The sequence below is a fragment of the Triturus cristatus genome, chromosome 1_1, assembly GCF_964204655.1.
Source record: "Triturus cristatus chromosome 1_1, aTriCri1.1, whole genome shotgun sequence".
Lineage (NCBI taxonomy): Eukaryota > Metazoa > Chordata > Amphibia > Caudata > Salamandridae > Triturus > Triturus cristatus.
In genome coordinates this window covers 373,053,852-373,124,962 of record NC_140579.1, presented here as the reverse complement: position 1 = coordinate 373,124,962, position 71,111 = coordinate 373,053,852, and positions in this window count along the sequence as shown.

The window sequence follows — 71,111 nt, the reverse complement described above, 5'->3', positions numbered from 1 at the left end:
ACATTGCCTGGTACCCACCTGGTGCCACGCTGGTCACTGGCTAGTGACTGTGAACACTGTACCCTCTGCTTACAGGTCTTCTACAACTCCGATCCACTCTTGGATCCACCGCATCTCTCCCGGACCGACCGCCTGCAGCATCTTTGTCCTCAGGCTCCATTGACCCGATAGAAGAAACCCGACGCACTTCGACACCTATGCACCCGCTTCCTGTGGGTGAGGTAAAGCTGGCACTCCGGTGCCCAAGTGTAGAGTAACATCTCCAGTGTCTGTGTTTCCAATCTTAAGGTCATAGTCCATCCGGAAGTTCCTTTTTGCAGTAACTTTGTACTTTTTACGCACCCATTGAAACCTATGGGAGCACGCGTGTGACTATTTGCTCTGCACATGCCACCCTTGGACCTCCTGGTCACTAACTGAAGTTAGCTCCTTGTAGGCCCAGCGATTCTAGAGGCCCTAGGCCTTTTCCCTTTTCTGTTCATGGTACTTATACCACTATTTTAGTATATGGTTTGAGCGGCCACCAGGGCCTATCCATATAAAGTGCAACTTCTGTGTATTCTACTGTAATCTTGTTTGACGATTTGTGCTCCTGTGCTCATAAAGAGACTAGGGGTTACTTTGAGAAATAAATACATTTATATTTTGAATATATATCTGTGTGGTGTCCTTTCATTGGTATAAAAGGGGGTTGCATTTGGTAAAACAGCTGGCTTAACACGCTTCACGAGTTTAGCCTCAAAGACTGCTTAGCCTACGCTACCACTAGGGCAGCTAGTCCGAAAAGGTTGACTTACAACCACACCATAAGGGTTGCTTGGCATGGTACAAGGTGGTCACTTTAACTAGTGAACATCATATACCAGGCCAACTTCTCACATTTCCCAAGGTGCCCGCAGAGCTAGGGTTCAAAAGCTACAGCTAGTAATTTTTCCAAAAAAGGGTAATTTTTCACGGCGAAATTGAGGTGTGACCAGGTTGCGTTTTGCGCCGTTTCCTGTGGCGGGCACTAGGCCGACCCACACAAGTGAGGTACCATTTTTCTCGTAAGACTTTGGGGAACGCGGGGTGGGTGGAAATTCGTGGACTCACGCAGATTCCGGAACTTTCCACGACAGAAATGTGGGGAAAATGTGTTTTTTTGGACAATTTTTTAGGTTTGCAAGGGATTCTGGGTAACAGACCCTGGTGGGAGGCAGTCAAGTCACCCCATCCTGAATTCCCCTGGGTATCTAGTTTTCAAAAATGTATAGGTTTGCTAGGTTTCCCAAGGTGCCCACAGAGCTAGGGTTCAAAAACTACAGCTAGTCATTTTTCCAAAAAAGGGTCATTTTTCACTGCGAAATTGAGGTGTGACCAGGTTGCGTTTTGCGCCGTTTCCTGTGGCGGGCACTAAGCCGACCCATACAAGTGAGGTACCAGTTTTCTCGTAAGACTTTGGGGAACGCGGGGTGGGTGGAAATTTGTGGATCCACGCAGATTCAGGAACTTTCCACGACAGAAATGTGGGGAAAATGTGTTTTTTTGGACAATTCTTTAGGTTTGCAAGGGATTCTGGGTAACAGACCCTGGTGAGAGGCAGTCAAGTCACCCCATCCTGGATTCCCCTGGGTGTCTAGTTTTCAAAAATGTATAGGTTTTCTAGGTTTCCCAAGGTGCCTGCAGAGCTAGGGTTCAAAAACTACAGCTAGTCATTTTTCCAAAAAAGGGTCATTTTTCACTGCGAAATTGAGGTGTGACCAGGTTGCATTTTGCGCCGTTTCCTGTCGCGGGCACTAGGCCGACCCACACAAGTGAGGTACCGTTTTTCTCGTACGACTTTGGGGAACGCGGGGTGTGTGGAAATTTGTGGATCCACGCAGATTCCGGAACTTTCCACGACAGAAATGTGTGGAAAATGTGTTTTTTTTGACAATTTTTTAGGTTTGCAAGGGATTCTGGGTAACAGACCCTGGTGGGAGGCAGTCAAGTCACCCCATCCTGGATTCCCCTGGGTGTCTAGTTTTAAAAAATGTATAGGTTTGCTAGGTTTCCCAAGGTGCCCGCAGAGCTAGGGTTCAAAAACTACAGCTAGTCATTTTTCCAAAAAAGGGTCATTTTTCACTGCGAAATTGAGGTGTGACCACGTTGCGTTGTGCGCCGCTTCCATCGCGGGCACTAGGCTGACCCACACAAGTGAGGTACCATTTTTCTCGTAAGACTTTGGGGAACGCGGGGTGGGTGGAAATCTGTGGATCCACGCAGATTCCGGAACTTTCCACGACAGAAATGTGGGGAAAATATTTTTTTTTTTTTACAATTTTTTAGGTTTGCAAGGGATTCTGGGTAACAGACCCTGGTGGGAGGCAGTCAAGTCACCCCATCCTGGATTCCCCTGCGTGTCTAGTTTTCAAAAATGTATAGGTTTGTTAGGTTTCCCAGGGTGCCTTCAGAGCTAGGGTTCAAAAACTACAGCTAGTCATTTTTCCAAAAAAAGGGTCATTTTTCACTGCGAAATTGAGGTGTGACCAGGTTGCGTTTTGCGCCGTTTCCTGTCGCGGGCACTAGGCCGACCCACACAAGTGAGGTACCGTTTTTCTCGTAAGACTTTGGGGAACGCGGGGTGGGTGTAAATTTGTGGACCCAGGCAGATTCCGGAACTTTCCACGACAGAAATGTGGGGAAAATGTGGTTTTTTTGACAATTCTTTAGGTTTGCAAGGGATTCTGGGTAACAGACCCTGGTGGGAGGCAGTCAAGTCCCCCCATCCTGGATTCCCCTGGGTGTCTAGTTTTAAAAAATGTATAGGTTTGCTAGGTTTCCCAAGGTGCCCGCAGAGCTAGGGTTCAAAAACTACAGCTAGTCATTTTTCCAAAAAAGGGTCATTTTTCACTGCGAAATTGAGGTGTGACCAGGTTGCGTTTTGCGCCGTTTCCTGTGGCGGGCACTAGGCCGACCCACACAAGTGAGGTACCGTTTTTCTCGTAAGACTTTGGGGAACGCGGGGTGGATGGAAATTTGTGGATCCACGCAGATTCCGGAACTTTCCACGACAGAAATGTGGGGAAAATGTGTTTTGTTTTGACAATTTTTTAGGTTTGCAAGGGATTCTGGGTAACAGACCCTGGTGAGAGGCAGTCAAGTCACCCCATCCTGGATTCCCCTGGGGGTCTAGTTTTCAAAAATGTATAGGTTTGCTAGGTTTCCCAAGGTGCCCGCAGAGCTAGGGTTCAAAGACTACAGCTAGTCATTTTTCCAAAAAAGGGTCATTTTTCACTGCGAAATTGAGGTGTTTCCAGGTTGCATTTTGCGCCGTTTCCTGTCGCGGGTACTAGGCCGACCCACACAAGTGAGGTACCGTTTTTCTTGTAAGACTTAGGGGAACGCGGGGTGGGTGGTAATTTGTGGATCCACGCAGATTCCGGAACTTTCCACGACAGAAATGTGGGGAAAATGTGGTTTTTTTTGACAATTTTTTAGGTTTGCAAGGTATTCTGGGTAACAGACCCTGGTGGGAGGCAGTCACGTCACCCCATCCTGGATTCCCCTGGGTGTCTAGTTTTCAAAAATGTATACGTTTGCTAGGCTTCCCAAGGTGCCCGCAGAGCTAGGGTTCAAAAACTACAGCTAGTCATTTTTCCAAAAAAGGGTAATTTTTCACGGCGAAATTGAGGTGTGACCAGGTTGCGTTTTGCGCCGTTTCCTGTGGCGGGCACTAGGCCGACCCACACAAGTGAGGTACCATTTTTCTCGTAAGACTTTGGGGAACGCGGGGTGGGTGGAAATTTGTGGATCCACGCAGATTCCGGAACTTTCCACGACAGAAATGTGGGGAAAATGTGTTTTTTTTGACAATTTTTTAGGTTTGCAAGGGATTCTGGGTAACAGACCCTGGTGGGAGGCAGTCAAGTCACCCCATCCTGGATTCCCCTGGGTGTCTAGTTTTAAAAAATGTATAGGTTTGCTAGGTTTCCCAAGGTGCCCGCAGAGCTAGGGTTCAAAAACTACAGCTAGTCATTTTTCCAAAAAAGGGTCATTTTTCACTGCGAAATTGAGGTGTGACCAGGTTGCGTTTTGCGCCGTTTCCTGTCGCGGGCACTAGGCCGGCCCACACAAGTGAGGTACCGTTTTTCTCATAAGACTTTGGGGAACGCGGGGTGGGTGCAAATTTGTGGACCCAGGCAGATTCCGGAACTTTCCACGACAGAAATGTGGGGAAAATGTGTTTTTTTTGACAATTTTTTAGGTTTGCAAGGGATTCTGGGTAACAGACCCTGGTGGGAGGCAGTCAAGTCACCCCATCCTGGATTCCCCTGGGTGTCTAGTTTTAAAAAATGTATAGGTTTGCTAGGTTTCCCAAGGTGCCCGCAGAGCTAGGGTTAAAAAACTACAGCTAGTCATTTTTCCAAAAAAGGGTCATTTTTCACTGCGAAATTGAGGTGTGACCAGGTTGCGTTTTGCGCCGTTTCCTGTGGCGGGCACTAGGCCGACTCACACAAGTGAGGTACCATTTTTCTCGTAAGACTTTGGGGAACGCGGGGTGGGTGGAAATTTGTGGATCCACGCAGATTCCGGAACTTTCCACGACAGAAATGTGGGGAAAATGTGTTTTTTTTGACAATTTTTTAGGTTTGCAAGGGATTCTGGGTAACAGACCCTGGTGAGAGGCAGTCAAGTAACCCCATCCTGGATTCCCCTGGGGGTCTAGTTTTCAAAAATGTATAGGTTTGCTAGGTTTCCCAAGGTGCCCGCAGAGCTAGGGTTCAAAGACTACAGCTAGTCATTTTTCCAAAAAAGGGTCATTTTTCACTGCGAAATTGAGGTGTGACCAGGTTGCGTTTTGCGCCGTTTCCTGTCGCGGGCACTAGGCCGACCCACACAAGTGAGGTACCGTTTTTCTCGTAAGACTTTGGGGAACACGGGGTGGGTGGAAATTTGTGGATCCACGCAGATTACGGAACTTTCCACGACAGAAATGTGGGGAAAATGTGTTTTTTTTGACAATTTTTTAGGTTTGCAAGGGATTCTGGGTAACAGACCCTGGTGGGAGGCAGTCAAGTCACCCCATCCTGGATTCCCCTGGGTGTCTAGTTTTCAAAAATGTATACGTTTGCTAGGCTTCCCAAGGTGCCCGCAGAGCTAGGGTTCAAAAACTACAGCTAGTCATTTTCCAAAAAAGGGTAATTTTTCACGGCGAAATTGAGGTGTGACCAGGTTGCGTTTTGCGCCGTTTCCTGTCGCGGGCACTAGGCCGACCCACACAAGTGAGGTACCGTTTTTCTCGTAAGACTTTGGGGAACGCGGGGTGGGTGGAAATTTGTGGATCCACGCAGATTCCGGAACTTTCCACGACAGAAATGTGTGGAAAATGTGTTTTTTTGATAATGTTTTAGGTTTGCAAGGGATTCTGGGTAACAGACCCTGGTGGGAGGCAGTCAAGTCACCCCATCCTGGATTCCCCTGGGTGTCTAGTTTTAAAAAATGTATACGTTTGCTAGGTTTCCCAAGGTGCCCGCAGACCTAGGGTTCAAAAACTACAGCTAGTCATTTTTCCAAAAAAGGGTAATTTTTCACTGCGAAATTGAGGTGTGACCAGGTTGCGTTTTGCGCCGTTTCCTGTCGCTGGCACTAGGCCGACCCACACAAGTGAGGTACCGTTTTTCTCGTAAGACTTTGGGGAACGCGGGGTGCGTGGAAATTTGTGGATCCACGCAGATTCCGGAACTTTCCACGACAGAAATATGGGGAAAATATTGGTTTTTTTGACAATTTTTTAGGTTTGCAAGGGATTCTGGGTAACAGACCCTGGTGGGAGGCAGTCAAGTCACCCCATCCTGGATTCCCCTGGGTGTCTAGTTTAAAAAAATGTATAGGTTTGCTAGGTTTCCCAAGGTGCCCGCAGAGCTAGGGTTCAAAAACTACAGCTAGTCATTTTTCCAAAAAAGGGTCATTTTTCACTACGAAATTGAGGTGTGACCAGGTTGCGTTTTGCGCCGTTTCCTGTGGCGGGCACTAGGCCGACCCACACAAGTGAGGTACAGTTTTTCTCATAAGACTTTGGGGAACGCGGGGTGGGTGGAAATTTGTGGATCCACGCAGATTCCGGAACTTTCCACGACAGAAATGTGGGGAAAATGTGTTTTTTTTGACAATTTTTTAGGTTTGCAAGGGATTCTGGGTAACAGACCCTGGTGGGAGGCAGTCAAGTCACCCCATCCTGGATTCCCCAGGGTGTCTAGTTTTAAAAAATGTATAGGTTTGCTAGGTTTCCCAAGGTGCCCGCAGAGCTAGGGTTCAAAAACGACAGCTAGTCATTTTTCCAAAAAAGGGTCATTTTTCACTGCGAAATTGAGGTGTGACCAGGTTGCGTTTTGCGCCGTTTCCTGTCGCGGGCACTAGGCCGACCCACACAAGTGAGCTACCATTTTTCTCGTTAGACTTTGGGGAACGTGGGGTGGGTAGAAATTTGTGGATCCACGCAGATTCCGGAACTTTCCACGACAGAAATGTGGGGAAAATGTGTTTTTTTGGACAATTTTTTAGGTTTGCAAGGGATTCTGGGTAACAGACCCTGGTGGGAGGCAGTCAAGTCACCCCATCCTGGATTCCCCTGGGTGTCTAGTTTTCAAAAATGTATAGGTTTGTTAGGTTTCCCAAGGTGCCCGCAGAGCTAGGGTTCAAAAACTACAGCTAGTCATTTTTTCAAAAAAGGGTCATTTTTCACTGCGAAATTGAGGTGTGACCAGGTTGCGTTTTGCGCCGTTTCCTGTGGCGGACACTAAGAAGACCCATACAAGTGAGGTACCGTTTTTCTCGTAAGACTTTGGGAAACGCGGGGTGGGTGGAAATTTGTGGATCCACGCAGATTCCGGAACTTTCCACGACAGAAATGTGGGGAAATGTGTTTTTTTTTTACAATTTTTGAGGTTTGCAAGGGATTCTGGGTAACAGACCCTGGTGAGAGGCAGTCAAGTCACCCCATCCTGGATTCCCCTGGGTGTCTAGTTTTCAAAAATGTATACGTTTGCTAGGCTTCCCAAGGTGCCCGCAGAGCTAGGGTTCAAAAACTACAGCTAGTCATTTTTCCAAAAAAGGGTAATTTTTCACGGCGAAATTAAGGTGTGACCAGGTTGCGTTTTGCGTCGTTTTCTGTCGCGGGCACTAGGCCGACCCACACAAGTGAGGTACCGTTTTTCTCGTAAGACTTTGGGGAACGCGGGGTGGGTGGAAATTTGTGGATCCACGCAGATTCCGGAACTTTCCACGACAGAAATGTGTGGAAAATGTGTTTTTTTGATAATGTTTTAGGTTTGCAAGGGATTCTGGGTAACAGACCCTGGTGGGAGGCAGTCAAGTCACCCCATCCTGGATTCCCCTGGGTGTCTAGTTTTCAAAAATGTATACGTTTGCTAGGTTTCCCAAGGTGCCCGCAGACCTAGGGTTCAAAAACTACAGCTAGTCATTTTTCCAAAAAAGGGTCATTTTTCACTGCGAAATTGAGGTGTGACCAGGTTGCGTTTTGCGCCGTTTCCTGTCGCGGGCACTAGGCCGACCCACACAAGTGAGGTACCGTTTTTCTCGTAAGACTTTGGGGAACGCGGGGTGGGTGGAAATTTGTGGATCCACGCAGATTCCGGAACTTTCCACGACAGAAATGTGGGGAAAATGTGTTTTTTTTGACAATTTTTTAGGTTTGCAAGGGATTCTGGGTAACAGACCCTGGTGGGAGGCTGTTAAGTCACCCCATCCTGGATTCCCCTGGGTGTCTAGTTTTCAAAAATGTATACGTTTGCTAGGCTTCCCAAGGTGCCCGCAGAGCTAGGGTTCAAAAACTACAGCTAGTCATTTTTCCAAAAAAGGGTAATTTTTCACGGCGAAATTGAGGTGTGACCAGGTTGCGTTTTGCGCCGTTTCCTGTCGCGGGCACTAGGCCGACCCACACAAGTGAGGTACCGTTTTTCTCGTAAGACTTTGGGGAACGCGGGGTGGGTGGAAATTTGTGGATCCACGCAGATTCCGGAACTTTCCACGACAGAAATGTGTGGAAAATGTGTTTTTTTGATAATGTTTTAGGTTTGCAAGGGATTCTGGGTAACAGACCCTGGTGGGAGGCAGTCAAGTCACCCCATCCTGGATTCCCCTGAGTGCCTAGTTTTCAAAAATGTATACGTTTGCTAGGTTTCCCAAGGTGCCCGCAGACCTAGGGTTCAAAAACTACAGCTAGTCATTTTTCCAAAAAAGGGTCATTTTTCACTGCGAAATTGAGGTGTGACCAGGTTGCGTTTTGCGCCGTTTCCTGTCGCGGGCACTAGGCCGACCCACACAAGTGAGGTACCGTTTTTCTCGTAAGACTTTGGGGAACGCGGGGTGGGTGGAAATTTGTGGATCCACGCAGATTCCGGAACTTTCCACGACAGAAATGTGGGGAAAATATTGTTTTTTTTGACAATTTTTTAGGTTTGCAAGGGATTCTGGGTAACAGACCCTGGTGGGAGGCAGTCAAGTCACCCCATCCTGGATTCCCCTGGGTGTCTAGTTTAAAAAAATGTATAGGTTTGCTAGGTTTCCCAAGGTGCCCGCAGAGCTAGGGTTCAAAAACTACAGCTAGTCATTTTTCCAAAAAAGGGTCATTTTTCACTGCGAAATTGAGGTGTGACCAGGTTGCGTTTTGCGCCGTTTCCTGTGGCGGGCACTAGGCCGACTGTAGGAGAGTAGGGTCTGCTATCCTATGGTCACCCCAAATTTTTTGCTTTTTGCTTCACTGGTTTTTGACATATTGAGGCTGTGGGCCTGCCAATCAGACCCCCAGCCTGCTGTTCTCTCTACTAAATTAAAACTATGCACCCTAGGTGCATAACCAATTGGAAGTGGATCACCCTCTCAGCCCCTGTACCAGTGTACACTAGGTACCCAGGGCATTGGTGTACCCAAGGCCTGCCAGGGGCTGAAGCATGTATTATGCCACCCCAGGGTTGGCCTAACAATCTGACACAACTGGCTGATCACTCAGCTGGGGTAAGTTGGTGTAATCACCTCTTACTTAGGTGTAGTATACCTATGCCTAACCTTAAATGGGACACCTGGTAACCTATAAGTCACTCCTATGGCAGGCCTTAACAATCCTGAAGGAAGAGTGCTTGGTTCCATGTGAGATGGTGCTCTGGCATGAGCTGAGCCTGTCTGCAGTGGTCGGAACAACTTCCTACTACTGTTTCCAGATATCGTCATACCATATACTCTTAAGTGCATTATGAACCTCGCGGTTAAATGCTATCTTTGGTTTGGCTTTATCAAAACATGTCGAGTAAGGTGTCATATGAATTGGAATACTAACCCCTCGCCAATTCTGGCGACGGGGTTAGCATTCCACCCTTCTAGAGGGACACGACATGTACAGTACCTGAAACCCGGGTAAAATCAGACATAGCCTCAGCTCCACAAAATGGATGCTGCCACCACAGACACAAGTCTGCCCTCCTGCTGCTGGGAGTCCTTCCAGCTTGGGAGGTGTGGACAAAGGGTTTCCTGCCAGGGGAGGTGCATGCACCACCCCAGACAGGATTTTGTGTATTGGTCAGGTAGGGCTTGAAAGAAACCAGACATGCCTGTGGCTCACAAGGAGCCTCGGTGCATATGCCAGTTCAAACCGGTCCTGGGGCACACCAGTCCCGGGCCTGGGGCGAGCTGGACAAAGGATTGGGGGTGTAACCACCCCCCTTCCTGGTCCCACCCATAGGGAGGGACCTAGCGGGTAGTCCGGCCCCTAGAATCCGCTTAAAGGTAGGAGCTGTGTCCTAAGACTTCAGACATCCTGGAATCAACTTGAAACTAAGAAGAAGACGGGAACTTCGACATTCTGCTGCACAGAAGACTGAAGGAAATCTCCCCTGTGGTCAGGGAGTGACCACCTTGCTAACGCAAGCACCATCCAGCGAATCAATGTCTGCTTTGCCGCCGCCTCCCACCGGAGCCCGAGCCCAGAGACTGACAAGACCTGGACCTCCAGACCTCTCACCGCCCGATCCACAGTCCCTAAAAATAGGAGACCCGTGGAGGCAACGAGACACGTGGAGCCAGCCATCTTGGAATGACAACGACAAGCTGCAAGTGCAACAACCGAGGCTCCCTCCAAGTTGTGCTTTGGGATCTGAGAAGCCCAACACCCGAGCAGCATCTGCACCAAAGGTGAGCCCTCCAGCATCTCCACGATCTGCGTGGGGCCCTTCTGCATTTTGCCACTCGACACGCCTAACCGGTTGCTGGCCCGCTGGCTAGTAGCCATCTTGGCGACGAACTTTACGAAATACACCGCTGGTCTAGTTGCTCCAGACTGGCCCTTGCTCCCCTCCAAAGGAGCAGTCCCTCTGACCTTGCTGGTCAGAACCATCAGCTTATTTCATCTCCTACAACAATTGCTTTTGCCAAGGCTTGTTTGCTTCGATCAAGTCGCCGACACCGCCGACAGCGAGAGCCTGCGTGGGTCAGCTCGTGAACCGACTCCTGGACGTCGTCGACCTCCAGGGACCACGTGGCTGCAGAGACAAGCTACACCTTTCTTCCTGTTTGCACCCGACATTGCCTGGTACCCACCTTGTGCCACGCTGGTCACTGGCTAGTGACTGTGAACACTGTCCCCTCTGCTTACAGGTCTTCAACATCTCCGATCCACTCTTGGATCCACTGCATCTCTCCCGGACCGACCACCTGCAGCACCTTTGTCTTCAGGCTCCACGGAAAAGATAGAAGAAACCTGACGCACTTCGAGGCCTATGCACCCGCTTCCTGTGGGTGAGGTAAAGCTGGCACACCTGTGCCCAAGTGTAGTATTACATCTCTAGTGCCTGTGTTCCAAATCTTGAGTTCTTAGTCCATCCGGAAGATCCTTTTTGCAGTAACTTTGTACTTTTTACGCACGCATTGAAACCTATGGGAGCACGCGTGTGACTATTTGCTCTGCACACCCCACCCGTAGACCTCCTGGTCACTAACTGAAGTTAGCTCCTTGTAGGCCCAGCGATTCTAGAGGCCCTAGGCCTTTTCCCTTTTCTGTTCGTGGTACTTATACCACTATTTTAGTATATGGTTCGAGCGGCCACCAGGGCCTATCCATATAAAGTGCAACTTCTGTGTATTCTACTGTAATCTTGTTTGACGATTTGTGCTCCTGTGCTCATAAAGAGACTAGGGGTTACTTTGAGAAATAAATACATATATATTTTGAATATATATCTGTGTGGTGTCCTTTCATTGGTATAAAAGGGGGTTGCATTTGGTAAAACAGCTGGCTTAACACGCTTCACGAGTTTAGCCTCAAAGACTGCTTAGCCTACGCTACCACTAGGGCAGCTAGTCCGAAAAGGTTGACTTACAACCACACCATAAGGGTTGCTTGGCATGGTACAAGGTGATCACTTTAACTAGTGAGCATCATATACCAGGCCAACTTCTCACATTGGTGAGCAGCGGTTGGATTTGAGCTTGCTGTGTTTTACCATTGTAATCTCTTGGTTACCAATTGAAAGATCACATAGGTACCTATAGGTACATATAAAACAAGATTAGATATACATAAGTTCTACTGAACTTAGTTGTTGTAGAGCAAAGGGAGTAGCACACCCTGACTACAACTACTAGATAGGTTTAGTAGGTAAACCCAAGTGTAGGTAGATTGCAACACATCCACCCACACTTAAGAGCAATGGCTGGGGCAGAGGGGTCCACTGTACCCATCTCTGTTGAGAGTGACCCCCAGAGGGCACCATCCATCTTTGCTACCCTTAATCAGAATGAGCTCAGGCATTTGGCAACTCTTAGAGGCCTTAAACAGCCCAAGAACCCTACCTCTGCTGAGCTCAGAGAACTCTTGCAAAATGATGAAAATCAGAGAGAGCTCAAGAAAGCTTCCCAGTTAGCCCCCTTAGGGTCAGGAACAGGAGGCCCCCCTTCTGAAGATGCTACAGAAGTACCCCTTTCCAATAGCCATCCCTTAGATGAGAACGATACTACAGGGGAGGATACAGAGAGTAGTGATGATGAAGGGAGAACTAGCCCAGTGCCAAGTGTTATACTTGGCCCAACTAAACTAAGGCTATTGGGGACTGACAATGGGATCATCCCATTGGATCTCCCCAGTGGACTTAACCAGGGGCTTGGGAGGCAAAGGAATCGCTCAGGTGACTCTAATGCTTCTCATGCCTCTAGAGGCTCTCAAGGTCACTCCAGGAAAAGGATGACCACCCCTCAGAGGAGGGAACATGAGGCCAGAATGCAGGAAGCCCAGCTGAGGATCAGGAAGCAGGAGCTAGAAGTAGCCCTGATGGAAGAAAAACTGAACAAGGCTAGGCAACCTAGAGAGAGTGGGTCTGTACCCACTGGTGGCAGCATTGTCCCTAAGGACAAAGATAGGGTCTTTGATTATAGGAACCTGTCTAAGGTTGTGCCCCCCTACAAAAGTGGGGATGACATCCACAAATGGATAACTTCTCTTGAGAGAGCCTGCAAAGTACAGCAGGTTCCTGAAGACCAGTGGGCAGCAATCCTCTGGCTCTCCTTTGAAGGAAGAGGCAGAGACAGACTCCTCACTGTTAGAGAAGAGGATGTCTGAAATTACAGAGTCCTGAAGAGTGTTCTGGTTGATGGGTTAGGCTTAACCACTGAACAGTACAGGTTAATGTTCAGAGACACCCAAAAGACACAGACTCAGGACTGGTCTGAATATGTTGAATGTGCCACTAAGGCTTTGGAGGGTTGGTTGCTGGGAAGTAAGGTATCTGATTTTACAGGATTGTATAATTTGATGATGAGAGAACAGATTTTAAATAACTGTCAAAACCAGCAACTGCATCAACACTTGGTTGACTCTGATCTGACCTCTCCCCAAGAATTGGGAAAGAAGGCAGACAAATGGGTCAGAACCAGGGTTAAGCAAAAGAACCAGAACCAGGGCCAAGGGGGTGATCAGAAGAAAACAGACCAAAAGGGTGGAGATCAGAAATCTAAAGACCAGAAGTCTTCAACAGGGCCCCAAACTACTGCTAAGGAGGGTGGGTCCCAACAACAATCCAAGGGAAAGAAGAAAGAAGGTCAAAAGAAACCCTGGTGCAATCATTGCAAGAATACAACTCACTGGACTAGTGATTGTAAGAAGGGTGGAGCCCCCAACACTGTTGCCCCTAAGGCACCTGCTCCCAGTACTACTGTTAGCAGTGTTGGTCCCCAGACAAAGGGTGTAGTGGGAATCACTATGGGAACTGAAGGAGATTCTGACTTAGACAGAACCCTGACACAGGCAGTCTTGATCTGTGATGGGGACATTGATTTGTCCCTGACTGTGAGCCCCAGTAACCTGGGCAAGTACAGACAGACTCCTTTAATTAATGACAAAGTGGCTCAAGCCTACAGGGACACATGTGCCAGTGTCACTATGGTGACACCAGGCTTTGTGGACCCTGGACAGTACATACCAGGTGAGAACTACCTGGTGACCAATGCCAGCAATGCCACTACTTCACATAGTGTGGCAGTTGTTAACTTCTCATGGGGAGGGGTAACTGGCCTCAAAAGGGTTGTGGTTAGTGCAGACCTCCCAGTAGAATGTTTGTTGGGCAATGACCTAGAGAGTTCTCTATGGTCAGAAGTGGAGTACAGGACTCATGCAGAGATGTTAGGTATATCATCACATGTCCTTGCTGTGACCAGGTCACAGGCCAAAAAGTGCCTCACTGAACCTCAGGTCTTGGATCCTGGAACAATGGACCAAGCACCTACCAAGAAGAAGAACAGGAGGGTCAAGGCTGTGGCTTCCCCCCTGCCTCAGAGTGATGACCAGCCTTCCCAGGAAGCTGATCTAGAGGACCCTGAAGGAACTGTCCCTGAAGAGCTTGAACCTGATCAGGTTGAGTTTCTGGGGACAGGGGGACCTTCAAGGGCTGACTTGAGGCAGGCTCAGATATCCTGTCCCTCTCTTGAACCCCTCAGACAGCTGGCTGCTGCTGAGGCTGCTGGGAATGCTCAAGGTACCCATAAAGTGTATTGGGATGAAGGGCTCCTTTATTCAGAGGCTAGAGACCCCAAGCCTGGTGCTACCAGGAGGTTGGTTCTACCTCTGCAATTTAGGGGCTTCCTTCTTACCTTGGCCCATGATATTCCTTTACCAGGACACTTAGGCCAGAATAAGACTTGGGACAGGCTTGTCCCTCACTTTCACTGGCCTCACATGAATGAAGATACAAAGGAGTTTTGTCGCTCCTGTGTGACCTGCCAAGCCAGTGGCAAATCAGGTGGCACAACAAAGGCCCCCCTAATACCACTACCTGTGGTGGGGGTCCCCTTTGAAAGAGTGGGAATAGACATAGTGGGTCCCATGGATCCTCCCACTGCATCTGGGCACAGATTTATACTGGTGGTAGTGGATCATGCCACCAGGTATCCAGAGGCAATTCCCCTTAGGACCACTACAGCTCCTGTTGTGGCCAGGGCCCTGCTGGGAGTATTCTCCAGAGTAGGGTTTCCTAAGGAGGTAGTATCTGACAGAGGTACCAACTTTATGTCAGGATACTTGACAGCTATGTGGAAGGAATGTGGTGTCAACTACAAGTTCACCACCCCTTATCACCCACAATGCAATGGGCTTGTTGAGAGATTCAACAAGACCCTAAAGGGTATGATCAAAGGATTACCTGAAAAGCTCAGGCGAAGATGGGACATCCTTCTACCCTGCCTTCTGTTTGCTTACAGAGAGGTCCCACAAAAAGGAGTTGTCTACAGCCCCTTTGAATTGTTGTTTGGGCACCCTGTAAGAGGCCCACTGTGTTTAGTGAAGGAAGGATGGGAGTTACCTCTCAAAAAGCCTAAACAAGACATAGTGGACTATGTACTTGGTCTCCGCTCCAGGATGGCTGAGTATATGGAGAAGGCATCCAAAAACCTTGAGGCAAGCCAGGCCTTACAGAAAGCTTGGCATGACCAAAAGGCTGTCTTGGTTGAGTTTCAGCCAGGACAGAAGGTATGGGTGTTGGAGCCAGTGGCCCCAGCAGCACTCCAAGACAAATGGTCTGGACCCCATACAATCCTGGAAAAGAAGGGAGAGGTCACCTACTTGGTGGACCTAGGAACTCCCAGGAGTCCCCACAGGGTACTCCATGTTAACAGGCTTAAAGCATATGTTGACAGGGCAGACATGGGCTTGCTCATGGCTACAGATGAGGGACAGGAGGAAGAGAGTGACCCTCTCCCAGACCTGTTGTCTCAGAACCCTGAAGATGGCTCAGTTGAAGGAGTGACCCTTGGAGGCAACCTCACTGCCCATCAGCAGACTGAATGTAGACAGGTTCTACAATCATTTTCACATATGTTTTCCTTGATACCTAGTCAAACTGACTGGTGTACCCATGTGGTGGACACTGGTGACAGTCTGCCTGTAAAGAACAAGCTTTACAGACAACCTGACCACGTCAGGGACTGTATAAAGGCTGAGGTACATAAAATGCTGGAATTAGGTGTCATTGAACCCTCAGAGAGCCCCTGGGCTAGCCCAGTGGTTCTGGTCCCCAAACCTCACACAAAAGATGGCAAGAGAGAGATGAGGTTCTGTGTGGATTACAGAGGACTCAATGCTGTCACCAGGACAGATGCACACCCTATTCCAAGGGCAGATGAGCTCATAGACAAACTAGCTTCTGCTAAGTTTTTGAGCACATTTGACTTAACAGCTGGCTATTGGCAAATCAGATTAGCTGAGGAGTCTAAGGCCAAAACAGCATTCTCAACCCCAGGTGGGCACTACCAGTTTGTGGTGATGCCCTTTGGTCTGAAGAATGCACCTGCCACCTTCCAAAGGCTGGTGAACCAAGTCCTTACTGGGTTGGATGACTTTTGCGCAGCATATCTTGATGACATTGCTGTCTTTAGCTCCACCTGGGAGGATCACCTGATCCACCTGAAGAAGGCTCTTGAGGCTCTGCAAAGGGCAGGCCTCACTATTAAGGCCACTAAGTGCCAGATAGGGCAGAGTAAGGTTGTATATTTGGGCCACCTTGTAGGTGGAGGCCAAGTTCAACCACTGGAGAGTAAGATACAATCCATCAAGGACTGGTCCCCTCCAACCACCCAGACTCAAGTTCGAGCTTTCTTGGGCTTGACTGGGTACTACAGGAAGTTTGTTAAGAACTATGGGTCCATTGTGACTCCTCTTAATGATCTGACATCCAAGAAGATGCCCAAAAAGGTTCAGTGGACAGTAAGCTGTCAAAAGGCATTTGATGACCTGAAGGAGGCCATGTGCTCTGCACCTATCCTGAAAAGTCCTGACTACTCCAAAGAGTTTATTGTCCAAACAGATGCTTCTGAGTTGGGTGTGGGAGCTGTGCTGTCACAACTTAATGTAGATGGTCAAGACCAACCCATTGCTTTTATTAGCAGAAGGTTGACCCCCAGAGAGAAGAATTGGTCAGCTATTGAGAGGGAGGCCTTTGCTGTGGTGTGGGCCCTGAAGAAGCTGAGGCCATACTTGTTTGGCACTCACTTCAAGATTCAGACCGACCATAAGCCCCTCTTGTGGCTAAATCAGATGAAGGGTGAAAACCCCAAACTGCTTAGGTGGTCCATTTCCCTACAGGGGATGGACTTTACAGTGGAGCACCGGCCAGGTACTGACCATGGGAATGCAGATGGTCTCTCCAGGTACTTCCACTTAGGACATGAAGACGAGACTGGTCAAGGCTAGTTTAATGTCCCAGCGTTTGGGGGGGGGTTGTGTAGGAGAGTAGGGTCTGCTATCCTATGGTCACCCCAAATGTTTGCTTTTTGCTTCACTGGTTTTTGACATATTGAGGCTGTGGGCCTGCCAATCAGACCCCCAGCCTGCTGTTCTCTCTACTAAATTAAAACTATGCACCCTAGGTGCATAACCAATTGGAAGTGGATCACCCTGTCAGCCCCTGTACCAGTGTACACTAGGTACCCAGGGCATTGGTGTACCCAAGGCCTGCCAGGGGCTGAAGCATGTATTATGCCACCCCAGGCTTGGCCTAACAATCTGATACAACTGGCTGATCACTCAGCTGGGGTAAGTTGGTGTAATCACCTCTTACTTAGGTGTAGTATACCTATACCTAACCTTAAATGGGACACCTGGTAACCTATAAGTCACTCCTATGGCAGGCCTTAACAATCCTGAAGGCAGAGTGCTTGGTTCCATGTGAGATGGTGCTCTGGCATGAGCTGAGCCTGTCTGTAGTGGTCGGAACAACTTCCTACTACTGTTTCCAGATATCGTCATACCATATACTCTTAAGTGCATTATGAACCTCGCGGTTAAATGCTATCTTTGGTTTGGCTTTATCAAAACATGTCGAGTAAGGTGTCATACGAATTGGAATACTAACCCCTCGCCAATTCTGATGACGGGGTTAGCATTCCACCCTTCTAGAGGAACACGACATGTACAGTACCTGAAACCCGGGTAAAATCAGACATAGCCTCAGCTCCACAAAATGGATGCTGCCACCACAGACACAAGTCTGCCCTCCTGCTGCTGGGAGTCCTTCCAGCTTGGGAGGTGTGGACAAAGGGTTTCCTGCCAGGGGAGGTGCATGCACCACCCCAGACAGGATTTTGTGTATTGGTCAGGTAGGGCTTGAAAGAAACCAGACATGCCTGTGGCTCACAAGGAGCCTCGGTGCATATGCCAGTTCAAACCGGTCCTGGGGCACACCAGTCCCGGGCCTGGGGCGAGCTGGACAAAGGATTGGGGGTGTAACCACCCCCCTTCCTGGTCCCACCCATAGGGAGGGACCTAGCAGGTAGTCCGGCCCCTAGAATCTGCTTAAAGGTAGGAGCTGTGTCCTAAGACTTCAGACATCCTGGAATCAACTTGAAACTAAGAAGAAGACGGGAACTTCGACATTCTGCTGCACAGAAGACTGAAGGAAATCTCCCCTGTGGTCAGGGAGTGACCACCTTGCTAACGCAAGCACCATCCAGCGAATCAACGTCTGCTTTGCTGCCGCCTCCCGCCGGAGCCCGAGCCCAGAGACTGACAAGACCTGGACCTCCAGACCTCTCACCGCCCGATCCACAGTCCCTAAAAAGAGGAGACCCGTGGAGGCAACGAGACACGTGGAGCCAGCCATCTTGGAACGACGACGACAAGCTGCAAGTGCAACAACCGAGGCTCCCTCCAAGTTGTGCTTTGGGATCTGAGAAGCCCAACACCCGAGCAGCATCTGCACCAAAGGTGAGCCCTCCAGCATCTCCACGATCTGCGTGGGGCCCTTCTGCATTTTGCCACTCGACGCGCCTAACCAGTTGCTGGCCCGCTGGCTAGTAGCCATCTTGGCGACGAACTTTACAAAATACACTGCTGGTCTGGTTGCTCCAGACTGGCCCTTGCTCCCCTCCAAAGGAGCAGTCCCTCTGACCTTGCTGGTCAGAACCATCAGCTTATTTCATCTCCTACAACAATTGCTTTTGCCAAGGCTTGTTTGCTTCCATCAAGTCGCCGACACCGCTGACAGCGAGAACCTGCGTGGGACAGCTTGTGAACGGACTCCTGGACGTCGTCGACCTCCAGGGACCACGTGGCTGCAGAGACAAGCTACACCTTTCTTCCTGTTTGCACCCGACATTGCCTGGTACACACCTGGTGCCACGCTGGTCACTGGCTAGTGACTGTGAACACTGTCCCCTCTGCTTACAGGTCTTCAACATCTCCGATCCACTCTTGGATCCACCGCATCTCTCCCGGACCGACCGCCTGCAGCACCTTTGTCTTCAGGCTCCACGGAACAGATAGAAGAAACCCGACGCACTTCGAGGCCTATGCACCCGCTTCCTGTGGGTGAGGTAAAGCTGGCACACCTGTGCCCAAGTGTAGTATTACATCTCTAGTGCCTGTGTTCCAAATCTTGAGTTCCTAGTCCATCCGGAAGATCCTTTTTGCAGTAACTTTGTACTTTTTACGCACCCATTGAAACCTATGGGAGCACGCGTGTGACTATTTGCTCTGCACACGCCACCCGTGGACCTCCTGGTCACTAACTGAAGTTAGCTCCTTGTAGGCCCAGCGATTCTAGAGGCCCTAGGCCTTTTCCCTTTTCTGTTCGTGGTACTTATACCACTATTTTAGTATATGGTTCGAGCGGCCACCAGGGCCTATCCATATAAAGTGCAACTTCTGTGTATTCTACTGTAATCTTGTTTGACGATTTGTGCTCCTGTGCTCATAAAGAGACTAGGGGTTACTTTGAGAAATAAATACATATATATTTTGAATATATATCTGTGTGGTGTCCTTTCATTGGTATAAAAGGGGGTTGCATTTGGTAAAACAGCTGGCTTAACACGCTTCACGAGTTTAGCCTCAAAGACTGCTTAGCCTACGCTACCACTAGGGCAGCTAGTCCGAAAAGGTTGACTTACAACCACACCATAAGGGTTGCTTGGCATGGTACAAGGTGATCACTTTAACTAGTGAGCATCATATACCAGGCCAACTTCTCACACCGACCCACACAAGTGAGGTACCGTTTTTCTCATAAGACTTTGGGGAACGCGGGGTGGGTGGAAATTTGTGGATCCACGCAGATTCCGGAACTTTCCACGACAGAAATGTGGGGAAAATGTGTTTTTTTTGACAATTTTTTAGGTTTGCAAGGGATTCTGGGAAACAGACCCTGGTGGGAGGCAGTCAAGTCACCCCATCCTGGATTCCCCAGGGTGTCTAGTTTTAAAAAATGTATAGGTTTGCTAGGTTTCCCAAGGTGCCCGCAGAGCTAGGGTTCAAAAACTACAGCTAGTCATTTTTCCAAAAAAGGGTCATTTTTCACTGCGAAATTGAGGTGTGACCAGGTTGCGTTTTGCGCCGTTTCCTGTCGTGGGCAGTAGGCCGACCCACACAAGTGAGGTACCGTTTTTCTCGTAAGACTTTGGGGAACGCGGGGTGGGTAGAAATTTGTGGATCCACGCAGATTCCGGAACTTTCCACGACAGAAATGTGGGGAAAATGTGTTTTTTTTGACAATTTTTTAGGTTTGCAAGGGATTCTGGGTAACAGACCCTGGTGGGAGGCAGTCAAGTCACCCCATCCTGGATTACCCTGGGTGTCTAGTTTTCAAAAATGTATAGGTTTGTTAGGTTTCCCAAGGTGCCCGCAGAGCTAGGGTTCAAAAACTACAGCTAGTAATTTTTCCAAAAAAGGGTCATTTTTCACTGCGAAATTGAGGTGTGACCAGGTTGCGTTTTGCGCCGTTTCCTGTCGCGGGCAGTAGGCCGACCCACACAAGTGAGGTACCGTTTTTCTCGTAAGACTTTGGGGAAAGCGGGGTGGGTGCAAATTTGTGGACCCACGCAGATTCCGGAACTTTCCACGACAGAAATGTGGGGAAAATGTGTTTTTTTTGTTTTGACAATTTTTTAGGTTTGCAAGGGATTCTGGGTAACAGACCCTGGTGGGAGGCAGTCAAGTCACCCCATCCTGGATTCCCCTGGGTGTCTAGTTTTCAAAAATATATAGGTTTGCTAGGTTTCCCAAGGTGTCCGCAGAGCTAGGGTTCAAAAACTACAGCTAGTCATTTTTCCAAAAAAGGGTCATTTTTCACTGCGAAATTGAGGTGTGACCAGGTTGTGTTTTGCGCCGTTTTCTGTCGCGGGCACTAGGCCGACCCACACAAGTGAGGTACCGTTTTTCTCATAAGACTTTGGGGAACGCGGGGTGGGTGGAAATTTGTGGATCCACGCAGATTCCAGAACTTTCCACAACAGAAATGTGGGGAAAATGTGTTTTTTTTGACAATTTTTTAGGTTTGCAAGGAATTCTGGGTAACAGACCCTGGTGGGAGGCAGTCAAGTCACCCCATCCTGGATTCCCCTGGGTGTCTAGTTTTCAAAAATATATACGTTTGCTAGGTTTCCCAAGGTGCCTGCAGACCTAGGGTTCAAAAACTACAGCTAGTCATTTTTCCAAAAAAGGGTCATTTTTCACTGCGAAATTGAGGTGTGACCAGGTTGCGTTTTGCGCCGTTTCCTGTCGCGGGCACTAGGCTGACCCACACAAGTGAGGTACCGTTTTTCTCGTAAGACTTTGGGGTACACGGGGTGGGTGGAAATTTGTGGATCCACGCAGATTCCGGAACTTTCCACGACAGAAATGTGGGGAAAATTTGTTTTTTTGACAATATTTTAGGTTTGCAAGGGATTCTGGGTAACAGACCCTGGTGGGAGGCAGTCAAGTCACCCCATCCTGAATTCCCCTGGGTGTCTAGTTTTCAAAAATGTATAGGTTTGCTAGGTTTCCTAAGGTGCCCGCAGAGCTAGGGTTCAAAAACTACAGCTAGTCATTTTTCCAAAAAAGGGTCATTTTTCACTGCGAAATTGAGGTGTGACCAGGTTGCGTTTTGCGCCGTTTCCTGTGGCGGGCACTAAGCCGACCCATACAAATGAGGTACCGTTTTTCTCGTAAGACTTTGGGGAACGCGGGGTGGGTGGAAATTTGTGGATCCACGCAGATTCCGGAACTTTCCACGACAGAAATGTGGGAAAAATGTGTTTTTTTTGACAATTCTTTAGGTTTGCAAGGGATTCTGGGTAACAGACCCTGGTGAGAGGCAGTCAAGTCACCCCATCCCGGATTCCCCTGGGTGTCTAGTTTTCAAAAATGTATAGTTTTTCTAGGTTTCCCAAGGTGCCCGCAGAGCTAGGGTTCAAAAACTACAGCTAGTCATTTTTCCAAAAAAGGGTCATTTTTCACTGCGAAATTGAGGTGTGACCAGGTTGCGTTTTGCGCCGTTTCCTGTCGCGGGCACTAGGCCGACCCACACAAGTGAAGTACCGTTTTTCTCGTAAGACTTTGGGGAACGCGGGTGGGTAGAAATTTGTGGATCCACGCAGATTCCAGAACTTTCCACGACAGAAATGTGGGGAAAATGTGTTTTTTTTGACAATTTTTTAGGTTTGCAAGGGATTCTGGGTAACAGACCCTGGTGGGAGGCAGTCAAGTCACCCCATCCTGGATTCCCCTGGGTGTCTAGTTTTCAAAAATGTATAGGTTTGTTAGGTTTCCCAAGGTGCCTGCAGAGCTAGGGTTCAAAAACTACAGCTAGTCATTTTTCCAAAAAAGGGTCATTTTTCACTGCGAAATTGAGGTGTGACCAGGTTGCGTTTTGCGCCGTTTCCTGTCGCGGGCACTAGGCCGACCCACACAAGTGAGGTACCGTTTTTCTCGTAAGACTTTGGGGAACGCGGGGTGGGTTCAAATTTGTGGACCCACGCAGATTCCGGAACTTTCCACGACAGAAATGTGGGGAAAATGTGTTTTTTTTGAAAATTTTTAGGTTTGCAAGGGATTCTGGGTAACAGACCCTGGTGGGAGGCAGTCAAGTCACCCCATCCTGGATTCCCCTGGGTGTCTAGTTTTCAAAAATATATAGGTTTGCTAGGTTTCCCAAGGTGCCCGCAGAGCTAGGGTTCAAAAACTACAGCTAGTCATTTTTCCAAAAAAGGGTCATTTTTCACTGCGAAATTGAGGTGTGACCAGGTTGCGTTTTGCGCCGTTTCCTGTGGCGGGCATTAGGCCGACCCACACAAGTGAGGTACCGTTTTTCTCTTAAGACTTTGGGGAACGCGGGGTGGGTGGAAATTTGTGGATCCACGCAGATTCCGGAACTTTCCACGACAGAAATGTGGGGAAAATATTGGGTTTTTTGAAAAATTTTTAGGTTTGCAAGGGATTCTGGGTAACAGACCCTGGTGAGAGGCAGTCAAGTCACCCCATCCTGGATTCCCCTGGGTGTCTAGTTTTCAAAAATGTATAGGTTTTCTAGGTTTCCCAAGGTGCCCGCAGAGCTAGGGTTCAAAAACTACAGCTAGTCATTTTTCCAAAAAAGGGTCATTTTTCACTGCGAAATTGAGGTGTGACCAGGTTGCATTTTGCGCTGTTTCCTGTCGCGGGCACTAGACCGACCCACACAAGTGAGGTACCGTTTTTCTTGTAAGACTTTGGGGAACGTGGGGTGGGTGGAAATTTGTGGATCCACGCAGATTCCGGAACTTTCCACGACAGAAATGTGGGGAAAATGTGTTTTTTTGGAAATTTTTTTAGGTTTGCAAGGGATTCTGGGTAACAGACCCTGGTGGGAGGCAGTCAAGTCACCCCATCCTGGATTCCCCTGGGTGTCAAGTTTTCAAAAATATATAGGTTTGCTAGGTTTCCCAAGGTGCCCGCAGAGCTAGGGTTCAAAAACTACAGCTAGTCATTTTTCCAAAAAAGGGTCATTTTTCACTGCGAAATTGAGGTGTGACCAGGTTGCGTTTTGCGCCGTTTCCTGTGGCGGGCACTAGGCCGACCCACACAAGTGAGGTACCGTTTTTCTCGTAAGACTTTGGGGGACGCGGGGTGGGTGGAAATTTGTGGATCCGCGCAGATTCCGGAACTTTCCATGACAGAAATGTGTGGAAAATGTGTTTTTTTTGACAATTTTTTAGGTTTGCAAGGGATTCTGGCTAACAGACCCTGGTGGGAGGCAGTCAAGTCACCCCATCCTGGATTCCCCAGGGTGTCTAGTTTTTAAAAATGTATAGGTTTGCTAGGTTTCCAAAGGTGCCCGCAGAGCTAGGGTTAAAAAACTACAGCTAGTCATTTTTCCAAAAAAGGGTAATTTTTCACTGCGAAATTGAGGTGTGACCAGGTTGTGTTTTGCGCCGTTTTCTGTCGCGGGCACTAGGCCGACCCACACAAGTGAGCTACCGTTTTTCTCATAAGACTTTGGGGAACACGGGGTGGGTGGAAATTTGTGGATCCACGCAGATTCCAGAACTTTCCAGGACAGAAATGTGGGGAAAATGTGGTTTTTTTTGACAATTCTTTAGGTTTGCAAGGGATTCTGGGTAACAGACCCTGGTGAGAGGCAGTCAAGTCACCCCATCCTGGATTCCCCTGGGTGTCTAGTTTTCAAAAATGTATAGGTTTTCTATGTTTCCCAAGGTGCCCGCAGAGCTAGGGTTCAAAAACTACAGCTAGTCATTTTTCCAAAAAAGGGTCATTTTTCACTGCGAAATTGAGGTGTGACCAGGTTGAATTTTGCGCCGTTTCCTGTCGCGGGCACTAGGCCGACCCACACAAGTGAGGTACCGTTTTTCTCGTAAGACTTTGGGGAACGCGGGGTGGGTGGAAATTTGTGGATCCACGCAGATTCCGGAACTTTCCACGACAGAAATGTGTGGAAAATGTGTTTTTTTTGACAATTTTTTAGGTTTGCAAGGGATTCTGGGTAACAGACCCTGGTGGGAGGCAGTCAAGTCACCCCATCCTGGATTCCCCTGGGTGTCTAGTTTTCAAAAATGTATAGGTTTACTAGGTTTCCCAAGGTGCCCGCAGAGCTAGGGTTCAAAAGCTACAGCTAGTCATTTTTCCAAAAAAGGGTAATTTTTCACGGCGAAATTGAGGTGTGACCAGGTTGCGTTTTGCGCCGTTTCCTGTGGCGGGCACTAGGCCGACCCACACAAGTGAGGTACCATTTTTCTCGTAAGACTTTGGGGAACGCGGGGTGGGTGGAAATTCGTGGACCCACGCAGATTCCGGAACTTTCCACGACAGAAATGTGGGGAAAATGTGTTTTTTTGGATAATTTTTTAGGTTTGCAAGGGATTCTGGGTGACAGAGCCTGGTGGGAGGCAGTCAAGTTACCCCATCCTGGATTCCCCTGGGTGTCTAGTTTTCAAAATGTATAGGTTTGCTAGGTTTCCCAAGGTGCCCGCACACCTAGGGTTCAAAAACTACAGCTAGTCATTTTTCCAAAAAAGGGTCATTTTTCACTGCGAAATTGAGGTGTGACCAGGTTGCGTTTTGCCCCGTTTCCTGTCGCGGGTACTAGGCCGACTCACACAAGTGAGGTACCGTTTTTCTCGTAAGACTTTGGGGAACGCGGGGTGGGTGGAAATTTGTGGATCCACGCAGATTCCGGAACTTTCCACGACAGAAATGTGGGGAAAATGTGTTTTTTTGGACAATTTTTGAGGTTTGCAATGGATTCTGGGTAACAGACCCTGGTGGGAGGCAGTCAAGTCACCCCATCCTGGATTCCCCTGGGTGTCTAGTTTTCAAAAATGTATAGGTTTGCTAGGTTTCGCAAGGTGCCCGCAGAGCTAGGGTTCAAAAACTACAGCTAGTCATTTTTCCAAAAAAGGGTAATTTTTCACTGCGAAATTGAGGTGTGACCAGGTTGTGTTTTGCGCCGTTTCCTGTCGCGGGCACTAGGCCGACCCACACAAGTGAGGTACCGTTTTTCTCGTAAGACTTTGGGGAACACGGGGTGGGTGGAAATTTGTGGATCCACGCAGATTCCGGAACTTTCCACGACAGAAATGTGTGGAAAATGTGTTTTTTTTGACAATTTTTTAGGTTTGCAAGGGATTCTGGGTAACAGACCCTGGTGGGAGGCAGTCAAGTCACCCCATCCTGGATTCCCCTGGGTGTCTAGTTTTCAAAAATGTATAGGTTTGCTAGGTTTCCCAAGGTGCCCGCAGAGCTAGGGTTCAAAAACTACAGCTAGTCATTTTTCCAAAAAAGGGTCATTTTTCACTGCGAAATTGAGGTGTGACCACGTTGCGTTGTGCGCTGCTTCCATCGCGGGCACTAGGCTGACCCACACAAGTGAGGTACTGTTTTTCTCGTAAGACTTTGGGGAACGCGGGGTGGGTGGAAATTTGTGGATCCATGCAGATTCCAGAACTTTCCACGACAGAAATGTGGGGAAAATATTGTTTTTTTTGACAATTCTTTAGGTTTGCAAGGGATTCTGGGTAACAGACCCTGGTGAGAGGCAGTCAAGTCACCCCATCCTGGATTCCCCTGGGTGTCTAGTTTTCAAAAATGTATAGGTTTTCTAGGTTTCCCAAGGTGCCCGCAGAGCTAGGGTTCAAAAACTACAGCTAGTCATTTTTCCAAAAAAGGGTCATTTTTCACTGCGAAATTGAGGTGTGACCAGGTTGCATTTTGCTCCGTTTCCTGTCGCGGGCACTAGGCCGACCCACATAAGTGAGGTACCGTTTTTCTCGTAAGGCTTTGGGGAACGCGGGGTGGGTGGAAATTTGTGGATCCATGCAGATTCCGGAACTTTCCACGACAGAAATGTGTGGAAAATGTGGTTTTTTTGACAATTTTTTAGGTTTGCAAGGGATTCTGGGTAACAGACCCTTGTGGGAGGCAGTCAAGTCACCCCATCCTGGATTCCCCTGGGTGTCTAGTTTCCAAAAATGTATAGGTTTGCTAGGTTTCCCAAGGTGCCCGCAGAGCTAGGGTTCAAAAGCTACAGCTAGTCATTTTTCCAAAAAAGGGTAATTTTTCACGGCGAAATTGAGGTGTGTCCAGGTTGCGTTTTGCGCCGTTTCCTGTGGCGGGCACTAGGCCGACCCACACAAGTGAGGTACCATTTTTCTCGTAAGACTTTGGGGAACGCGGGGTGGGTGGAAATTCGTGGACCCACGCAGATTCCGGAACTTTCCACGACAGAAATGTGGGGAAAATGTGTTTTTTTGGATAATTTTTTAGGTTTGCAAGGGATTCTGGGTGACAGAGCCTGGTGGGAGGCAGTCAAGTTACCCCATCCTGGATTCCCCTGGGTGTCTAGTTTTCAAAAATGTATAGGTTTGCTAGGTTTCCCAAGGTGCCCGCAGACCTAGGGTTCAAAAACTACAGCTAGTCATTTTTCCAAAAAAGGGTCATTTTTCACTGCGAAATTGAGGTGTGACCAGGTTGCGTTTTGCGCCGTTTCCTGTCGCGGGCACTAGGCCGACCCACACAAGTGAGGTACCGTTTTTCTCGTAAGACTTTGGGGAACACGGGGTGGGCGGAAATTTGTGGATCCACGCAGATTCCGGAACTTTCCACGACAGAAATGTGTGGAAAATGTGTTTTTTTTGACAATTTTTTAGGTTTGCAAGGGATTCTGGGTAACAGACCCTGGTGGGAGGCAGTCAAGTCACCCCATCCTGGATTCCCCTGGGTGTCTAGTTTTCAAAAATGTATAGGTTTGCTAGGTTTCCCAAGGTGCCCGCAGAGCTAGGGTTCAAAAACTACAGCTAGTCATTTTTCCAAAAAAGGGTCATTTTTCACTGCGAAATTGAGGTGTGACCACGTTGCGTTGTGCGCCGCATCCATCGCGGGCACTAGGCTGACCCACACAAGTGAGGTACCGTTTTTCTCGTAAGACTTTGTGGAACGCGGGGTGGGTGGAAATTTGTGGATCCATGCAGATTCCAGAACTTTCCACGACAGAAATGTGGGGAAAATATTGGTTTTTTTGACAATTTTTTAGGTTTGCAAGGGATTCTGGGTAACAGACCCTGGTGGGAGGCAGTCAAGTCACCCCATCCTGGATTCCCCAGGGTGTCTAGTTTTAAAAAATGTATAGGTTTGCTAGGTTTCCCAAGGTGCCCGCAGAGCTAGGGTTCAAAAACTACAGCTAGTCATTTTTCCAAAAAAGGGTCATTTTTCACGGCGAAATTGAGGTGTGACCAGGTTGCGTTTTGCGCCGTTTCCTGTGGCGGGCACTAGGCCGACCCACACAAGTGAGGTACCATTTTTCTCGTAAGACTTTGGGGAACGCGGGGTGGGTGGAAATTCGTGGACCCACGCAGATTCCGGAACTTTCCACAACAGAAATGTGGGGAAAATGTGTTTTTTTGGACAATTTTTGAGGTTTGCAAGGGATTCTGGGTGACAGAGCCTGGTGGGAGGCAGTCAAGTTACCCCATCCTGGATTCCCCTGGGTGTCTTGTTTTCAAAAATGTATAGGTTTGCTAGGTTTCCCAAGGTGCCCGCAGACCTAGGGTTCAAAAACTACAGCTAGTCATTTTTCCAAAAAAGGGTCATTTTTCACTGCGAAATTGAGGTGTGACCAGGTTGCGTTTTGCCCCGTTTCCTGTCGCGGGTACTAGGCCAACCCACACAAGTGAGGTACCGTTTTTCTCGTAAGACTTTGGGGAACGCGGGGTGGGTGGAAATTTGTGGATCCGTGCAGATTCCAGAACTTTCCACGACAGAAATGTGGGGAAAATATTGGTTTTTTTGACAATTTTTTAGGTTTGCAAGGGATTCTGGGTAACAGACCCTGGTGGGAGGCAGTCAAGTCACCCCATCCTGGATTCCCCAGGGTGTCTAGTTTTAAAAAATGTATAGGTTTGCTAGGTTTCCCAAGGTGCCTGCAGAGCTAGGGTTCAAAAACTACAGCTAGTCATTTTTCCAAAAAAGGGTCATTATTCACGGCGAAATTGAGGTGTGACCAGGTTGCGTTTTGCGCCGTTTCCTGTGGCGGGCACTAGGCCGACCCACACAAGTGAGGTACCGTTTTTCTCTTAAGACTTTGGGGAACGCGGGGTGGGTGGAAATTTGTGGATCCACGCAGATTCCGGAACTTTCCACGACAGAAATGTGGGGAAAATGTGTTTTTTTTGACAATTTTTTAGAATTGCAAGGGATTCTGGGTAACAGACCCTGGTGGGAGGCAGTCAAGTCACCCCATCCTGGATTCCCCAGGGTGTCTAGTTTTAAAAAATGTATAGGTTTGCTAGGTTTCCCAAGGTGCCCGCAGAGCTAGGGTTCAAAAACTACAGCTAGTCATTTTTCCAAAAAAGGGTCATTTTTCACGGCGAAATTGAGGTGTGACCAGGTTGCATTTTGCGCCGTTTCCTGTGGCGGGCACTAGGCCGACCCACACAAGTGAGGTACCATTTTTCTCGTAAGACTTTGGGGAACGCGGGGTGGGTGGAAATTCGTGGACCCACGCAGATTCCGGAACTTTCCACAACAGAAATGTGGGGAAAATGTGTTTTTTTGGACAATTTTTTAGGTTTGCAAGGGATTCTGGGTGACAGAGCCTGGTGGGAGGCAGTCAAGTTACCCCATCCTGGATTCCCCTGGGTGTCTTGTTTTCAAAAATGTATAGGTTTGCTAGGTTTCCCAAGGTGCCCGCAGACCTAGGGTTCAAAAACTACAGCTAGTCATTTTTCCAAAAAAGGGTCATTTTTCACTGCGAAATTGAGGTGTGACCAGGTTGCGTTTTGCCCCGTTTCCTGTCGCGGGTACTAGGCCAACCCACACAAGTGAGGTACCGTTTTTCTCGTAAGACTTTGGGGAACGCGGGGTGGGTGGAAATTTGTGGATCCACGCAGATTCCGGAACTTTCCACGACAGAAATGTGGGGAAAATGTGTTTTTTTGGACAATTTTTGAGGTTTGCAAGAGATTCTGGGTAACAGACCCTGGTGGGAGGCAGTCAAGTCACCCCATCCTGGATTCCCCTGGGTGTCTAGTTTTCAAAATGTATAGGTTTGCTAAGTTTCCCAAGGTGCCCGCAGAGCTAGGGTTCAAAAACTACAGCTAGTCATTTTTCCAAAAAAGGGTCATTTTTCACTGCGAAATTGAGGTGTGACCACGTTGCGTTGTGCGCCGCTTCCATCGCGGGCTCTACGCTGACCCACACAAGTGAGGTACCGTTTTTCTCGTAAGACTTTGGGGAACGCGGGGTGGGTGGAAATTTGTGGATCCATGCAGATTCCAGAACTTTCCACGACAGAAATGTGGGGAAAATATTGGGTTTTTTGACAATTTTTTAGGTTTGCAAGGGATTCTGGGTAACAGACCCTTGTGGGAGGCAGTCAAGTCACCCCATCCTGGATTCCCCTGGGTGTCTAGTTTCCAAAAATGTATAGGTTTGCTAGGTTTCCCAAGGTGCCCGCAGACCTAGGGTTCAAAAGCTACAGCTAGTCATTTTTCCAAAAAAGGGTAATTTTTCACGGCGAAATTGAGGTGTGTCCAGGTTGCGTTTTGCGCCGTTTCCTGTGGCGGGCACTAGGCCGACCCACACAAGTGAGGTACCATTTTTCTTGTAAGACTTTGGGGAACGCGGGGTGGGTGGAAATTCGTGGACCCACGCAGATTCCGGAACTTTCCACGACAGAAATGTGGGGAAAATGTGTTTTTTTGGATAATTTTTTAGGTTTGCAAGGGATTCTGGGTGACAGAGCCTGGTGGGAGGCAGTCAAGTTACCCCATCCTGGATTCCCCTGGGTGTCTAGTTTTCAAAAATGTATAGGTTTGCTAGGTTTCCCAAGGTGCCCGCAGACCTAGGGTTCAAAAACTACAGCTAGTCATTTTTCCAAAAAAGGGTCATTTTTCACTGCGAAATTGAGGTGTGACCAGGTTGCGTTTTGCACCGTTTCCTGTCGCGGGCACTAGGCCGACCCACACAAGTGAGGTACCGTTTTTCTCGTAAGACTTTGGGGAACGCGGGGTGGGTGGAAATTTGTGGATCCGTGCAGATTCCAGAACTTTCCACGACAGAAATGTGGGGAAAATATTGGTTTTTTTGACAATTTTTTAGGTTTGCAAGGGATTCTGGGTAACAGACCCTGGTGGGAGGCAGTCAAGTCACCCCATCCTGGATTCCCCAGGGTGTCTAGTTTTAAAAAATGTATAGGTTTGCTAGGTTTCCCAAGGTGCCTGCAGAGCTAGGGTTCAAAAACTACAGCTAGTCATTTTTCCAAAAAAGGGTCATTATTCACGGCGAAATTGAGGTGTGACCAGGTTGCGTTTTGCGCCGTTTCCTGTGGCGGGCACTAGGCCGACCCACACAAGTGAGGTACCGTTTTTCTCTTAAGACTTTGGGGAACGCGGGGTGGGTGGAAATTTGTGGATCCACGCAGATTCCGGAACTTTCCACGACAGAAATGTGGGGAAAATGTGTTTTTTTTGACAATTTTTTAGAATTGCAAGGGATTCTGGGTAACAGACCCTGGTGGGAGGCAGTCAAGTCACCCCATCCTGGATTCCCCAGGGTGTCTAGTTTTAAAAAATGTATAGGTTTGCTAGGTTTCCCAAGGTGCCCGCAGAGCTAGGGTTCAAAAACTACAGCTAGTCATTTTTCCAAAAAAGGGTCATTTTTCACGGCGAAATTGAGGTGTGACCAGGTTGCATTTTGCGCCGTTTCCTGTGGCGGGCACTAGGCCGACCCACACAAGTGAGGTACCATTTTTCTCGTAAGACTTTGGGGAACGCGGGGTGGGTGGAAATTCGTGGACCCACGCAGATTCCGGAACTTTCCACAACAGAAATGTGGGGAAAATGTGTTTTTTTGGACAATTTTTTAGGTTTGCAAGGGATTCTGGGTGACAGAGCCTGGTGGGAGGCAGTCAAGTTACCCCATCCTGGATTCCCCTGGGTGTCTTGTTTTCAAAAATGTATAGGTTTGCTAGGTTTCCCAAGGTGCCCGCAGACCTAGGGTTCAAAAACTACAGCTAGTCATTTTTCCAAAAAAGGGTCATTTTTCACTGCGAAATTGAGGTGTGACCAGGTTGCGTTTTGCCCCGTTTCCTGTCGCGGGTACTAGGCCAACCCACACAAGTGAGGTACCGTTTTTCTCGTAAGACTTTGGGGAACGCGGGGTGGGTGGAAATTTGTGGATCCACGCAGATTCCGGAACTTTCCACGACAGAAATGTGGGGAAAATGTGTTTTTTTGGACAATTTTTGAGGTTTGCAAGAGATTCTGGGTAACAGACCCTGGTGGGAGGCAGTCAAGTCACCCCATCCTGGATTCCCCTGGGTGTCTAGTTTTCAAAATGTATAGGTTTGCTAAGTTTCCCAAGGTGCCCGCAGAGCTAGGGTTCAAAAACTACAGCTAGTCATTTTTCCAAAAAAGGGTCATTTTTCACTGCGAAATTGAGGTGTGACCACGTTGCGTTGTGCGCCGCTTCCATCGCGGGCTCTACGCTGACCCACACAAGTGAGGTACCGTTTTTCTCGTAAGACTTTGGGGAACGCGGGGTGGGTGGAAATTTGTGGATCCATGCAGATTCCAGAACTTTCCACGACAGAAATGTGGGGAAAATATTGGGTTTTTTGACAATTTTTTAGGTTTGCAAGGGATTCTGGGTAACAGACCCTTGTGGGAGGCAGTCAAGTCACCCCATCCTGGATTCCCCTGGGTGTCTAGTTTCCAAAAATGTATAGGTTTGCTAGGTTTCCCAAGGTGCCCGCAGACCTAGGGTTCAAAAGCTACAGCTAGTCATTTTTCCAAAAAAGGGTAATTTTTCACGGCGAAATTGAGGTGTGTCCAGGTTGCGTTTTGCGCCGTTTCCTGTGGCGGGCACTAGGCCGACCCACACAAGTGAGGTACCATTTTTCTTGTAAGACTTTGGGGAACGCGGGGTGGGTGGAAATTCGTGGACCCACGCAGATTCCGGAACTTTCCACGACAGAAATGTGGGGAAAATGTGTTTTTTTGGATAATTTTTTAGGTTTGCAAGGGATTCTGGGTGACAGAGCCTGGTGGGAGGCAGTCAAGTTACCCCATCCTGGATTCCCCTGGGTGTCTAGTTTTCAAAAATGTATAGGTTTGCTAGGTTTCCCAAGGTGCCCGCAGACCTAGGGTTCAAAAACTACAGCTAGTCATTTTTCCAAAAAAGGGTCATTTTTCACTGCGAAATTGAGGTGTGACCAGGTTGCGTTTTGCACCGTTTCCTGTCGCGGGCACTAGGCCGACCCACACAAGTGAGGTACCGTTTTTCTCGTAAGACTTTGGGGAACACGGGGTGGGCGGAAATTTGTGGATCCACGCAGATTCCGGAACTTTCCACGACAGAAATGTGTGGAAAATGTGTTTTTTTTGACAATTTTTTAGGTTTGCAAGGGATTCTGGGTAACAGACCCTGGTGGGAGGCAGTCAAGTCACCCCATCCTGGATTCCCCTGGGTGTCTAGTTTTCAAAAATGTATAGGTTTGCTAGGTTTCCCAAGGTGCCCGCAGAGCTAGGGTTCAAAAACTACAGCTAGTCATTTTTCCAAAAAAGGGTCATTTTTCACTGCGAAATTGAGGTGTGACCACGTTGCGTTGTGCGCCGCATCCATCGCGGGCACTAGGCTGACCCACACAAGTGAGGTACCGTTTTTCTCGTAAGACTTTGTGGAACGCGGGGTGGGTGGAAATTTGTGGATCCATGCAGATTCCAGAACTTTCCACGACAGAAATGTGGGGAAAATATTGGTTTTTTTGACAATTTTTTAGGTTTGCAAGGGATTCTGGGTAACAGACCCTGGTGGGAGGCAGTCAAGTCACCCCATCCTGGATTCCCCAGGGTGTCTAGTTTTAAAAAATGTATAGGTTTGCTAGGTTTCCCAAGGTGCCCGCAGAGCTAGGGTTCAAAAACTACAGCTAGTCATTTTTCCAAAAAAGGGTCATTTTTCACGGCGAAATTGAGGTGTGACCAGGTTGCGTTTTGCGCCGTTTCCTGTGGCGGGCACTAGGCCGACCCACACAAGTGAGGTACCATTTTTCTCGTAAGACTTTGGGGAACGCGGGGTGGGTGGAAATTCGTGGACCCACGCAGATTCCGGAACTTTCCACAACAGAAATGTGGGGAAAATGTGTTTTTTTGGACAATTTTTGAGGTTTGCAAGGGATTCTGGGTGACAGAGCCTGGTGGGAGGCAGTCAAGTTACCCCATCCTGGATTCCCCTGGGTGTCTTGTTTTCAAAAATGTATAGGTTTGCTAGGTTTCCCAAGGTGCCCGCAGACCTAGGGTTCAAAAACTACAGCTAGTCATTTTTCCAAAAAAGGGTCATTTTTCACTGCGAAATTGAGGTGTGACCAGGTTGCGTTTTGCCCCGTTTCCTGTCGCGGGTACTAGGCCAACCCACACAAGTGAGGTACCGTTTTTCTCGTAAGACTTTGGGGAACGCGGGGTGGGTGGAAATTTGTGGATCCGTGCAGATTCCAGAACTTTCCACGACAGAAATGTGGGGAAAATATTGGTTTTTTTGACAATTTTTTAGGTTTGCAAGGGATTCTGGGTAACAGACCCTGGTGGGAGGCAGTCAAGTCACCCCATCCTGGATTCCCCAGGGTGTCTAGTTTTAAAAAATGTATAGGTTTGCTAGGTTTCCCAAGGTGCCCGCAGAGCTAGGGTTCAAAAACTACAGCTAGTCATTTTTCCAAAAAAGGGTCATTATTCACGGCGAAATTGAGGTGTGACCAGGTTGCGTTTTGCGCCGTTTCCTGTGGCGGGCACTAGGCTGACACACACAAGTGAGGTACTGTTTTTCTCTTAAGACTTTGGGGAACGCGGGGTGGGTGGAAATTTGTGGATCCACGCAGATTCCGGAACTTTCCACGACAGAAATGTGGGGAAAATGTGTTTTTTTTGACAATTTTTTAGAATTGCAAGGGATTCTGGGTAACAGACCCTGGTGGGAGGCAGTCAAGTCACCCCATCCTGGATTCCCCAGGGTGTCTAGTTTTAAAAAATGTATAGGTTTGCTAGGTTTCCCAAGGTGCCCGCAGAGCTAGGGTTCAAAAACTACAGCTAGTCATTTTTCCAAAAAAGGGTCATTTTTCACGGCGAAATTGAGGTGTGACCAGGTTGCATTTTGCGCCGTTTCCTGTGGCGGGCACTAGGCCGACCCACACAAGTGAGGTACCATTTTTCTCGTAAGACTTTGGGGAACGCGGGGTGGGTGGAAATTCGTGGACCCACGCAGATTCCGGAACTTTCCACAACAGAAATGTGGGGAAAATGTGTTTTTTTGGACAATTTTTTAGGTTTGCAAGGGATTCTGGGTGACAGAGCCTGGTGGGAGGCAGTCAAGTTACCCCATCCTGGATTCCCCTGGGTGTCTTGTTTTCAAAAATGTATAGGTTTGCTAGGTTTCCCAAGGTGCCCGCAGACCTAGGGTTCAAAAACTACAGCTAGTCATTTTTCCAAAAAAGGGTCATTTTTCACTGCGAAATTGAGGTGTGACCAGGTTGCGTTTTGCCCCGTTTCCTGTCGCGGGTACTAGGCCAACCCACACAAGTGAGGTACCGTTTTTCTCGTAAGACTTTGGGGAACGCGGGGTGGGTGGAAATTTGTGGATCCACGCAGATTCCGGAACTTTCCACGACAGAAATGTGGGGAAAATGTGTTTTTTTGGACAATTTTTGAGGTTTGCAAGAGATTCTGGGTAACAGACCCTGGTGGGAGGCAGTCAAGTCACCCCATCCTGGATTCCCCTGGGTGTCTAGTTTTCAAAATGTATAGGTTTGCTAAGTTTCCCAAGGTGCCCGCAGAGCTAGGGTTCAAAAACTACAGCTAGTCATTTTTCCAAAAAAGGGTCATTTTTCACTGCGAAATTGAGGTGTGACCACGTTGCGTTGTGCGCCGCTTCCATCGCGGGCTCTACGCTGACCCACACAAGTGAGGTACCGTTTTTCTCGTAAGACTTTGGGGAACGCGGGGTGGGTGGAAATTTGTGGATCCATGCAGATTCCAGAACTTTCCACGACAGAAATGTGGGGAAAATATTGGGTTTTTTGACAATTTTTTAGGTTTGCAAGGGATTCTGGGTAACAGACCCTGGTGGGAGGCAGTCAAGTCACCCCATCCTGGATTCCCCTGGGTGTCTAGTTTAAAAAAATGTATAGGTTTGCTAGGTTTCCCAAGGTGCCCGCAGAGCTAGGGTTCAAAAACTACAGCTAGTCATTTTTCCAAAAAAGGGTCATTTTTCACTGCGAAATTGAGGTGTGACCAGGTTGCGTTTTGCGCCGTTTCCTGTGGCGGGCACTAGGCCGACCCATACAAGTGAGGTACCGTTTTTCTCTTAAGACTTTGGGGAACGCGGGGTGGGTGGAAATTTGTGGATCCACGCAGATTCCGGAACTTTCCACGACAGCAATGTGGGGAAAATGTGTTTTTTTTGACAATTTTTTAGGTTTGCAAGGGATTCTGGGTAACAGACCCTGGTGGGAGGCAGTCAAGTCACCCCATCCTGGATTCCCCAGGGTGTCTAGTTTTAAAAAATGTATAGGTTTGCTAGGTTTCCCAAGGTGCCCGCAGAGCTAGGGTTCAAAAACTACAGCTAGTCATTTTTCCAAAAAAGGGTCATTTTTCACGGCGAAATTGAGGTGTGACCAGGTTGCATTTTGCGCCGTTTCCTGTGGCGGGCACTAGGCCGACCCACACAAGTGAGGTACCATTTTTCTCGTAAGACTTTGGGGAACGCGGGGTGGGTGGAAATTCGTGGACCCACGCAGATTCCGGAACTTTCCACGACAGAAATGTGGGGAAAATGTGTTTTTTTTGACAATTTTTTAGGTTTGCAAGGGATTCTGGGTAACAGACCCTGGTGGGAGGCAGTCAAGTCACCCCATCCTGGATTCCCCTGGGTGTCTAGTTTTAAAAAATGTATAGGTTTGCTAGGTTTCCCAAGGTGCCCGCAGAGCTAGGGTTCAAAAACTACAGCTAGTCATTTTTCCAAAAAAGGGTCATTTTTCACGGCGAAATTGAGGTGTGACCAGGTTGCGTTTTGCGCCGTTTCCTGTGGCGGGCACTAGGCCGACCCACACAAGTGAGGTACCGTTTTTCTCTTAAGACTTTGGGGAACGCGGGGTGGGTGGAAATTTGTGGATCCATGCAGATTCCGGAACTTTCCACGACAGAAATGTGGGGAAAATGTGTTTTTTTGGACAATTTTTTAGAATTGCAAGGGATTCTGGGTAACAGACCCTGGTGGGAGGCAGTCAAGTCACCCCATCCTGGATTCCCCAGGGTGTCTAGTTTTAAAAAATGTATAGGTTTGCTAGGTTTCCCAAGGTGCCCGCAGAGCTAGGGTTCAAAAACTACAGCTAGTCATTTTTCCAAAAAAGGGTCATTTTTCACGGTGAAATTGAGGTGTGACCAGGTTGCGTTTTGCGCCGTTTCCTGTGGCGGGCACTAGGCCGACCCACACAAGTGAGGTACCATTTTTCTCGTAAGACTTTGGGGAACGCGGGGTGGGTGGAAATTCGTGGACCCACGCAGATTCCGGAACTTTCCACAACAGAAATGTGGGGAAAATGTGTTTTTTTGGACAATTTTTTAGGTTTGCAAGGGATTCTGGGTGATAGAGCCTGGTGGGAGGCAGTCAAGTTACCCCATCCTGGATTCCCCTGGGTGTCTTGTTTTCAAAAATGTATAGGTTTGCTAGGTTTCCCAAGGTGCCCGCAGACCTAGGGTTCAAAAACTACAGCTAGTCATTTTTCCAAAAAAGGGTCATTTTTCACTGCGAAATTGAGGTGTGACCACGTTGCGTTGTGCGCCGCATCCATCGCGGGCACTAGGCTGACCCACACAAGTGAGGTACCGTTTTTCTCGTAAGACTTTGTGGAACGCGGGGTGGGTGGAAATTTGTGGATCCATGCAGATTCCAGAACTTTCCACGACAGAAATGTGGGGAAAATATTGGTTTTTTTGACAATTTTTTAGGTTTGCAAGGGATTCTGGGTAACAGACCCTGGTGGGAGGCAGTCAAGTCACCCCATCCTGGATTCCCCAGGGTGTCTAGTTTTAAAAAATGTATAGGTTTGCTAGGTTTCCCAAGGTGCCCGCAGAGCTAGGGTTCAAAAACTACAGCTAGTCATTTTTCCAAAAAAGGGTCATTTTTCACGGCGAAATTGAGGTGTGACCAGGTTGCGTTTTGCGCCGTTTCCTGTGGCGGGCACTAGGCCGACCCACACAAGTGAGGTACCATTTTTCTCGTAAGACTTTGGGGAACGCGGGGTGGGTGGAAATTCGTGGACCCACGCAGATTCCGGAACTTTCCACAACAGAAATGTGGGGAAAATGTGTTTTTTTGGACAATTTTTGAGGTTTGCAAGGGATTCTGGGTGACAGAGCCTGGTGGGAGGCAGTCAAGTTACCCCATCCTGGATTCCCCTGGGTGTCTTGTTTTCAAAAATGTATAGGTTTGCTAGGTTTCCCAAGGTGCCCGCAGACCTAGGGTTCAAAAACTACAGCTAGTCATTTTTCCAAAAAAGGGTCATTTTTCACTGCGAAATTGAGGTGTGACCAGGTTGCGTTTTGCCCCGTTTCCTGTCGCGGGTACTAGGCCAACCCACACAAGTGAGGTACCGTTTTTCTCGTAAGACTTTGGGGAACGCGGGGTGGGTGGAAATTTGTGGATCCGTGCAGATTCCAGAACTTTCCACGACAGAAATGTGGGGAAAATATTGGTTTTTTTGACAATTTTTTAGGTTTGCAAGGGATTCTGGGTAACAGACCCTGGTGGGAGGCAGTCAAGTCACCCCATCCTGGATTCCCCAGGGTGTCTAGTTTTAAAAAATGTATAGGTTTGCTAGGTTTCCCAAGGTGCCCGCAGAGCTAGGGTTCAAAAACTACAGCTAGTCATTTTTCCAAAAAAGGGTCATTATTCACGGCGAAATTGAGGTGTGACCAGGTTGCGTTTTGCGCCGTTTCCTGTGGCGGGCACTAGGCCGACCCACACAAGTGAGGTACTGTTTTTCTCTTAAGACTTTGGGGAACGCGGGGTGGGTGGAAATTTGTGGATCCACGCAGATTCCGGAACTTTCCACGACAGAAATGTGGGGAAAATGTGTTTTTTTTGACAATTTTTTAGAATTGCAAGGGATTCTGGGTAACAGACCCTGGTGGGAGGCAGTCAAGTCACCCCATCCTGGATTCCCCAGGGTGTCTAGTTTTAAAAAATGTATAGGTTTGCTAGGTTTCCCAAGGTGCCCGCAGAGCTAGGGTTCAAAAACTACAGCTAGTCATTTTTCCAAAAAAGGGTCATTTTTCACGGCGAAATTGAGGTGTGACCAGGTTGCATTTTGCGCCGTTTCCTGTGGCGGGCACTAGGCCGACCCACACAAGTGAGGTACCATTTTTCTCGTAAGACTTTGGGGAACGCGGGGTGGGTGGAAATTCGTGGACCCACGCAGATTCCGGAACTTTCCACAACAGAAATGTGGGGAAAATGTGTTTTTTTGGACAATTTTTTAGGTTTGCAAGGGATTCTGGGTGACAGAGCCTGGTGGGAGGCAGTCAAGTTACCCCATCCTGGATTCCCCTGGGTGTCTTGTTTTCAAAAATGTATAGGTTTGCTAGGTTTCCCAAGGTGCCCGCAGACCTAGGGTTCAAAAACTACAGCTAGTCATTTTTCCAAAAAAGGGTCATTTTTCACTGCGAAATTGAGGTGTGACCAGGTTGCGTTTTGCCCCGTTTCCTGTCGCGGGTACTAGGCCAACCCACACAAGTGAGGTACCGTTTTTCTCGTAAGACTTTGGGGAACGCGGGGTGGGTGGAAATTTGTGGATCCACGCAGATTCCGGAACTTTCCACGACAGAAATGTGGGGAAAATGTGTTTTTTTGGACAATTTTTGAGGTTTGCAAGAGATTCTGGGTAACAGACCCTGGTGGGAGGCAGTCAAGTCACCCCATCCTGGATTCCCCTGGGTGTCTAGTTTTCAAAATGTATAGGTTTGCTAAGTTTCCCAAGGTGCCCGCAGAGCTAGGGTTCAAAAACTACAGCTAGTCATTTTTCCAAAAAAGGGTCATTTTTCACTGCGAAATTGAGGTGTGACCACGTTGCGTTGTGCGCCGCTTCCATCGCGGGCTCTACGCTGACCCACACAAGTGAGGTACCGTTTTTCTCGTAAGACTTTGGGGAACGCGGGGTGAGTGGAAATTTGTGGATCCATGCAGATTCCAGACCTTTCCACGACAGAAATGTGGGGAAAATATTGGGTTTTTTGACAATTTTTTAGGTTTGCAAGGGATTCTGGGTAACAGACCCTGGTGGGAGGCAGTCAAGTCACCCCATCCTGGATTCCCCTGGGTGTCTAGTTTAAAAAAATGTATAGGTTTGCTAGGTTTCCCAAGGTGCCCGCAGAGCTAGGGTTCAAAAACTACAGCTAGTCATTTTTCCAAAAAAGGGTCATTTTTCACTGCGAAATTGAGGTGTGACCAGGTTGCGTTTTGCGCCGTTTCCTGTGGCGGGCACTAGGCCGACCCATACAAGTGAGGTACCGTTTTTCTCTTAAGACTTTGGGGAACGCGGGGTGGGTGGAAATTTGTGGATCCACGCAGATTCCGGAACTTTCCACGACAGCAATGTGGGGAAAATGTGTTTTTTTTGACAATTTTTTAGGTTTGCAAGGGATTCTGGGTAACAGACCCTGGTGGGAGGCAGTCAAGTCACCCCATCCTGGATTCCCCAGGGTGTCTAGTTTTAAAAAATGTATAGGTTTGCTAGGTTTCCCAAGGTGCCCGCAGAGCTAGGGTTCAAAAACTACAGCTAGTCATTTTTCCAAAAAAGGGTCATTTTTCACGGCGAAATTGAGGTGTGACCAGGTTGCATTTTGCGCCGTTTCCTGTGGCGGGCACTAGGCCGACCCACACAAGTGAGGTACCATTTTTCTCGTAAGACTTTGGGGAACGCGGGGTGGGTGGAAATTCGTGGACCCACGCAGATTCCGGAACTTTCCACGACAGAAATGTGGGGAAAATGTGTTTTTTTGGACAATTTTTTAGGTTTGCAAGGGATTCTGGGTGACAGAGCCTGGTGGGAGGCAGTCAAGTTACCCCATCCTGGATTCCCCTGGGTGTCTAGTTTTAAAAAATGTATAGGTTTGCTAGGTTTCCCAAGGTGCCCGCAGAGCTAGGGTTCAAAAACTACAGCTAGTCATTTTTCCAAAAAAGGGTCATTTTTCACGGCGAAATTGAGGTGTGACCAGGTTGCGTTTTGCGCCGTTTCCTGTGGCGGGCACTAGGCCGACCCACACAAGTGAGGTACCGTTTTTCTCTTAAGACTTTGGGGAACGCGGGGTGGGTGGAAATTTGTGGATCCATGCAGATTCCGGAACTTTCCACGACAGAAATGTGGGGAAAATGTGTTTTTTTGGACAATTTTTTAGAATTGCAAGGGATTCTGGGTAACAGACCCTGGTGGGAGGCAGTCAAGTCACCCCATCCTGGATTCCCCAGGGTGTCTAGTTTTAAAAAATGTATAGGTTTGCTAGGTTTCCCAAGGTGCCCGCAGAGCTAGGGTTCAAAAACTACAGCTAGTCATTTTTCCAAAAAAGGGTCATTTTTCACGGTGAAATTGAGGTGTGACCAGGTTGCGTTTTGCGCCGTTTCCTGTGGCGGGCACTAGGCCGACCCACACAAGTGAGGTACTGTTTTTCTCTTAAGACTTTGGGGAACGCGGGGTGGGTGGAAATTTGTGGATCCACGCAGATTCCGGAACTTTCCACGACAGAAATGTGGGGAAAATGTGTTTTTTTTGACAATTTTTTAGAATTGCAAGGGATTCTGGGTAACAGACCCTGGTGGGAGGCAGTCAAGTCACCCCATCCTGGATTCCCCAGGGTGTCTAGTTTTAAAAAATGTATAGGTTTGCTAGGTTTCCCAAGGTGCCCGCAGAGCTAGGGTTCAAAAACTACAGCTAGTCATTTTTCCAAAAAAGGGTCATTTTTCACGGCGAAATTGAGGTGTGACCAGGTTGCATTTTGCGCCGTTTCCTGTGGCGGGCACTAGGCCGACCCACACAAGTGAGGTACCATTTTTCTCGTAAGACTTTGGGGAACGCGGGGTGGGTGGAAATTCGTGGACCCACGCAGATTCCGGAACTTTCCACAACAGAAATGTGGGGAAAATGTGTTTTTTTGGACAATTTTTTAGGTTTGCAAGGGATTCTGGGTGACAGAGCCTGGTGGGAGGAAGTCAAGTTACTCCATCCTGGATTCCCCTGGGTGTCTTGTTTTCAAAAATGTATAGGTTTGCTAGGTTTCCCAAGGTGCCCGCAGACCTAGGGTTCAAAAACTACAGCTAGTCATTTTTCCAAAAAAGGGTCATTTTTCACTGCGAAATTGAGGTGTGACCAGGTTGCGTTTTGCCCCGTTTCCTGTCGCGGGTACTAGGCCAACCCACACAAGTGAGGTACCGTTTTTCTCGTAAGACTTTGGGGAACGCGGGGTGGGTGGAAATTTGTGGATCCACGCAGATTCCGGAACTTTCCACGACAGAAATGTGGGGAAAATGTGTTTTTTTGGACAATTTTTGAGGTTTGCAAGAGATTCTGGGTAACAGACCCTGGTGGGAGGCAGTCAAGTCACCCCATCCTGGATTCCCCTGGGTGTCTAGTTTTCAAAATGTATAGGTTTGCTAAGTTTCCCAAGGTGCCCGCAGAGCTAGGGTTCAAAAACTACAGCTAGTCATTTTTCCAAAAAAGGGTCATTTTTCACTGCGAAATTGAGGTGTGACCACGTTGCGTTGTGCGCCGCTTCCATCGCGGGCTCTACGCTGACCCACACAAGTGAGGTACCGTTTTTCTCGTAAGACTTTGGGGAACGCGGGGTGGGTGGAAATTTGTGGATCCATGCAGATTCCAGAACTTTCCACGACAGAAATGTGGGGAAAATATTGGGTTTTTTGACAATTTTTTAGGTTTGCAAGGGATTCTGGGTAACAGACCCTGGTGGGAGGCAGTCAAGTCACCCCATCCTGGATTCCCCTGGGTGTCTAGTTTAAAAAAATGTATAGGTTTGCTAGGTTTCCCAAGGTGCCCGCAGAGCTAGGGTTCAAAAACTACAGCTAGTCATTTTTCCAAAAAAGGGTCATTTTTCACTGCGAAATTGAGGTGTGACCAGGTTGCGTTTTGCGCCGTTTCCTGTGGCGGGCACTAGGCCGACCCATACAAGTGAGGTACCGTTTTTCTCTTAAGACTTTGGGGAACGCGGGGTGGGTGGAAATTTGTGGATCCACGCAGATTCCGGAACTTTCCACGACAGCAATGTGGGGAAAATGTGTTTTTTTTGACAATTTTTTAGGTTTGCAAGGGATTCTGGGTAACAGACTCTGGTGGGAGGCAGTCAAGTCACCCCATCCTGGATTCCCCAGGGTGTCTAGTTTTAAAAAATGTATAGGTTTGCTAGGTTTCCCAAGGTGCCCGCAGAGCTAGGGTTCAAAAACTACAGCTAGTCATTTTTCCAAAAAAGGGTCATTTTTCACGGCGAAATTGAGGTGTGACCAGGTTGCATTTTGCGCCGTTTCCTGTGGCGGGCACTAGGCCGACCCACACAAGTGAGGTACCATTTTTCTCGTAAGACTTTGGGGAACGCGGGGTGGGTGGAAATTCGTGGACCCACGCAGATTCCGGAACTTTCCACGACAGAAATGTGGGGAAAATGTGTTTTTTTGGACAATTTTTTAGGTTTGCAAGGGATTCTGGGTGACAGAGCCTGGTGGGAGGCAGTCAAGTTACCCCATCCTGGATTCCCCTGGGTGTCTAGTTTTAAAAAATGTATAGGTTTGCTAGGTTTCCCAAGGTGCCCGCAGAGCTAGGGTTCAAAAACTACAGCTAGTCATTTTTCCAAAAAAGGGTCATTTTTCACGGCGAAATTGAGGTGTGACCAGGTTGCGTTTTGCGCCGTTTCCTGTGGCGGGCACTAGGCCGACCCACACAAGTGAGGTACCGTTTTTCTCTTAAGACTTTGGGGAACGCGGGGTGGGTGGAAATTTGTGGATCCATGCAGATTCCGGAACTTTCCACGACAGAAATGTGGGGAAAATGTGTTTTTTTGGACAATTTTTTAGAATTGCAAGGGATTCTGGGTAACAGACCCTGGTGGGAGGCAGTCAAGTCACCCCATCCTGGATTCCCCAGGGTGTCTAGTTTTAAAAAATGTATAGGTTTGCTAGGTTTCCCAAGGTGCCCGCAGAGCTAGGGTTCAAAAACTACAGCTAGTCATTTTTCCAAAAAAGGGTCATTTTTCACGGTGAAATTGAGGTGTGACCAGGTTGCGTTTTGCGCCGTTTCCTGTGGCGGGCACTAGGCCGACCCACACAAGTGAGGTACCATTTTTCTCGTAAGACTTTGGGGAACGCGGGGTGGGTGGAAATTCGTGGACCCACGCAGATTCCGGAACTTTCCACAACAGAAATGTGGGGAAAATGTGTTTTTTTGGACAATTTTTGAGGTTTGCAAGGGATTCTGGGTGACAGAGCCTGGTGGGAGGCAGTCAAGTTACCCCATCCTGGATTCCCCTGGGTGTCTTGTTTTCAAAAATGTATAGGTTTGCTAGGTTTCCCAAGGTGCCCGCAGACCTAGGGTTCAAAAACTACAGCTAGTCATTTTTCCAAAAAAGGGTCATTTTTCACTGCGAAATTGAGGTGTGACCAGGTTGCGTTTTGCCCCGTTTCCTGTCGCGGGTACTAGGCCAACCCACACAAGTGAGGTACCGTTTTTCTCGTAAGACTTTGGGGAACGCGGGGTGGGTGGAAATTCGTGGACCCACGCAGATTCCGGAACTTTCCACAACAGAAATGTGGGGAAAATGTGTTTTTTTGGACAATTTTTTAGGTTTGCAAGGGATTCTGGGTGATAGAGCCTAGTGGGAGGCAGTCAAGTTACCCCATCCTGGATTCCCCTGGGTGTCTTGTTTTCAAAAATGTATAGGTTTGCTAGGTTTCCCAAGGTGCCCGCAGACCTAGGGTTCAAAAACTACAGCTAGTCATTTTTCCAAAAAAGGGTCATTTTTCACTGCGAAATTGAGGTGTGACCACGTTGCGTTGTGCGCCGCATCCATCGCGGGCACTAGGCTGACCCACACAAGTGAGGTACCGTTTTTCTCGTAAGACTTTGTGGAACGCGGGGTGGGTGGAAATTTGTGGATCCATGCAGATTCCAGAACTTTCCACGACAGAAATGTGGGGAAAATATTGGTTTTTTTGACAATTTTTTAGGTTTGCAAGGGATTCTGGGTAACAGACCCTGGTGGGAGGCAGTCAAGTCACCCCATCCTGGATTCCCCAGGGTGTCTAGTTTTAAAAAATGTATAGGTTTGCTAGGTTTCCCAAGGTGCCCGCAGAGCTAGGGTTCAAAAACTACAGCTAGTCATTTTTCCAAAAAAGGGTCATTTTTCACGGCGAAATTGAGGTGTGACCAGGTTGCGTTTTGCGCCGTTTCCTGTGGCGGGCACTAGGCCGACCCACACAAGTGAGGTACCATTTTTCTCGTAAGACTTTGGGGAACGCGGGGTGGGTGGAAATTCGTGGACCCACGCAGATTCCGGAACTTTCCACAACAGAAATGTGGGGAAAATGTGTTTTTTTGGACAATTTTTGAGGTTTGCAAGGGATTCTGGGTGACAGAGCCTGGTGGGAGGCAGTCAAGTTACCCCATCCTGGATTCCCCTGGGTGTCTTGTTTTCAAAAATGTATAGGTTTGCTAGGTTTCCCAAGGTGCCCGCAGACCTAGGGTTCAAAAACTACAGCTAGTCATTTTTCCAAAAAAGGGTCATTTTTCACTGCGAAATTGAGGTGTGACCAGGTTGCGTTTTGCCCCGTTTCCTGTCGCGGGTACTAGGCCAACCCACACAAGTGAGGTACCGTTTTTCTCGTAAGACTTTGGGGAACGCGGGGTGGGTGGAAATTTGTGGATCCGTGCAGATTCCAGAACTTTCCACGACAGAAATGTGGGGAAAATATTGGTTTTTTTGACAATTTTTTAGGTTTGCAAGGGATTCTGGGTAACAGACCCTGGTGGGAGGCAGTCAAGTCACCCCATCCTGGATTCCCCAGGGTGTCTAGTTTTAAAAAATGTATAGGTTTGCTAGGTTTCCCAAGGTGCCCGCAGAGCTAGGGTTCAAAAACTACAGCTAGTCATTTTTCCAAAAAAGGGTCATTATTCACGGCGAAATTGAGGTGTGACCAGGTTGCGTTTTGCGCCGTTTCCTGTGGCGGGCACTAGGCCGACCCACACAAGTGAGGTACTGTTTTTCTCTTAAGACTTTGGGGAACGCGGGGTGGGTGGAAATTTGTGGATCCACGCAGATTCCGGAACTTTCCACGACAGAAATGTGGGGAAAATGTGTTTTTTTTGACAATTTTTTAGAATTGCAAGGGATTCTGGGTAACAGACCCTGGTGGGAGGCAGTCAAGTCACCCCATCCTGGATTCCCCAGGGTGTCTAGTTTTAAAAAATGTATAGGTTTGCTAGGTTTCCCAAGGTGCCCGCAGAGCTAGGGTTCAAAAACTACAGCTAGTCATTTTTCCAAAAAAGGGTCATTTTTCACGGCGAAATTGAGGTGTGACCAGGTTGCATTTTGCGCCGTTTCCTGTGGCGGGCACTAGGCCGACCCACACAAGTGAGGTACCATTTTTCTCGTAAGACTTTGGGGAACGCGGGGTGGGTGGAAATTCGTGGACCCACGCAGATTCCGGAACTTTCCACAACAGAAATGTGGGGAAAATGTGTTTTTTTGGACAATTTTTTAGGTTTGCAAGGGATTCTGGGTGACAGAGCCTGGTGGGAGGCAGTCAAGTTACTCCATCCTGGATTCCCCTGGGTGTCTTGTTTTCAAAAATGTATAGGTTTGCTAGGTTTCCCAAGGTGCCCGCAGACCTAGGGTTCAAAAACTACAGCTAGTCATTTTTCCAAAAAAGGGTCATTTTTCACTGCGAAATTGAGGTGTGACCAGGTTGCGTTTTGCCCCGTTTCCTGTCGCGGGTACTAGGCCAACCCACACAAGTGAGGTACCGTTTTTCTCGTAAGACTTTGGGGAACGCGGGGTGGGTGGAAATTTGTGGATCCACGCAGATTCCGGAACTTTCCACGACAGAAATGTGGGGAAAATGTGTTTTTTTGGACAATTTTTGAGGTTTGCAAGAGATTCTGGGTAACAGACCCTGGTGGGAGGCAGTCAAGTCACCCCATCCTGGATTCCCCTGGGTGTCTAGTTTTCAAAATGTATAGGTTTGCTAAGTTTCCCAAGGTGCCCGCAGAGCTAGGGTTCAAAAACTACAGCTAGTCATTTTTCCAAAAAAGGGTCATTTTTCACTGCGAAATTGAGGTGTGACCACGTTGCGTTGTGCGCCGCTTCCATCGCGGGCTCTACGCTGACCCACACAAGTGAGGTACCGTTTTTCTCGTAAGACTTTGGGGAACGCGGGGTGGGTGGAAATTTGTGGATCCATGCAGATTCCAGAACTTTCCACGACAGAAATGTGGGGAAAATATTGGGTTTTTTGACAATTTTTTAGGTTTGCAAGGGATTCTGGGTAACAGACCCTGGTGGGAGGCAGTCAAGTCACCCCATCCTGGATTCCCCTGGGTGTCTAGTTTAAAAAAATGTATAGGTTTGCTAGGTTTCCCAAGGTGCCCGCAGAGCTAGGGTTCAAAAACTACAGCTAGTCATTTTTCCAAAAAAGGGTCATTTTTCACTGCGAAATTGAGGTGTGACCAGGTTGCGTTTTGCGCCGTTTCCTGTGGCGGGCACTAGGCCGACCCATACAAGTGAGGTACCGTTTTTCTCTTAAGACTTTGGGGAACGCGGGGTGGGTGGAAATTTGTGGATCCACGCAGATTCCGGAACTTTCCACGACAGCAATGTGGGGAAAATGTGTTTTTTTTGACAATTTTTTAGGTTTGCAAGGGATTCTGGGTAACAGACTCTGGTGGGAGGCAGTCAAGTCACCCCATCCTGGATTCCCCAGGGTGTCTAGTTTTAAAAAATGTATAGGTTTGCTAGGTTTCCCAAGGTGCCCGCAGAGCTAGGGTTCAAAAACTACAGCTAGTCATTTTTCCAAAAAAGGGTCATTTTTCACGGCGAAATTGAGGTGTGACCAGGTTGCATTTTGCGCCGTTTCCTGTGGCGGGCACTAGGCCGACCCACACAAGTGAGGTACCATTTTTCTCGTAAGACTTTGGGGAACGCGGGGTGGGTGGAAATTCGTGGACCCACGCAGATTCCGGAACTTTCCACGACAGAAATGTGGGGAAAATGTGTTTTTTTGGACAATTTTTTAGGTTTGCAAGGGATTCTGGGTGACAGAGCCTGGTGGGAGGCAGTCAAGTTACCCCATCCTGGATTCCCCTGGGTGTCTAGTTTTAAAAAATGTATAGGTTTGCTAGGTTTCCCAAGGTGCCCGCAGAGCTAGGGTTCAAAAACTACAGCTAGTCATTTTTCCAAAAAAGGGTCATTTTTCACGGCGAAATTGAGGTGTGACCAGGTTGCGTTTTGCGCCGTTTCCTGTGGCGGGCACTAGGCCGACCCACACAAGTGAGGTACCGTTTTTCTCTTAAGACTTTGGGGAACGCGGGGTGGGTGGAAATTTGTGGATCCATGCAGATTCCGGAACTTTCCACGACAGAAATGTGGGGAAAATGTGTTTTTTTGGACAATTTTTTAGAATTGCAAGGGATTCTGGGTAACAGACCCTGGTGGGAGGCAGTCAAGTCACCCCATCCTGGATTCCCCAGGGTGTCTAGTTTTAAAAAATGTATAGGTTTGCTAGGTTTCCCAAGGTGCCCGCAGAGCTAGGGTTCAAAAACTACAGCTAGTCATTTTTCCAAAAAAGGGTCATTTTTCACGGTGAAATTGAGGTGTGACCAGGTTGCGTTTTGCGCCGTTTCCTGTGGCGGGCACTAGGCCGACCCACACAAGTGAGGTACCATTTTTCTCGCAAGACTTTGGGGAACGCGGGGTGGGTGGAAATTCGTGGACCCACGCAGATTCCGGAACTTTCCACAACAGAAATGTGGGGAAAATGTGTTTTTTTGGACAATTTTTTAGGTTTGCAAGGGATTCTGGGTGACAGAGCCTGGTGGGAGGCAGTCAAGTTACCCCATCCTGGATTCCCCTGGGTGTCTTGTTTTCAAAAATGTATAGGTTTGCTAGGTTTCCCAAGGTGCCCGCAGACCTAGGGTTCAAAAACTACAGCTAGTCATTTTTCCAAAAAAGGGTCATTTTTCACTGCGAAATTGAGGTGTGACCAGGTTGCGTTTTGCCCCGTTTCCTGTCGCGGGTACTAGGCCAACCCACACAAGTGAGGTACCGTTTTTCTCGTAAGACTTTGGGGAACGCGGGGTGGGTGGAAATTTGTGGATCCACGCAGATTCCGGAACTTTCCACGACAGAAATGTGGGGAAAATGTGTTTTTTTGGACAATTTTTGAGGTTTGCAAGGGATTCTGGGTAACAGACCCTGGTGGGAGGCAGTCAAGTCACCTCATCCTGGATTCCCCTGGGTGTCTAGTTTTCAAAATGTATAGGTTTGCTAAGTTTCCCAAGGTGCCCGCAGAGCTAGGGTTCAAAAACTACAGCTAGTCATTTTTCCAAAAAAGGGTCATTTTTCACTGCGAAATTGAGGTGTGACCACGTTGCGTTGTGCGCCGCTTCCATCGCGGGCACTAGGCTGACCCACACAAGTGAGGTACCGTTTTTATCGTAAGACTTTGGGGAACGCGGGGTGGGTGGAAATTTGTGGATCCATGCAGATTCCAGAACTTTCCACGACAGAAATGTGGGGAAAATATTGGGTTTTTTGACAATTTTTTAGGTTTGCAAGGGATTCTGGGTAACAGACCCTGGTGGGAGGCAGTCAAGTCACCCCATCCTGGATTCCCCAGGGTGTCTAGTTTTAAAAAATGTATAGGTTTGCTAGGTTTCCCAAGGTGCCCGCAGAGCTAGGGTTCAAAAACTACAGCTAGTCATTTTTCCAAAAAAGGGTCATTTTTCACGGCGAAATTGAGGTGTGACCAGGTTGCGTTTTGCGCCGTTTCCTGTGGCGGGCACTAGGCCGACCCACACAAGTGAGGTACCATTTTTCTCGTAAGACTTTGGGGAACGCGGGGTGGGTGGAAATTCGTGGACCCACGCAGATTCCGGGACTTTCCACGACAGAAATGTGGGGAAAATGTGTTTTTTTGGACAATTTTTTAGGTTTGCAAGGGATTCTGGGTGACAGAGCCTGGTGGGAGCCAGTCAAGTTACCCCATCCTGGATTCCCCTGGGTGTCTAGTTTTAAAAAATGTATAGGTTTGCTAGGTTTCCCAAGGTGCCCGCAGAGCTAGGGTTCAAAAACTACAGCTAGTCATTTTTCCAAAAAAGGGTCATTTTTCACGGCGAAATTGAGGTGTGACCAGGTTGCGTTTTGCGCCGTTTCCTGTGGCGGGCACTAGGCCGACCCACACAAGTGAGGTACCGTTTTTCTCTTAAGACTTTGGGGAACGCGGGGTGGGTGGAAATTTGTGGATCCATGCAGATTCCGGAACTTTCCACGACAGAAATGTGGAGAAAATGTGTTTTTTTGGACAATTTTTTAGAATTGCAAGGGATTCTGGGTAACAGACCCTGGTGGGAGGCAGTCAAGTCACCCCATCCTGGATTCCCCAGGGTGTCTAGTTTTAAAAAATGTATAGGTTTGCTAGGTTTCCCAAGGTGCCCGCAGAGCTAGGGTTCAAAAACTACAGCTAGTCATTTTTCCAAAAAAGGGTCATTTTTCACGGCGAAATTGAGGTGTGACCAGGTTGCGTTTTGCGCCGTTTCCTGTGGCGGGCACTAGGCCGACCCACACAAGTGAGGTACCATTTTTCTCGTAAGACTTTGGGGAACGCGGGGTGGGTGGAAATTCGTGGACCCACGCAGATTCCGGAACTTTCCACAACAGAAATGTGGGGAAAATGTGTTTTTTTGGACAATTTTTTAGGTTTGCAAGGGATTCTGGGTGACAGAGCCTGGTGGGAGGCAGTCAAGTTACCCCATCCTGGATTCCCCTGGGTGTCTTGTTTTCAAAAATGTATAGGTTTGCTAGGTTTCCCAAGGTGCCCGCAGACCTAGGGTTCAAAAACTACAGCTAGTCATTTTTTCAAAAAAGGGTCATTTTTCACTGCGAAATTGAGGTGTGACCAGGTTGCGTTTTGCCCCGTTTCCTGTCGCGGGTACTAGGCCAACCCACACAAGTGAGGTACCGTTTTTCTCGTAAGACTTTGGGGAACGCGGGGTGGGTGGAAATTTGTGGATCCACGCAGATTCCGGAACTTTCCACGACAAAAATGTGGGGAAAATGTGTTTTTTTGGACAATTTTTGAGGTTTGCAAGGGATTCTGGGTAACAGACCCTGGTGGGAGGCAGTCAAGTCACCCCATCCTGGATTCTCCTGGGTGTCTAGTTTTCAAAATGTATAGGTTTGCTAAGTTTCCCAAGGTGCCCGCAGAGCTAGGGTTCAAAAACTACAGCTAGTCATTTTTCCAAAAAAGGGACATTTTTCACTGCGAAATTGAGGTGTGACCACGTTGCGTTGTGCGCCGCTTCCATCGCGGGCACTAGGCTGACCCACACAAGTGAGGTACCGTTTTTCTCGTAAGACTTTGGGGAACGCGGGGTGGGTGGAAATTTGTGGATCCATGCAGATTCCAGAACTTTCCACGACAGAAATGTGGGGAAAATATTGGGTTTTTTGACAATTTTTTAGGTTTGCAAGGGATTCTGGGTAACAGACCCTGGTGGGAGGCAGTCAAGTCACCCCATCCTGGATTCCCCAGGGTGTCTAGTTTTAAAAAATGTATAGGTTTGCTAGGTTTCCCAAGGTGCCCGCAGAGCTAGGGTTCAAAAACTACAGCTAGTCATTTTTCCAAAAAAGGGTCATTTTTCACGGCGAAATTGATGTGTGACCAGGTTGCGTTTTGCGCCGTTTCCTGTGGCGGGCACTAGGCCGACCCACACAAGTGAGGTACCATTTTTCTCGTAAGACTTTGGGGAACGCGGGGTGGGTGGAAATTCGTGGACCCACGCAGATTCCGGAACTTTCCACGACAGAAATGTGGGGAAAATGTGTTTTTTTGGACAATTTTTTAGGTTTGCAAGGGATTCTGGGTGACAGAGCCTGGTGGGAGCCAGTCAAGTTACCCCATCCTGGATTCCCCTGGGTGTCTAGTTTTAAAAAATGTATAGGTTTGCTAGGTTTCCCAAGGTGCCCGCAGAGCTAGGGTTCAAAAACTACAGCTAGTCATTTTTCCAAAAAAGGGTCATTTTTCACGGCGAAATTGAGGTGTGACCAGGTTGCGTTTTGCGCCGTTTCCTGTGGCGGGCACTAGGCCGACCCACACAAGTGAGGTACCGTTTTTCTCTTAAGACTTTGGGGAACGCGGGGTGGGTGGAAATTTGTGGATCCATGCAGATTCCGGAACTTTCCACGACAGAAATGTGGGGAAAATGTGTTTTTTTGGACAATTTTTTAGAATTGCAAGGGATTCTGGGTAACAGACCCTGGTGGGAGGCAGTCAAGTCACCCCATCCTGGATTCCCCAGGGTGTCTAGTTTTAAAAAATGTATAGGTTTGCTAGGTTTCCCAAGGTGCCCGCAGAGCTAGGGTTCAAAAACTACAGCTAGTCATTTTTCCAAAAAAGGGTCATTTTTCACTGCGAAATTGAGGTGTGACCAGGTTGCGTTTTGCGCCGTTACCTGTGGCGGGCACTAGGCCGACCCACACAAGTGAGGTACCATTTTTCTCGTAAGACTTTGGGGAACGCGGGGTGGGTGGAAATTCGTGGACCCACGCAGATTCCGGAACTTTCCACAACAGAAATGTGGGGAAAATGTGTTTTTTTGGACAATTTTTTAGGTTTGCAAGGGATTCTGGGTGACAGAGCCTGGTGGGAGGCAGTCAAGTTACCCCATCCTGGATTCCCCTGGGTGTCTTGTTTTCAAAAATGTATAGGTTTGCTAGGTTTCCCAAGGTGCCCGCAGACCTAGGGTTCAAAAACTACAGCTAGTCATTTTTCCAAAAAAGGGTCATTTTTCACTGCGAAATTGAGGTGTGACCACGTTGCGTTGTGCGCCGCTTCCATCGCGGGCACTAGGCTGACCCACACAAGTGAGGTACCGTTTTTCTCGTAAGACTTTGGGGAACGCGGGGTGGGTGGAAATTTGTGGATCCATGCAGATTCCAGAACTTTCCACGACAGAAATGTGGGGAAAATATTGGGTTTTTTGACAATTTTTTAGGTTTGCAAGGGATTCTGGGTAACAGACCCTGGTGGGAGGCAGTCAAGTCACCCCATCCTGGATTCCCCTGGGTGTCTAGTTTAAAAAAATGTATAGGTTTGCTAGGTTTCCCAAGGTGCCCGCAGAGCTAGGGTTCAAAAACTACAGCTAGTCATTTTTCCAAAAAAGGGTCATTTTTCACTGCGAAATTGAGGTGTGACCAGGTTGCGTTTTGCGCCGTTTCCTGTGGCGGGCACTAGGCCGACCCATACAAGTGAGGTACCGTTTTTCTCTTAAGACTTTGGGGAACGCGGGGTGGGTGGAAATTTGTGGATCCACGCAGTTTCCGGAACTTTCCACGACAGCAATGTGGGGAAAATGTGTTTTTTTGGACAATTTTTTAGGTTTGCAAGGGATTCTGGGTAACAGACCCTGGTGGGAGGCAGTCAAGTCACCCCATCCTGGATTCCCCAGGGTGTCTAGTTTTAAAAAATGTATAGGTTTGCTAGGTTTCCCAAGGTGCCCGCAGAGCTAGGGTTCAAAAACTACAGCTAGTCATTTTTCCAAAAAAGGGTCATTTTTCACGGCGAAATTGAGGTGTGACCAGGTTGCGTTTTGCGCCGTTTCCTGTGGCGGGCACTAGGCCGACCCACACAAGTGAGGTACCATTTTTCTCGTAAGACTTTGGGGAACGCGGGGTGGGTGGAAATTCGTGGACCCACGCAGATTCCGGAACTTTCCACGACAGAAATGTGGGGAAAATGTGTTTTTTTGGACAATTCTTTAGGTTTGCAAGGGATTCTGGGTGACAGAGCCTGGTGGGAGGCAGTCAAGTTACCCCATCCTGGATTCCCCTGGGTGTCTAGTTTAAAAAAATGTATAGGTTTGCTAGGTTTCCCAAGGTGCCCGCAGACCTAGGGTTCAAAAACTACAGCTAGTCATTTTTCCAAAAAAGGGTCATTTTTCACTGCGAAATTGAGGTGTGACCAGGTTGCGTTTTGCGCCGTTTCCTGTCGCGGGCACTAGGCCGACCCACACAAGTGAGGTACCGTTTTTCTCGTAAGACTTTGGGGAACACGGGGTGGGTGGAAATTTGTGGATCCACGCAGATTCCGGAACTTTCCACGACAGAAATGTGTGGAAAATGTGTTTTTTTTGACAATTTTTTAGGTTTGCAAGGGATTCTGGGTAACAGACCCTGGTGGGAGGCAGTCAAGTCACCCCATCCTGGATTCCCCTGGGTGTCTAGTTTTCAAAAATGTATAGGTTTGCTAGGTTTCCCAAGGTGCCCGCAGAGCTAGGGTTCAAAAACTACAGCTAGTCATTTTTCCAAAAAAGGGTCATTTTTCACTGCGAAATTGAGGTGTGACCACGTTGCGTTGTGCGCCGCTTCCATTGCGGGCACTAGGCTGACCCACACAAGTGAGGTACCGTTTTTCTCGTAAGACTTTGGGGAATGCGGGGTGGGTGGAAATTTGTGGATCCATGCAGATTCCAGAACTTTCCACGACAGAAATGTGGGGAAAATATTGTTTTTTTTGACAATTTTTTAGGTTTGCAAGGGATTCTGGGTAACAGACCCTGGTGGGAGGCAGTCAAGTCACCCCATCCTGGATTCCCCTGGGTGTCTAGTTTAAAAAAATGTATAGGTTTGCTAGGTTTCCCAAGGTGCCCGCAGAGCTAGGGTTCAAAAACTACAGCTAGTCATTTGTCCAAAAAAGGGTCATTTTTCACTGCGAAATTGAGGTGTGACCAGGTTGCGTTTTGCGCCGTTTCCTGTGGCGGGCACTAGGCCGACCCACACAAGTGAGGTACCGTTTTTCTCTTAAGACTTTGGGGAACGCGGGGTGGGTGGAAATTTGTGGATCCACGCAGATTCCGGAACTTTCCACGACAGAAATGTGGGGAAAATGTGTTTTTTTTGACAATTTTTTAGGTTTGCAAGGGATTCTGGGTAACAGACCCTGGTGGGAGGCAGTCAAGTCACCCCATCCTGGATTCCCCAGGGTGTCTAGTTTTAAAAAATGTATAGGTTTGCTAGGTTTCCCAAGGTGCCCGCAGAGCTAGGGTTCAAAAACTACAGCTAGTCATTTTTCCAAAAAAGGGTCATTTTTCACTGCGAAATTGAGGTGTGACCAGGTTGCGTTTTGCGCCGTTTCCTGGTGCGGGCACTAGGCTGACCCACACAAGTGAGGTACCGTTTTTCTCGTAAGACTTTGGGGAACGCGGGGTGGGTAGATATTTGTGGATCCACGCAGATTCCGGAACTTTCCACGACAGAAATGTGGGGAAAATGTGTTTTTTTTGACAATTTTTTAGGTTTGCAAGGGATTCTGGGTAACAGACCCTGGTGGGAGGCAGTCAAGTCACCCCATCCTGGATTCCCCTGGGTGTCTAGTTTTAAAAAATGTATAGGTTTGTTAGGTTTCCCAAGGTGCCCGCAGAGCTAGGGTTAAAAAACTACAGCTAGTCATTTTTCCAAAAAAGGGTCATTTTTCACTGCGAAATTGAGGTGTGACCAGGTTGCGTTTTGCGCCGTTTCCTGTCGCGGGCACTAGGCCGACCCACACAAGTGAGGTACCGTTTTTCTCGTAAGACTTTGGGGAACGCGGGGTGGGTAGAAATTTGTGGATCCACGCGGATTCCGGGACTTTCCACGACAGAAATGTGGGGAAAATGTGTTTTTTTGGACAATTTTTTAGGTTTGCAAGGGATTCTGGGTAACAGACCCTGGTGGGAGGCAGTCAAGTCACCCCATCCTGTGTTCCCCTGGGTGTCTAGTTTTCAAAATGTATAGGTTTGCTAAGTTTCCCAAGGTGCCCGCAGAGCTAGGGTTCAAAAACTACAGCTAGTCATTTTTCCAAGAAAGGGTCATTTTTCACTGCGAAATTGAGGTGTGACCACGTTGCGTTGTGCGCCGCTTCCATCGCGGGCACTAGGCTGACCCACACAAGTGAGGTACCGTTTTTCTCGTAAGACTTTGGGGAACGCGGGGTGGGTGGAAATTTGTGGATCCATGCAGATTCCAGAACTTTCCACGACAGAAATGTGGGGAAAATATTGGGTTTTTTGACAATTTTTTAGGTTTGCAAGGGATTCTGGGTAACAGACCCTGGTGGGAGGCAGTCAAGTCACCCCATCCTGGATTCCCCTGGGTGTCTAGTTTAAAAAAATGTATAGGTTTGCTAGGTTTCCCAAGGTGCCCGCAGAGCTAGGGTTCAAAAACTACAGCTAGTCATTTTTCCAAAAAAGGGTCATTTTTCACTGCGAAATTGAGGTGTGACCAGGTTGCGTTTTGCGCCGTTTCCTGTCGCGGGCACTAGGCCGACCCACACAAGTGAGGTACCGTTTTTCTCGTAAGACTTTGGGGAACACGGGGTGGGTGGAAATTTGTGGATCCACGCAGATTCCGGAACTTTCCACGACAGAAATGTGTGGAAAATGTGTTTTTTTTGACAATTTTTTAGGTTTGCAAGGGATTCTGGGTAACAGACCCTGGTGGGAGGCAGTCAAGTCACCCCATCCTGGATTCCCCTGGGTGTCTAGTTTTCAAAAATGTATAGGTTTGCTAGGTTTCCCAAGGTGCCCGCAGAGCTAGGGTTCAAAAACTACAGCTAGTCATTTTTCCAAAAAAGGGTCATTTTTCACTGCGAAATTGAGGTGTGACCACGTTGCGTTGTGCGCCGCTTCCATCGCGGGCACTAGGCTGACCCACACAAGTGAGGTACCGTTTTTCTCGTAAGACTTTGGGGAATGCGGGGTGGGTGGAAATGTGTGGATCCATGCAGATTCCAGAACTTTCCACGACAGAAATGTGGGGAAAATATTGTTTTTTTTGACAATTTTTTAGGTTTGCAAGGGATTCTGGGTAACAGACCCTGGTGGGAGGCAGTCAAGTCTCCCCATCCTGGATTCCCCTGGGTGTCTAGTTTAAAAAAATGTATAGGTTTGCTAGGTTTCCCAAGGTGCCCGCAGAGCTAGGGTTCAAAAACTACAGCTAGTCATTTTTCCAAAAAAGGGTCATTTTTCACTGCGAAATTGAGGTGTGACCAGGTTGCGTTTTGCGCCGTTTCCTGTGGCGGGCACTAGGCCGACCCACACAAGTGAGGTACCATTTTTCTCTTAAGACTTTGGGGAACGCGGGGTGGGTGGAAATTTGTGGATCCACGCAGATTCCGGAACTTTCCACGACAGAAATGTGGGGAAAATGTGTTTTTTTTGACAATTTTTTAGGTTTGCAAGGGATTCTGGGTAACAGACCCTGGTGGGAGGCAGTCAAGTCACCCCATCCTGGATTCCCCAGGGTGTCTAGTTTTAAAAAATGTATAGGTTTGCTAGGTTTCCCAAGGTGCCCGCAGAGCTAGGGTTCAAAAACTACAGCTAGTCATTTTTCCAAAAAAGGGTCATTTTTCACTGCGAAATTGAGGTGTGACCAGGTTGCGTTTTGCGCCGTTTCCTGGTGCGGGCACTAGGCTGACCCACACAAGTGAGGTACCGTTTTTCTCGTAAGACTTTGGGGAACGCGGGGTGGGTAGATATTTGTGGATCCACGCAGATTCCGGAACTTTCCACGACAGAAATGTGGGGAAAATGTGGTTTTTTTGACAATTTTTGAGGTTTGCAAGAGATTCTGGGTAACAGACCCTGGTGGGAGGCAGTCAAGTCACCCCATCCTGGATTCCCCTGGGTGTCTAGTTTTCAAAATGTATAGGTTTGCTAAGTTTCCCAAGGTGCCCGCAGAGCTAGGGTTCAAAAACTACAGCTAGTCATTTTTCCAAAAAAGGGTCATTTTTCACGGCGAAATTGAGGTGTGACCAGGTTGCGTTTTGCGCCGTTTCCTGTGGCGGGCACTAGGCCGACCCACACAAGTGAGGTACCGTTTTTCTCTTAAGACTTTGGGGAACGCGGGGTGGGTGGAAATTTGTGGATCCATGCAGATTCCGGAACTTTCCACGACAGAAATGTGGGGAAAATGTGTTTTTTTGGACAATTTTTTAGAATTGCAAGGGATTCTGGGTAACAGACCCTGGTGGGAGGCAGTCAAGTCACCCCATCCTGGATTCCCCAGGGTGTCTAGTTTTAAAAAATGTATAGGTTTGCTAGGTTTCCCAAGGTGCCCGCAGAGCTAGGGTTCAAAAACTACAGCTAGTCATTTTTCCAAAAAAGGGTCATTTTTCACGGCGAAATTGAGGTGTGACCAGGTTGCGTTTTGCGCCGTTTCCTGTGGCGGGCACTAGGCCGACCCACACAAGTGAGGTACCATTTTTCTCGTAAGACTTTGGGGAACGCGGGGTGGGTGGAAATTCGTGGACCCACGCAGATTCCGGAACTTTCCACAACAGAAATGTGGGGAAAATGTGTTTTTTTGGACAATTTTTTAGGTTTGCAAGGGATTCTGGGTGACAGAGCCTGGTGGGAGGCAGTCAAGTTACCCCATCCTGGATTCCCCTGGGTGTCTTGTTTTCAAAAATGTATAGGTTTGCTAGGTTTCCCAAGGTGCCCGCAGACCTAGGGTTCAAAAACTACAGCTAGTCATTTTTTCAAAAAAGGGTCATTTTTCACTGCAAAATTGAGGTGTGACCAGGTTGCGTTTTGCCCCGTTTCCTGTCGCGGGTACTAGGCCAACCCACACAAGTGAGGTACCGTTTTTCTCGTAAGACTTTGGGGAACGCGGGGTGGGTGGAAATTTGTGGATCCACGCAGATTCCGGAACTTTCCACGACAGAAATGTGGGGAAAATGTGTTTTTTTGGACAATTTTTGAGGTTTGCAAGGGATTCTGGGTAACAGACCCTGGTGGGAGGCAGTCAAGTCACCCCATCCTGGATTCCCCTGGGTGTCTAGTTTTCAAAATGTATAGGTTTGCTAAGTTTCCCAAGGTGCCCGCAGAGCTAGGGTTCAAAAACTACAGCTAGTCATTTTTCCAAAAAAGGGTCATTTTTCACTGCGAAATTGAGGTTTGACCACGTTGCGTTGTGCGCCGCTTCCATCGCGGGCACTAGGCTGACCCACACAAGTGAGGTACCGTTTTTCTCGTAAGACTTTGGGGAACGCGGGGTGGGTGGAAATTTGTGGATCCATGCAGATTCCAGAACTTTCCACGACAGAAATGTGGGGAAAATATTGGGTTTTTTGACAATTTTTTAGGTTTGCAAGGGATTCTGGGTAACAGACCCTGGTGGGAGGCAGTCAAGTCACCCCATCCTGGATTCCCCAGGGTGTCTAGTTTTAAAAAATGTATAGGTTTGCTAGGTTTCCCAAGGTGCCCGCAGAGCTAGGGTTCAAAAACTACAGCTAGTCATTTTTCCAAAAAAGGGTCATTTTTCACGGCGAAATTGATGTGTGACCAGGTTGCGTTTTGCGCCGTTTCCTGTGGCGGGCACTAGGCCGACCCACACAAGTGAGGTACCATTTTTCTCGTAAGACTTTGGGGAACGCGGGGTGGGTGGAAATTCGTGGACCCACGCAGATTCCGGAACTTTCCACGACAGAAATGTGGGGAAAATGTGTTTTTTTGGACAATTTTTTAGGTTTGCAAGGGATTCTGGGTGACAGAGCCTGGTGGGAGCCAGTCAAGTTACCCCATCCTGGATTCCCCTGGGTGTCTAGTTTTAAAAAATGTATAGGTTTGCTAGGTTTCCCAAGGTGCCCGCAGAGCTAGGGTTCAAAAACTACAGCTAGTCATTTTTCCAAAAAAGGGTCATTTTTCACGGCGAAATTGAGGTGTGACCAGGTTGCGTTTTGCGCCGTTTCCTGTGGCGGGCACTAGGCCGACCCACACAAGTGAGGTACCGTTTTTCTCTTAAGACTTTGGGGAACGCGGGGTGGGTGGAAATTTGTGGATCCATGCAGATTCCGGAACTTTCCACGACAGAAATGTGGGGAAAATGTGTTTTTTTGGACAATTTTTGAGGTTTGCAAGGGATTCTGGGTAACAGACCCTGGTGGGAGGCAGTCAAGTCACCCCATCCTGGATTCCTCTGGGTGTCTAGTTTTCAAAATGTATAGGTTTGCTAAGTTTCCCAAGGTGCCCGCAGAGCTAGGGTTTAAAAACTACAGCTAGTCATTTTTCCAAAAAAGGGTCATTTTTCACTGCGAAATTGAGGTGTGACCACGTTGCGTTGTGCGCCGCTTCCATCGCGGGCACTAGGCTGACCCACACAAGTGAGGTACCGTTTTTCTCGTAAGACTTTGGGGAACGCGGGGTGGGTGGAAATTTGTGGATCCATGCAGATTCCAGAACTTTCCACGACAGAAATGTGGGGAAAATATTGGGTTTTTTGACAATTTTTTAGGTTTGCAAGGGATTCTGGGTAACAGACCCTGGTGGGAGGCAGTCAAGTCACCCCATCCTGGATTCCCCTGGGTGTCTAGTTTAAAAAAATGTATAGGTTTGCTAGGTTTCCCAAGGTGCCCGCAGAGCTAGGGTTCAAAAACTACAGCTAGTCATTTTTCCAAAAAAGGGTCATTTTTCACTGCGAAATTGAGGTGTGACCAGGTTGCGTTTTGCGCCGTTTCCTGTGGCGGGCACTAGGCCGACCCATACAAGTGAGGTACCGTTTTTCTCTTAAGACTTTGGGGAACGCGGGGTGGGTGGAAATTTGTGGATCCACGCAGTTTCCGCAACTTTCCACGACAGCAATGTGGGGAAAATGTGTTTTTTTGGACAATTTTTTAGGTTTGCAAGGGATTCTGGGTAACAGACCCTGGTGGGAGGCAGTCAAGTCACCCCATCCTGGATTCCCCAGGGTGTCTAGTTTTAAAAAATGTATAGGTTTGCTAGGTTTCCCAAGGTGCCCGCAGAGCTAGAGTTCAAAAACTACAGCTAGTCATTTTTCCAAAAAAGGGTCATTTTTCACGGCGAAATTGAGGTGTGACCAGGTTGCGTTTTGCGCCGTTTCCTGTGGCGGGCACTAGGCCGACCCACACAAGTGAGGTACCATTTTTCTCGTAAGACTTTGGGGAACGCGGGGTGGGTGGAAATTCGTGGACCCACGCAGATTCCGGAACTTTCCACGACAGAAATGTGGGGAAAATTTGTTTTTTTGGACAATTTTTTAGGTTTGCAAGGGATTCTGGGTAACAGACCCTGGTGGGAGGCAGTCAAGTACCCCCATCCTGGATTCCCCTGGCTGTCTAGTTTTCAAAAATGTATAGGTTTGCTAGGTTTCCCAAGGTGCCCGCAGAGCTAGGGTTCAAAAACTACAGCTAGTCATTTTTCCAAAAAAGGGTCATTTTTCACTGCGAAATTGAGGTGTGACCACGTTGCGTTGTGCGCCGCTTCCATCGCGGGCACTAGGCTGACCCACACAAGTGAGGTACCGTTTTTCTCGTAAGACTTTGGGGAATGCAGGGTGGGTGGAAATTTGTGGATCCATGCAGATTCCAGAACTTTCCACGACAGAAATGTGGGGAAAATATTGTTTTTTTTGACAATTTTTTAGGTTTGCAAGGGATTCTGGGTAACAGACCCTGGTGGGAGGCAGTCAAGTCACCCCATCCTGGATTCCCCTGGGTGTCTAGTTTAAAAAAATGTATAGGTTTGCTAGGTTTCCCAAGGTGCCCGCAGAGCTAGGGTTCAAAAACTACAGCTAGTCATTTTTCCAAAAAAGGGTCATTTTTCACTGCGAAATTGAGGTGTGATCAGGTTGCGTTTTGCGCCGTTTCCTGTGGCGGGCACTAGGCCGACCCACACAAGTGAGGTACCGTTTTTCTCTTAAGACTTTGGGGAACGCGGGGTGGGTGGAAATTTGTGGATCCACGCAGATTCCGGAACTTTCCACGACAGAAATGTGGGGAAAATGTGTTTTTTTGGACAATTTTTTAGGTTTGCAAGGGATTCTGGGTAACAGACCCTGGTGGGAGGCAGTCAAGTCACCCCATCCTGGATTCCCCAGGGTGTCTAGTTTTAAAAAATGTATAGGTTTGCTAGGTTTCCCAAGGTGCCCGCAGAGCTAGGGTTCAAAAACTACAGCTAGTCATTTTTCCAAAAAAGGGTCATTTTTCACTGCGAAATTGAGGTGTGACCAGGTTGCGTTTTGCGCCGTTTCCTGGTGCGGGCACTAGGCTGACCCACACAAGTGAGGTACCGTTTTTCTCGTAAGACTTTGGGGAACGCGGGGTGGGTAGATATTTGTGGATCCACGCAGATTCCGGAACTTTCCACGACAGAAATGTGGGGAAAATGTGTTTTTTTTGACAATTTTTTAGGTTTGCAAGGGATTCTGGGTAACAGACCCTGGTGGGAGGCAGTCAAGTCACCCCATCCTGGATTCCCCTGGGTGTCTAGTTTTAAAAAATGTATAGGTTTGTTAGGTTTCCCAAGGTGCCCGCAGAGCGAGGGTTAAAAAACTACAGCTAGTCATTTTTCCAAAAAAGGTTCATTTTTCACTGCGAAATTGAGGTGTGACCAGGTTGCGTTTTGCGCCGTTTCCTGTCGCGGGCACTAGGCCGACCCACACAAGGGAGGTACCGTTTTTCTCGTAAGACTTTGGGGAACGCAGGGTGGGTAGAAATTTGTGGATCCACGCGGATTCCGGAACTTTCCACGACAGAAATGTGGGGAAAATGTGTTTATTTTGACAATTTTTTAGGTTTGCAAGGGATTCTGGGTAACAGACCCTGGTGGGAGGCAGTCAAGTCACCCCATCCTGGATTCCCCTGGGTGTCTAGTTTTCAAAAATGTATAGGTTTGTTAGGTTTCCCAAGGTGCCCGCAGAGCTAGGGTTCGAAAACTACAGCTAGTCATTTTTCCAAAAAAGGGTCATTTTTCACTGCGAAATTGAGGTGTGACCAGGTTGCGTTTTGTGCCGTTTCCTGTGGCGGGCACTAGGCCGACCCACACAAGTGAGGTACCGTTTTTCTCGTAAGACTTTGGGGGACGCGGGGTGGGTGGAAATTTGTGGATCCGCGCAGATTCCGGAACTTTCCATGACAGAAATGTGTGGAATTGACCATTTTTCAGGTTTGCAAGGGATTCTGGGTAACAGACCCTGGTGGGAGGCAGTCAAGTCACCCCATCCTGGATTCCCCAGGGTGTCTAGTTTTAAAAAATGTATAGGTTTGCTAGGTTTCCCAAGGTGCCCGCAGAGCTAGGGTTCAAAAACTACAGCTAGTCATTTTTCCAAAAAAGGGTCATTTTTCACTGCGAAATTGAGGTGTGACCAGGTTGCGTTTTGCGCCGTTTCCTGTCGCGGGCACTAGGCTGACCCACACAAGTGAGGTACCGTTTTTCTCGTAAGACTTTGGGGAACGCGGGGTGGGTAGATATTTGTGGATCCACGCAGATTCTGGAACTTTCCACGACAGAAATGTGGGGAAAATGTGTTTTTTTTGACAATTTTTTAGGTTTGCAAGGGATTCTGGGTAACAGACCCTGGTGGGAGGCAGTCAAGTCACCCCATCCTGGATTCCCCTGGGTGTCTAGTTTTAAAAAATGTATAGGTTTGTTAGGTTTCCCAAGGTGCCCGCAGAGCTAGGGTTAAAAAACTACAGCTAGTCATTTTTCCAAAAAAGGGTCATTTTTCACTGCGAAATTGAGGTGTGACCAGGTTGCGTTTTGCGCCGTTTCCTGTCGCGGGCACTAGGCCGACCCACACAAGTGAGGTATCGTTTTTCTCGTAAGACTTTGGGGAACGCGGGGTGGGTAGAAATTTGTGGATCCACGCGGATTCCGGAACTTTCCACGACAGAAATGTGGGGAAAATGTGTTTATTTTGACAATTTTTTAGGTTTGCAAGGGATTCTGGGTAACAGACCCTGGTGGGAGGCAGTCAAGTCACCCCATCCTGGATTCCCCTGGGTGTCTAGTTTTCAAAAATGTATAGGTTTGTTAGGTTTCCCAAGGTGCCCGCAGAGCTAGGGTTCGAAAACTACAGCTAGTCATTTTTCCAAAAAAGGGTCATTTTTCACTGCGAAATTGAGGTGTGACCAGGTTGCGTTTTGTGCCGTTTCCTGTGGCGGGCACTAGGCCGACCCACACAAGTGAGGTACCGTTTTTCTCGTAAGACTTTGGGGGACGCGGGGTGGGTGGAAATTTGTGGATCCGCGCAGATTCCGGAACTTTCCATGACAGAAATGTGTGGAATTGACCATTTTTCAGGTTTGCAAGGGATTCTGGGTAACAAACCCTGGTGGGAGGCAGTCAAGTCACCCCATCCTGGATTCCCCTGGGTGTCTAGTTTTTAAAAATGTATAGGTTTGCTAGGTTTCCCAAGGTGCCCGCAGAGCTAGGGTTCAAAAACTACAGCTAGTCATTTTTCCAAAAAAGGGTAATTTTTCACTGCGAAATTGAGGTGTGACCAGGTTGCGTTTTGCGCCGTTTCCTGTCGCGGGCACTAGGCTGACCCACACAAGTGAGGTACCGTTTTTCTCGTAATACTTTGGGGAACGCGGGGTGGGTGGAAATTTGTGGATCCACGCAGATTCCGGAACTTTCCACGACAGAAATGTGGGGAAAATGTGGTTTTTTTGACAATTATTTAGGTTTGCAAGGGATTCTGGGTAACAGACCCTGGTGGGAGGCAGTCAAGTCACCCCATCCTGAATTCCCCTGGGTGTCTAGTTTTAAAAAATGTATAGGTTTGCTAGGTTTCCCAAGGTGCCCGCAGAGCTAGGGTTCAAAAACTACAGCTAGTCATTTTTCCAAAAAAGGGTCATTTTTCACTGCGAAATTGAGGTGTGACCAGGTTGCATTTTGCGCCGTTTCCTGTCGCGGGCACTAGGCAGACCCACACAAGTGAGGTACCGTTTTTCTCGTAAGACTTTGGGGAACGCGGGGTGGGTGGAAATTTGTGGATCCACGCAGATTCCGGAACTTTCCACGACAGAAATGTGTGGAAAATGTGGTTTTTTTGACAATTTTTTAGGTTTGCAAGGGATTCTGGGTAACAGACCCTGGTGGGAGGCAGTCAAGTCACCCCATCCTGGATTCCCCTGGGTGTCTAGTTTTAAAAAATGTATACGTTTGCTAGGTTTCCCAAGGTGCCCGCAGACCTAGGGTTCAAAAACTACAGCTAGTCATTTTTCCAAAAAAGGGTCATTTTTCACTGCGAAATTGAGGTGTGACCAGGTTGCGTTTTGCGCCGTTTCCTGTCGCGGGCACTAGGCCGACCCACACAAGTGAGGTACCGTTTTTCTCGTAAGACTTTGGGGAACGCGGGGTGGGTGGAAATTTGTGGATCCACGCAGATTCCGGAACTTTCCACGACAGAAATGTGGGGAAAATATTGTTTTTTTTGACAATTTATTAGGTTTGCAAGGGATTCTGGGTAACAGACCCTGGTGGGAGGCAGTCAAGTCACCCCATCCTGGATTCCCCTGGGTGTCTAGTTTAAAAAAATGTATAGGTTTGCTAGGTTTCCCAAGGTGCCCGCAGAGCTAGGGTTCAAAAACTACAGCTAGTCATTTTTCCAAAAAAGGGTCATTTTTCACTGCGAAATTGAGGTGTGATCAGGTTGCGTTTTGCGCCGTTTCCTGTGGCGGGCACTAGGCCGACCCACACAAGTGAGGTACCGTTTTTCTCTTAAGACTTTGGGGAACGCGGGGTGGGTGGAAATTTGTGGATCCACGCAGATTCCGGAACTTTCCACGACAGAAATGTGGGGAAAATGTGTTTTTTTGGACAATTTTTTAGGTTTGCAAGGGATTCTGGGTAACAGACCCTGGTGGGAGGCAGTCAAGTCACCCCATCCTGGATTCCCCAGGGTGTCTAGTTTTAAAAAATGTATAGGTTTGCTAGGTTTCCCAAGGTGCCCGCAGAGCTAGGGTTCAAAAACTACAGCTAGTCATTTTTCCAAAAAAGGGTCATTTTTCACTGCGAAATTGAGGTGTGACCAGGTTGCGTTTTGCGCCGTTTCCTGGTGCGGGCACTAGGCTGACCCACACAAGTGAGGTACCGTTTTTCTCGTAAGACTTTGGGGAACGCGGGGTGGGTAGATATTTGTGGATCCACGCAGATTCCGGAACTTTCCACGACAGAAATGTGGGGAAAATGTGTTTTTTTTGACAATTTTTTAGGTTTGCAAGGGATTCTGGGTAACAGACCCTGGTGGGAGGCAGTCAAGTCACCCCATCCTGGATTCCCCTGGGTGTCTAGTTTTAAAAAATGTATAGGTTTGTTAGGTTTCCCAAGGTGCCCGCAGAGCGAGGGTTAAAAAACTACAGCTAGTCATTTTTCCAAAAAAGGGTCATTTTTCACTGCGAAATTGAGGTGTGACCAGGTTGCGTTTTGCGCCGTTTCCTGTCGCGGGCACTAGGCCGACCCACACAAGGGAGGTACCGTTTTTCTCGTAAGACTTTGGGGAACGCAGGGTGGGTAGAAATTTGTGGATCCACGCGGATTCCGGAACTTTCCACGACAGAAATGTGGGGAAAATGTGTTTATTTTGACAATTTTTTAGGTTTGCAAGGGATTCTGGGTAACAGACCCTGGTGGGAGGCAGTCAAGTCACCCCATCCTGGATTCCCCTGGGTGTCTAGTTTTCAAAAATGTATAGGTTTGTTAGGTTTCCCAAGGTGCCCGCAGAGCTAGGGTTCGAAAACTACAGCTAGTCATTTTTCCAAAAAAGGGTCATTTTTCACTGCGAAATTGAGGTGTGACCAGGTTGCGTTTTGTGCCGTTTCCTGTGGCGGGCACTAGGCCGACCCACACAAGTGAGGTACCGTTTTTCTCGTAAGACTTTGGGGGACGCGGGGTGGGTGGAAATTTGTGGTACCGCGCAGATTCCGGAACTTTCCATGACAGAAATGTGTGGAATTGACCATTTTTCAGGTTTGCAAGGGATTCTGGGTAACAGACCCTGGTGGGAGGCAGTCAAGTCACCCCATCCTGGATTCCCCAGGGTGTCTAGTTTTAAAAAATGTATAGGTTTGCTAGGTTTCCCAAGGTGCCCGCAGAGCTAGGGTTCAAAAACTACAGCTAGTCATTTTTCCAAAAAAGGGTCATTTTTCACTGCGAAATTGAGGTGTGACCAGGTTGCGTTTTGCGCCGTTTCCTGTCGCGGGCACTAGGCTGACCCACACAAGTGAGGTACCGTTTTTCTCGTAAGACTTTGGGGAACGCGGGGTGGGTAGATATTTGTGGATCCACGCAGATTCTGGAACTTTCCACGACAGAAATGTGGGGAAAATGTGTTTTTTTTGACAATTTTTTAGGTTTGCAAGGGATTCTGGGTAACAGACCCTGGTGGGAGGCAGTCAAGTCACCCCATCCTGGATTCCCCTGGGTGTCTAGTTTTAAAAAATGTATAGGTTTGTTAGGTTTCCCAAGGTGCCCGCAGAGCTAGGGTTAAAAAACTACAGCTAGTCATTTTTCCAAAAAAGGGTCATTTTTCACTGCGAAATTGAGGTGTGACCAGGTTGCGTTTTGCGCCGTTTCCTGTCGCGGGCACTAGGCCGACCCACACAAGTGAGGTATCGTTTTTCTCGTAAGACTTTGGGGAACGCGGGGTGGGTAGAAATTTGTGGATCCACGCGGATTCCGGAACTTTCCACGACAGAAATGTGGGGAAAATGTGTTTATTTTGACAATTTTTTAGGTTTGCAAGGGATTCTGGGTAACAGACCCTGGTGGGAGGCAGTCAAGTCACCCCATCCTGGATTCCCCTGGGTGTCTAGTTTTCAAAAATGTATAGGTTTGTTAGGTTTCCCAAGGTGCCCGCAGAGCTAGGGTTCGAAAACTACAGCTAGTCATTTTTCCAAAAAAGGGTCATTTTTCACTGCGAAATTGAGGTGTGACCAGGTTGCGTTTTGTGCCGTTTCCTGTGGCGGGCACTAGGCCGACCCACACAAGTGAGGTACCGTTTTTCTCGTAAGACTTTGGGGGACGCGGGGTGGGTGGAAATTTGTGGATCCGCGCAGATTCCGGAACTTTCCATGACAGAAATGTGTGGAATTGACCATTTTTCAGGTTTGCAAGGGATTCTGGGTAACAAACCCTGGTGGGAGGCAGTCAAGTCACCCCATCCTGGATTCCCCTGGGTGTCTAGTTTTTAAAAATGTATAGGTTTGCTAGGTTTCCCAAGGTGCCCGCAGAGCTAGGGTTCAAAAACTACAGCTAGTCATTTTTCCAAAAAAGGGTAATTTTTCACTGCGAAATTGAGGTGTGACCAGGTTGCGTTTTGCGCCGTTTCCTGTCGCGGGCACTAGGCTGACCCACACAAGTGAGGTACCGTTTTTCTCGTAATACTTTGGGGAACGCGGGGTGGGTGGAAATTTGTGGATCCACGCAGATTCCGGAACTTTCCACGACAGAAATGTGGGGAAAATGTGGTTTTTTTGACAATTATTTAGGTTTGCAAGGGATTCTGGGTAACAGACCCTGGTGGGAGGCAGTCAAGTCACCCCATCCTGAATTCCCCTGGGTGTCTAGTTTTAAAAAATGTATAGGTTTGCTAGGTTTCCCAAGGTGCCCGCAGAGCTAGGGTTCAAAAACTACAGCTAGTCATTTTTCCAAAAAAGGGTCATTTTTCACTGCGAAATTGAGGTGTGACCAGGTTGCATTTTGCGCCGTTTCCTGTCGCGGGCACTAGGCAGACCCACACAAGTGAGGTACCGTTTTTCTCGTAAGACTTTGGGGAACGAGGGGTGGGTGGAAATTTGTGGATCCACGCAGATTCCGGAACTTTCCACTACAGAAATGTGTGGAAAATGTGGTTTTTTTGACAATTTTTTAGGTTTGCAAGGGATTCTGGGTAACAGACCCTGGTGGGAGGCAGTCAAGTCACCCCATCCTGGATTCCCCTGGGTGTCTAGTTTTTAAAAATGTATACGTTTGCTAGGTTTCCCAAGGTGCCCGCAGACCTAGGGTTCAAAAACTACAGCTAGTCATTTTTCCAAAAAAGGGTCATTTTTCACTGCGAAATTGAGGTGTGACCAGGTTGCGTTTTGCGCCGTTTCCTGTCGCGGGCACTAGGCCGACCCACACAAGTGAGGTACCGTTTTTCTCGTAAGACTTTGGGGAACGCGGGGTGGGTGGAAATTTGTGGATCCACGCAGATTCCGGAACTTTCCACGACAGAAATGTGGGGAAAATATTGGTTTTTTTGACAATTTATTAGGTTTGCAAGGGATTCTGGGTAACAGACCCTGGTGGGAGGCAGTCAAGTCACCCCATCCTGGATTCCCCTGGGTGTCTAGTTTAAAAAAATGTATAGGTTTGCTAGGTTTCCCAAGGTGCCCGCAGAGCTAGGGTTCAAAAACTACAGCTAGTCATTTTTCCAAAAAAGGGTCATTTTTCACTGCGAAATTGAGGTGTGACCAGGTTGCGTTTTGCGCCGTTTCCTGTGGCGGGCACTAGGCCGACCCACACAAGTGAGGTACCGTTTTTCTCATAAGACTTTGGGGAACGCGGGGTGGGTGGAAATTTGTGGATCCATGCAGATTCCGGAACTTTCCACGACAGAAATGTGGGGAAAATGTGTTTTTTTTGACAATTGTTTAGGTTTGCAAGGGATTCTGGGTAACAGACCCTGGTGGGAGGCAGTCAAGTCACCCCATCCTGGATTCCCCAGGGTGTCTAGTTTTAAAAAATGTATAGGTTTGCTAGGTTTCCCAAGGTGCCCGCAGAGCTAGGGTTCAAAAACTACAGCTAGTCATTTTTCCAAAAAAGGGTCATTTTTCACTGCGAAATTGAGGTGTGACCAGGTTGCGTTTTGCGCTGTTTCCTGTCGCAGGCACTAGGCCGACCCACACAAGTGAGGTACCGTTTTTCTCGTAAGACTTTGGGGAACGCGGGGTGGGTAGAAATTTGTGGATCCACGCAGATTCCGGAACTTTCCATGACAGAAATGGGTGGAAAATGTGTTTTTTTTGACAATTTTTTAGGTTTGCAAGGGATTCTGGGTAACAGACCCTGGTGGGAGGCAGTCAAGTCACCCCATCCTGGATTCCCCAGGGTGTCTAGTTTTAAAAAATGTATAGGTTTGCTAGGTTTCCCAAGGTGCCCGCAGAGCTAGGGTTCAAAAACTACAGCTAGTCATTTTTCCAAAAAAGGGTCATTTTTCACTGCGAAATTGAGTTGTGACCAGGTTGCTTTTTGTGCCGTTTCCTGTGGCGGGCACTAGGCCGACCCACACAAGTGAGGTACCGTTTTTCTCGTAAGACTTTGGGGGACGCGGGGTGGGTGGAAATTTGTGGATCCGCGCAGATTCCGGAACTTTCCATGACAGAAATGTGTGGAATTGACCATTTTTCAGGTTTGCAAGGGATTGTGGGTAACAAACCCTGGTGGGAGGCAGTCAAGTCACCCCATCCTGGATTCCCCTGGGTGTCTAGTTTTTAAAAATGTATAGGTTTGCTAGGTTTCCCAAGGTGCCCGCAGAGCTAGGGTTCAAAAACTACAGCTAGTCATTTTTCCAAAAAAGGGTCATTTTTCACTGCGAAATTGAGGTGTGACCAGGTTGCGTTTTGCGCCGTTTCCTGTGGCGGGCACTAGGCCAACCCACACAATTGAGGTACTTTTTTTCTCGTAAGACTTTGGGGGACGCGGGGTGGGTGGAAATTTGTGGATCCGCGCAGATTCCGGAACTTTCCATGACAGAAATGTGTGGAAAATGTGTTTTTTTTGACAATGTTTTAGGTTTGCAAGGGATTCTGAGTAACACACCCTGGTGGGAGGCAGTCAAGTCACCCCATCCTGGATTCCCCAGGGTGTCTAGTTTTAAAAAATGTATAGGTTTGCTAGGTTTCCCAAGGTGCCCGCAGAGCTAGGGTTCAAAAACTACAGCTAGTCATTTTTCCAAAAAAGGGTCATTTTTCACTGCGAAATTGAGGTGTGACCAGGTTGCGTTTTGCGCTGTTTCCTGTCGCAGGCACTAGGCCGACCCACACAAGTGAGGTACCGTTTTTCTCGTAAGACTTTGGGGAACGCGGGGTGGGTAGAAATTTGTGGATCCACGCAGATTCCGGAACTTTCCACGACAGAAATGTGGGGAAAATGTGTTTTTTTGGACAATTTTTTAGGTTTGCAAGGGATTCTGGGTAACAGACCCTGATGGGAGGCAGTCAAGTCACCCCATCCTGGATTCCCCTGGGTGTCTAGTTTTCAAAAATGTATAGGTTTGTTAGGTTTCCCAAGGTGCCCGCAGAGCTAGGGTTCAAAAACTACAGCTAGTCATTTTTCCAAAAAAGGGTCATTTTTCACTGCGAAATTGATGTGTGACCAGGTTGCGTTTTGCGCCGTTTCCTGTCGCGGGCACTAGGCCGACCCACACAAGTGAGGTACCGTTTTTCTTGTAAGACTTTGGGGAACGCGGGGTGGGTAGAAATTTGTGGATCCACGCAGATTCCGGAACTTTCCACGACAGAAATGTGGGGAAAATGTGTTTTTTTTGACAATTTTTTAGGTTTGCAAGGGATTCTGGGTAACAGACCCTGGTGGGAGGCAGTCAAGTCACCCCATCCTGGATTCCCCTGGGTGTCTAGTTTTAAAAAATGTATAGGTTTGTTAGGTTTCCCAAGGTGCCCGCAGAGCTAGGGTTAAAAAACTACAGCTAGTCATTTTTCCAAAAAAGGGTCATTTTTCACTGCGAAATTGAGGTGTGACCAGGTTGCGTTTTGCGCCGTTTCCTGT